The sequence below is a fragment of the Lutra lutra genome, chromosome 10, assembly GCF_902655055.1.
Source record: "Lutra lutra chromosome 10, mLutLut1.2, whole genome shotgun sequence".
Taxonomy (NCBI): Eukaryota; Metazoa; Chordata; class Mammalia; order Carnivora; family Mustelidae; genus Lutra; species Lutra lutra.
The window spans coordinates 83,326,817-83,398,905 of NC_062287.1; the positions used below are offsets into that span (position 1 = coordinate 83,326,817).

Below are 72,089 nucleotides of genomic sequence, written 5' to 3' on the forward strand. Positions count from 1 at the left end.
AGTAAGCATGGAAAAACTCATAATTCAAGAAATGCAAACCAAAACAAGATTTATTTCCACCTATAAGATGAACAAAAATTTTTAAAGTTTAACCATGACCAATACTGACACTGTTGGCAGAAGTATAAATTAATGCAACATTTTGAAGGCAATTTGAAAACACCTAAAATTTAAAGTATATGTAAGCTTGGACCTAGTGGGCCATTGGAAGCAAAAGTCAACCAAGATGAATCTATAGGGTGTTTACTATAGCTGAAAATGGGAACATACATTTCAGCATTATAGATCTTACTAAATAAAATATGGCAGACCCAAACTATGAAATACCATGCAGCCCATAACACAAGGATGGAGATCTATATTAGCTGATAATGGAAAGATTGTTAAGCCATATCGTTGAGTTACAAAAGCAAGTGCAGAATAATGTATAAAGCATGATCCTTCTGTGTGAATAAAAAAACAGAAAAATTTATATTTGCTGGTTAATGCATAACTTCTTTTCTTGCAAAAGGAAGGAAGGATGAAAAACTACTAATAGTACCTGTAGACAAACGACTGGAAGTCATTTAGAACCTTTCTATACTATCTGGGCTTACTGTAAGCAGGTAAAACCTCATTTTTTTTATGTCATAGCATTATGGGCAGTTTCCTAAAATATATTTTACCATATCTTTAAAAATAAGCAATGTTATTTAACATTAAGATATTATGTCAATTATTTGGAACTCAATAAATCATCTACTTCACAGGATAAGGCTAAGAAACCTCCATCTAATCACACATGTGGCTGCATGTTCCCAGTTCCTATTTTCAGCTGACCATGAGGAAAAAAGGAACATAGATGGGATTTTTTTGTTAATAAGGAAATTGGTAATATATAGCCCCATTTAATTAAAAGATCTGAAAATACCATCATATACCTATTAGTTTGCCTATAGAATTTCCTTAATAAAATATTCTACTGTTTAAAAATAAATAAAAATAAAAATAAATAAAATATTCTACTGAGATCTAAGGAAGTCCTAAATCTAGAGTCCAGAAAGGTCTCTGCACAAAGGCAGTTGTGTGAGTTAAGCTTAGGCTGAAAGACTGGCCCAATATGATAGCAAGAGTGAATAGTAAGTATTTGAAGTCTGAGTGGAGCAAAAAAGTTTTAAAATAGAACAGCATTTTCTTTAACAAATGAATTGCAACAAAGAAAATAAGGATGGAGGGGAAACCAATACATTATATATCCACTGCAACAAACTAATAAAAAATTACCCCCTTCTTCACCCACCCTATGTAATTTAACTTTGTAGTGTTTTCCAATCTGACACTGTGACTTAGCAATGTTACCTGCTTTGGCCAAAAGAATAAGATAGAAATGATGGTATGCCACATCTAAGCCCAAACTTGGAGAGACTTGCATGCTACTCTTTGTTGTCTCACTACTTTGCCATGGCTATGGGAACACACCTGGGATAGCTTACTGGATGGTGACAGGCATATGGATTAGGGCCAAATCATCTGTATCACCCCAGGTAGGGGCAGTCCACATAGCCAACAGCCAGACAAACCCGGATATGCTAATGAACCCAGACAAGATCAACAGAGTTGCCAAACTCACACAATACGTTGTGTTAGAAAGAAACAGACCCCAGATGGAGTCCATTTTGCTATGCCCCACCAAGACTTAATACCTAACTTTCAGTCTCCCCCAACAGTGAAATTTTAAACCAATCAGTCTGAAATTTCTTAATCAGCAGCAATGAGGTAATATGCATGATAAGATCCCCTGCCTTCTAAGGGAAGGTAATCTTGCTGGAAATAACCCAGTCTTCTAACTTTCTCATCCCACCCTCCTTCTGCCTATGAAAACCTTCCATTTTGTATAATTCAGATCTCTTTGCTAAATGAGATGCTGCCTGATTCATGAACTGAATAAAGCCAATTACATCTTCACATTTCCTTAGTTGCATTTTGTTCTTTTAACAATTAGCAATAACGCCTTTTTGTTTTTACCTCAGAAGTATCGTGGGTCTTGTTATAACACATTACTGAAGTAATAGATAAATGATACATCCACCAAATTGTAATACAGAGATCTTATGTTTTGATTTGAACAAAGTGTTAAAATAAATGTGAGTCAATTCAGAAACCTCAAACAGTGACTGGGTATTTGCTGACATTATGGAAATATTCCTTTTTTCCCTCCCATGATGACATTATTGAGTTGCAACTCATTTTTTTGCAATGTGATAATAGTATTGTAACTGTATATCTTAAGACTCCGAATCTCTTAAAGACACATACTAAAATGATATGATGCTTCGGATTCGGTTGAAAATAATCTGTGGATCAGCGTGATGATAAGGATGGGGAAATGATGTTTCCAAAGTTGATAATCATCAAGGATGGGTGATGACTACTTGGGGCTTAATACCATTTTCTCTACTTTGATGTGTTTGCAATTTTCCATAATTAATAAGACATGCAAAATACAGGCTTTCATCAAAAGCAAACTATCAAAACAACAGTACATCAGGAGAAAAAAACATATAGATTAGTTGAAATCAAACTGGTCTAGTATTAAATAGACCATTTATTCATTCTCAAAAAATATATGTATGCCTAGTATCTGTCAAGTACTGGAAATACAAGAGTGAACAAAACAAACAAAAGTACTTGCTCATAAATGAACTTGCATTCTAATGGGGAAGCAGATAATAAATAAATAAGTAAATGCATTATATATCAGACAGTGATCAGTGCTATGGAGAAAAATAAAGCAGGGAAGTGGTACTGGGGATGCAAGGAATCAGGGGAAAGAAGTTTTCAATTTTAAAGAGGGTGGCAAAGAAGGGGCTAGCCGATAATGTAGCACCCGAGTAAAAATGAGAGGAAAAGTAAATGCCTGATAACTTACAAAATGGAAAAATAATGAATTTCCCATACACTTAGAAACCCTAGCATTAGCCTCTCATACTGCAATGTAGCCTTTAAAGACGTTCATATGTCAGTCTTGCAATATGGATCTATTTTTTTGGTTTTATTTTGTTTTGCTTGCTTCATTCTCAAAAACTGAACATTTACCAGCCCTATTTCAAATTCCTCAGGAAACCTCACTGTAGCACTTTATGTTCTACATTCATTTATATAGATACTTGAATAACCTCAATAAGTTGCATTTTATAGAGAATGCAAAACTAAACATGGGACTGCACACTCTGTCTATATCAAGAATGTAATTAGCATCCTTCATTTCAATTGCTACTACATGACCCCAAATTACTGTCCATACTGAATTACTGTAACAGGCTTCCAAAAAGACACACTGCTTCTGCCCTTACCTATAGTCTGTTCCCAAGACAATAGCCAGAATGAACTTTCTTAAAAAAAAAAAAAAAAAAAGAAAGAAAGAAAGAAATATTTTATTTATTTATTTTAGAGAGAGAGCATGAGCAGCGGGAGGGGCAGAACGAGAAGGAGAGAGAGAATCCCAAGTAGACTCCTCAGTAGGCACAGAACCCAATACAGGGCTCAATCTCACAACCCTGAGATCATGACCTGAGCTGAAATCAATAGTCAGACACTTAACCAATTGAAGCCACCCAGGCACCCCCAGAATGAACTTTCTAAAATATAAGTCAATTTCATCACTCTTCTTTTCTCTCTAAACTCTCTAAAACCTTCCTATTTTAGAGAAACATTCAGAATCCTGACAACATCCTAAGAGGCACTATTTACACTGCATCCCCCATCATTCACCTCTAGCCAGTTCCTACTACCCTTATCCTCATCCATTCTATTCTAGGTGCACTGACATCCCTCACATTCCTCACTCATCCCAGACATGCCTCCAACTTCGGTATTTTATACCTCTGCCTGGAGAACTTTTCACCAGATAGCCACATTGCTAACTCCCTCTTCTTCAGGTCTTTGCTCAGATAATATCTTCTCAGTAAAAGTAAAACAATACCTCTTCTACAAACTTGACCTTGGGTTAACATATTCCCACTGTTCCCTAGAAATCTGATAAAGAGAGAAGAGTAGCTGTGCTACTAAGAAACTGTGCTTATGGTAAAAACAACTCCTGATTGGTAAGTAGCATCTGGATTGAAAGTTACGTATATGAACTATAAATTCCTGTTTGGAATCTATAGCTTCTGATGTCCCTGAAAGGGTTAACTTTTGTAAATAAGCATACATGTATGTTTGAACATAAATGTTCCCGTTTGAAGGAACATGTATGTTCCTGTTCTTCGGATTGTAACATGTGAGATACCAGGTCATTTTTGGAACACAAGGCTTCGAAGCCAGCGTGGATTTTGTACTTACCCAATTAAATCTCCCCTCCTCATTCCAGAGCTAAAACTTGGGTGAGGGTGCATAAAGACTGGTTCCTGGATGACCATACAGATTGTTTCAAGATCTCCCACTGAAGAGAAACATTTGACTTCTTTGCTGGCATGCTATTTTCCTGACCAATATCTCCGTAAATGAGGCTTATTTTAAGTCTGGCCTATGGTAGTTTCATTGAACCTAAGATTTCCAAGTGGTAATTACACCCAGAGCTGAAGAGTAAACAGGCTGGAGATCAACCATGAAGCAGACAGACAGGAATGTGGGAGAACTAAAAAGGCCCTGAAGAAGATATATGGGCATGTGGACAGTCCAGGAATGAAACACTAAAGGTCAGGAGCTAAAGTCTGTAGGCACTAAAAGGAGCAACTCTGAGTAAGCTCATCTACACAGCTTCCCTCCCATTACCCCCCCCCCCACACACACACACACATCTAGAATGTCTGCATTCTGTTTCCTGACCTTTGGATGTATCCTGTAGAACAAACTCTTAAACTCCTTACTACTGCTTCTTGCACTTGCTGGTGGAAATCACATTTGTCTGCACCTAGCTGGAATGGAGGCCACAGCCAATTAGTAGCAATTCCTGGGCGCATCCTGACAAAACACAGTGGCTGAGTCAGCCTTAAACCAAGCCAGAGCACCTCATACCAACACAACTCTGGCAACAGATGGATCATGTGAGAAACTACGGCTCCAGGTCCAGAATGTTGGGTCTGGGAACTCAAGATCTAGCTCTCGGAATTCCTCCTTCTCCTCCCCTCCTTTCTTTTCTGGCCAGATCCCTCATCACCCACCCTCCGTCCAAATATTCTCTGGCCATCACAAAGTAGGGGCCATGTTCTGATATGTTCTTGGCTTAATCTCTCAGTTTATATGAAGGGAATTTTTGAAATTGGATGGAAAAAATATTTCTGACTATACTTTGAAGGCAAAGGCAAAAGGTAACCAATAAAATCTTTCTGGCATTAGCCCCTATGGTTATATTTCTGTTTTCACTAGGGAGAAGTTTATAATCTTTAGGAATGTTCTGGTGAGTTTGGTTTCCTAATCAGCCAGTGGGGCATGCCAGCAAGGGAATACCCCTCTTCCATAGACCCTTCACAATATAACTCCTATCTGCTTCTCTAGCTTCATCAACCTCCACTCCAGAATCTTCCTATCCTGCCTACTTCTGATATGCTGCACTTCTCACCATTACTTCAACACACTAGTCTTTTCATACCTCTCTGCTTTGTTAAATAGTATTTTCTCTGCCTGGCATAAAATTTTCCATCTCACTTTCTCTATTTGACTTGGAAAAGGTCCCTGTAGGCTAGATGAGTCTCTTGACCTAAAGTCATCTTTGCTGTAGGTGTCCCTCTCTCTAGCAAGTTCTTCTTCCTCTTTCCCTTCAGACATGCCCATATCTTCATTACATGTTCCTTGAATTATTCAATTTTTTGAATTCCAACTTTTCCTAGTGGAATTTTGACCAACAACATTTACAAAAATGTATTGAACTTTTTTTTTTGTCAGGTTTTTGTTCTTTTTTAACGAAGATTATACTTGGCTCAAAAGTGAAGACTTAATTATTTTATCTATTTGTTCAGTAGTTTAACAAGTATTTACAAGTTCCTCCACTATTTCAGCCATTGTACTAGAACCCCAGGGATAAAATGACAAGCAAGAAAGACCATGGCCTAATGGAATTTATTGTCTACTGGGGTTCATTAAAAGACTTTCTTGGGATTTCTTAATTTGGAAGGCCATATCACACATCATGACAAACATTTTTTTAATGTATTAGTAAAAGTTATGAAAGTAGTCTTACAAGTTTATATTTGACATTACTGGACACAAATAGTACAGGTAACTCATAAATTGCTATGATTTTATAGCAGTTATGCTTATTGAGGACTTTAAGAAACAAATTTTTCAACTACAATGAAATATTTATGAATACCCAACTTAATAATGAAGTCAACATTTAATTATTCATTAATTTGGACTTTATTTTTTAGTTCTGGATTTATTAATTTGAATTTCTGAATTTGGATTTTTGGTTTTATTTTCACATTTTAGAATTTTTGGTAGACATAATAATATTCACCAACATCTGGCCCTTCTCACCTCTGGGCAAAGAGAAAGCTATACTTCTCAGTCCCTACAGTTGAGCAAACCCATGTGATTAACTGGCCCTGCCCAAATGAAAAGTAAGTGACAGGCAGAGAAAAGCTCATGCTAAGTTCAAGCTCTCTCTTGTTCTAACTTGGTAATCAGGCAAACTGATTTTTTTACATAATGCAATGTAAGAGATGGTGGAGGTTCTATCAGCCTGGGTTCTCAAAGGACTTTGCCTAGCATAGAATGCCCTTTCTCTCATCCTTAGCTAGCCATGAACATGTAACATAAACTAGAAATAAAGTCTTGTGCATTAATGCCCTAAGACTTGGGAAATAATTGCTACTGCACCACAATCTAACCAATGCTGACTAGTACAAAGCCCCATTTTGGTTTTTTGGTCTTTTACATTTTCTGAGGCCCTGCCTTCAAGCCTTAGACACCCTGCCAGCAATACCTAATAAAGGAAAAAATCCTAACCCTAGTAGGGAACTAGTAGATCAAAAGAGAAGTTAACATAAAATTTAATAAATGCAATTCATTCAACAAAGAGTTATTGAGCTCATACTATACAGAATGAAGATGAGGTCAACTTCCCCTAATCTCATGAGTGGCATGAGAGTGTTCGGATACTGGGACAGATTCAGAGTCTACTAAGTTGGAGAAAGAAGGATGGATGCTCTATAGATAAACACTAGTGTCTGCTACAGGGCAGCCAGTTCAAAGCTATAGTGGCTTCTTCTGCCCATGGTCCCAAAGAAAATAAGGATAAGACACTTACGATACTAAAGAAATGATTATTTCTCTAGGAAGATACACTGAGACACTGCATTGTGTTGTTTTAGTCTCCAGGCTATTAAGAGAGGCTACAGAGGATGGGCTTCTATAAGGAAAAAGAGGTCATTCCATTAAAGAGAGGAAAACACTTTCTCTTCAAGTGGGGTTTGAGAGAAAAAGAACCTGGCTACTTGAGAGATGACCCTAATCGGGGGGAAAAAAAGAAGAGAAAGAACACAAGAAAAAAGTTCTTAAAGCTTCTGGCCTATTCTTTCTCTCTTTGGCTGCTAGTAATTCTACAGTTAAAACACTACCTTGCATAATGTTCCCTAGGAAGCTGAAAGAATGGGGCTCAGGCTCTTTTTTCTGTTGATATTTGTACTTTTAAAAAATACAGTTATCTATATATTGCAACAAAAGCAAGCAACAATCCCTTTTTAATTGGCTCAGCTGAGGTCAATTTACAAAAAATTCACCAATTTTAAGTTTATAATTTAAAGAGTTTTAAAGGCATAAAAGTTGTATAACCATCACTATCATCAAGATATAAAACATTTAACTCACCCAAAAGAGTTCTTTTTTTCTCTTTGATATGCACTCTCTTTCCAATGTGGCCTTAAAAATGTTTACCATCCTCAATTCCACAAGTGGACTCTCATTAGATTGCATCAAAGATAGTAACTGCATACCATTGCTAGTGATTTGTTTGGGAACAAATATGAAAATCTAATTAATTCTGGCCTAGGACAGGACTGCCATAGACTTCTGGGAAAGAATGGCCATCTTCTTCTTGTCCTAGTACAGTAACTGATGCTAAATGAGACATCTTGCCATAAAAATATGGAGAACTGGACAAAATTTATGAAAGAACAGTTTTCAGACTTTAGACAATAGTGGTACATAACTGTGATCTCTTCTGTTTCCCCCAATTTCTATCCAAAGGAACTGTCCAGACTACAAAGCAGGGAGGTATAAGCCATGCAGAGAAGGATAATCTACCTAACTGAGAGACAGAAACCAGAATTTGAGAGGCAATGCAGCTGAAATCTGTGAGGCAGAGAACCAGAGAAAAGGGAACAGAACTAAGCAAAAAAATGCCAGAAATCTGCATCAGGATCTTGAGTCTTGACTGATTCTAAGATGCCACAGAGCTGATCAAAAAGCAACTACAATGGAAAGAGCAAATATCATGTTGCTATAAGCTGACTATCTACTGAGAACATTTGAATAATGACCAGTCACAGTAGAAACTTCATGGACACCTGAGACATTCAATAGAGACATCAGAAAATCCACATCTTAGTCAATTTTTCTTAGGCTCCCTTAATGGCCTTCCAACTTAATTACTACAGGACATGTTTTAGTTTTTTGTGCCAGAGAAATAAGCAGTTTTCTTCAGCATCGACATTGTTTTATCCACCCTTAGATAACATGAATAAATTCCTTGAATGGCAACAAATTCCAAAATCAACAGAGAAAGGAAAAGAAATCTTAAATAGACATAATTATTAGCAAAATTTCAATTATAATTAGAAATGTTCCTACCAAAAAAAAAAATATAGGGGTCCATTTTCTTCTTCACTCAGATGGAAAATTCCAACAAACATTTAAGAAAGTACAACACCCATCTTTCACAGACTCCTATGAAACAGAAGACAGAACACTTCCCAAGTCATCTCATAAGGCCAGTATAACCCTAAAACCAAAACCAGCCAGGCATTATTAAAGAAGAAAAGTACAGACCAATAACCAATAAGCAAATGTTGTTAACAAAATATTAACAAACTGAATATATCAATACAGGAAAAGAATACTATATTACAGCTAAGTCGAGGTTTACCACAGGAATGGAAAGTTGGTTTAACATTTTTAAATCAATCAGTATAACTCACCACATTAAGATAATAAAGAATTTATTTATTTATTTGGGGGGGCATTAGCAGGAGGGAGGGGCAGAGAGAGAGGGGGAAGCAGACTCCCCACTAAGCAGGAGCCCACATAGGGCTGGATCCCAGGACCTGGAGATTAAAACTTGAGTGGAGGGGCACCTGGGTGGCTCAGTGGGTTAAGCCTCTGCCTTCGGCTCAGGTCATGATCTCAGGGTCCTGGGATTGAGCCCCGCATCGGGCTCTCTGCTCAGTGGGGAACCTGCTTCCCCCTCTTTCTCTGCCTACCTCTCTGCCTACTTGTGACCTCTCTCTCTGTCAAATAAATAAATAAAACCTTTAAAAAAAAAAAAAGATAAAACTTGAGTGGAAGGTAAGTGCTTAACTGACTGAGTCACCCAGGTGCCCCCACATTAACATAATTAAAGAGAATAATCATCTGATCTTCTCAACAAATGCATTAAATGAACTGAACAAAAACTAACATCCATTCATAATAAAAACTCTCAGAGAGGCATTGGGTAGCTCAGTTGGGTAAGCATCTGCCTCCTGCTCAGGTCATGATCCTGTGGAGGGTGGGGTCCTGGGATCAAGCCCTGCATTGAGAGCCCAGCTCAGCAGGAATTCTGCTTCTCCCTCTCCTTCTACCATTCCCCCAGCCTCTGTGTGCATGCTCTCGCTCTCTCTGCCAAATAAATTTTTAAAAATCTTTATAAAAAAGAAAACCTAGAAATAGAAAGAAACACTCCTGATAAAGAACATTTACAAATAAACAAAAAAAAACCCTACTGCTACATAATTCTTTTTTTTAAGATCAATATTTTTTAACCATTTTTTATTTCTTTTCAGTGTCTGCTACATAATTCTTAATAGAGAATAAATAAACATGCTGCCACTAAAATCAGAAAAAAGTTAAGTCACCTTCTATACAACATTATAATAAATGTTATATCCAATACAATTAGTCAAGAAAATAATTGCAAGAAAAACATATATAGTTGTTAGTTGCAGATGACACTATTATGTAAAGAGAGAATGCCATACTTTCACTTATCCTTTCCCTTAGTGGGGACCACCTTGGTTGCCTTTGAATGACAATGGTGATGAATATCATTCGATGCACATATAGAAAAATTTCTGCGTCATATATACCCAGAAATGGGACTGTTGGTTCTTAGATATAGTCATACTATTAATTTTTTTTTAAAGATTTTATTTATTTATTTGACAGACAGAGATCACAAATAGGCAGAGAGGCAGGCAGAGACAGAGAGAGAGGGAAGCAGGCTCCCCGCTGAGCAGAGAGCCCGATGTGGGACTCGATCTCAAGACCCTGGGATCATGACCTGAGCTGAAGGCAGAGGTTTTAACCCACTGAGCCACCCAGGTGCCCCAGTCATACTATTAATTTAATGTCCAGAAATATTGCACCAGTTTCCATGCCAACCAGCAGCTAACCATGTATTTTGAACTTAAACTTATTTAAAATGTATCTTGCCATTTAAAGTGGCAAAACAATCAGTTGAAATAATAATTTTTGTTTCTTTGTTTCTGGCTACTCTACAGCTACACTCATAAGGAAGAAAGGAAGGATGTCATCTCCACCACCGAGGGAGGAGATCAGGCCTTGACTTCTCAGGCTTGGGCCAGAGCTAAGGAAGAATAAACAATCGTGTTGTGTGTCAAAGCCCAAAGGAGAAGTTACCAGGCAGGAATCCACTACAAAGAAGATAGCCCCTAAGAAGGGTTTTATGCTTCAAAGGTCTGGATCCCTCATTTAGAGAATGAAGGAAGCTTTGGAAAGGAAAGCAGAATAGGTTTTACGGAGTGTTATATGGCACGCTGATAGCTGTTGATTCTCTAGGACTGTGAATTTGCCATGGGTGTCAGGACTGACCTGCATAAAATGTCTGTGTAGTGCAAGGTCTATAGAAGGCTCTGATTAGGTAAGAACTGCTACACTCCTGGGAGTCTAGGAGAGGGTCTCCCTGGTTAAATGTGGTACAGTGGAAATGAAGCGCACACTGGAGCAATCAACCTTCAATAGACTGTTGTTTTGGCCTTTAAGGACCTTATAATTCCTCAGGGTTCTTGTAAAAGTCAAGCGAGAGAAAGAAATCTGTGAAATAAAATGCCTGATAATGAACTTTCAAGCAATCTTAGCAGATTGAACCAGATTTAGCCTCATTTTGACCCTCACCTCCCAAAAAAGTAAGTCCACCAATGCATAGTCCAACAATCTCTTTTCGTATCTCTGCACCTTTCTTCCCTTGTTGATCTCATAGATTTCTACAGCTTTAAATGTCATCTGTATGTGGATGACTTCGATTTTTATATCCAGTTAGGGAATGCACACACTCACACGGCATGTATTCCCTAGAACCAGATCTTCTATTTTTCCTTTATTGCATTTCTCATTGTTCGTTTTAACATGCTTGCTCTCTAACTTCCCAACAGGTTGTATATTAAGCAAGGCAGGAATCACATATATTTTATTTACCAAATACATACCTTTTTTCCCCTAACCTAATGCCTGATACAGAGTACAGGCTTAATTAACACAATAAATGGATGTGTTAGCTCCCTAGAGTTATACACCAATCCATCTTTGAACACTTCTTAAAATCTTCTCCAACTTGTCATGCCATTCCTACTCTCTTTATTAATAATCCCGGAACAGAGGGGTTTCTGTGACCTTTACCCCATCACCTTCTTATCTCTGATGCACAGAGGGTGACCTCCTCCCATAAAAATGCAACAATGTTAATGCTCTAGGAGTGACTTATGATTCAAAAAAGTTTTCTTTTGCCTTATAAGTAGTCCATTTAAGGAAACAAAGGTTCACCATCGCTATTTCAAATACGGAGTCTGAAATAGGTTTCCTGGGGCAGCAAAATTAAGCAGAACATAGCTGAGAGTAAAGAAGGGAGAGAAGAAAAGCAATGAAAGGACAGAGGTAAAGATACTGAAAAAGAAGACATTTCTTGGTGCTTACCTGATGATTACTCTGTTTGCACTGAAAGGGGACCCAATGGCAACATGAAAGAAATGATTTAGGAGTCTTCTCTGAACTATGAATATGTTTCTAATAACCATTCGTTACATTAGATTCTTTTTTGTAATACCTATACTCATCCGTTTCCAAACGTTTTTAGTAAACCCTCTGGTTCTCAATCAATTAGAATCATTGCACAACTATTACTTTGCTAACATGTGACTTAGGAACTACAGGGTACCCACAACCATAATTTAATTTCCCATCATTCTATTTCAGGTTAGAATAAAACATCACAAAAATATGATTAATAAAAGCACTGTAGAAGAAGGTTAGGAAGTAAGACCAATGATGGGTAGTCTGGAATCTGCAGAGAAGTAAGGATCTGGGGAGAAGTTTTCAGGTCCTGTTTTCAGGGTCACAGAGCTATCTTCCAAGCCACCAGGTAAAACAAAAGTTAATGCCCAGCATCTTCTACTTGGCTCTGCATGGTATTCCCAGCTTAAAATAGCCACAATAGATAATAAATGCCATGGTATTGCTAATATATTTAAATAAAAAGAGTCCTCATCTGTGATTTTCCCACCTATGTCCAGCCAACTAAACTTTGCCTGAAGCAAAGAACATGCTGGTGGCTATTAGACTGTTACTAATCCTTGTAGGTTTAGCTCATTAAAAATTATTTTGGAGCTTCTCAGTACAATAAGCATGACCTGTTGTCACTATTTCTATTTTTATTGCTTTGGGATATCACCTAGCAAGGCTGGATTGAATTATAGCAAGTGACTGCAGCTAAGTGTAAGGGGATGTGAAGAACAGTCTTCCTAGGCTTTTGCTACATTCTCAAGAATAAGTGAGGGGTGCCTGGGCGGCTCAGCTATTCGGCATCTACCTTCGGCTTGGGTCATGATTCCAGGGTCCTGGGATCAAGCCCCGCATAGGACTCCCTGCTCAGCGGGAAGCCTACTTCTCCTTCTCCTTCTCCTACTCCCCCTCCTTGTGTTCCCTCTCTTGCTGTCTCTCTGTCAAATAAATAAAATCTTAAAAAAAAAAAAAAAAAGAATAAGTGGGAAATGATGCTAAGGCCTTTTAAGTCAGATCTGGATTTGCCAAAGGGAAGTTATTTAACCATTTTGAGCCCTGGTTATCTTATCAGTAAAGTTGTAACAACACTATATATGTTGCAGAATAGTTAATAATAAGAAACATACATCTAACACAGAAGGCATTTGATAGGTGATTGATAAATGGTACTTATTATTATAGCTCTCAGAGGCTTGCCAAAAAAAATTAAATCCTCATTAAATTATATCTAATACATCCCCGATATTTGATTAAGGGCTTACAGATAGAAGCACAGCAGCAGTCATTTTGAAACCATAGAAAGAGAGATAACTATATGGAAATAATGGTAATAATAAAGTGACTCTCCTATGAATATTAGTAAAGCTTGCACCAGAATTAACCATGACTGCAAGTGAAGTGGAAGGAATTCTATTTCCATCTATAGTAGCATCACCTGTAGCAAACCACTGACTGCTCACATGAAAAAAAAACTAGGAAAAAAAGATTTTTAAAAATCTCTGAAAGCACTGAAAACTGCTGAAGCAATCAGGACTTAAGGGACCAAGATCCTAAAGAAAGGTGATACAGTGAGAGACAAGTGAGCAAGTTTCTCTTGAGGAATTTCCAAAACCTCAATTCTGGGTAAAAAGCTAAGAATCTAATCTGGTCAGGGGGTAGTTGCTATGAGGCAGAATAGCTGAGAGAGTTTTCGGTAATCTCACAGGACAGAAAAGACAAAAACGTAGATTCCAGAGTCACCAATATAGCAAGAATGGGAAGGAGGCACAAGGCAAGCCTGAGGCATTGTCGAAGTTTTTAAGATACATAAAGCAAATGGTTTAAACCTAAGTAGAATGCCACTTAAAACTATGGTGTTTTCAATAGTCTGACAGAACCAGGAAGACAAAAGTAAGATATATGACCCAGCAAAAAGGAGGTGTCGTATTGAACACCCAGCCTCTCAGTTAAAATCCTTGGAGGGTTATAACTCCAAGAGTGGTGATAAACCAGCTGTGTATTAATCTTAATAAAAACTGCAGCACAGGGGCGCCTGGGTGGCTCAGTGGATTAAGCCGCTGCCTTCGGCTCAGGTCATGATCTCAGGGTCCTGGGATTGAGCCCCGCATCGGGCTCTCTGCTCAGCAGGGAGCCTGCTTCCTCCTCTCTCTCTGCCTGCCTCTCTGCCTGCTTGTGATCTCTCTCTGTCAAATAAATAAAAATAAAAAAATCTTTAAAAAAAAAGCAAAAAAAACTGCAGCACAAATGATTCATGGCAATTCAGTTGTTGATCAAATTAAGATGACCTGACCCTCACTTCCTAACAGAGAAGAGAGTGAATCCTTTCTGAGATTAGATAAAAGCATCTGGAAACCATAATTTTTCATATACAATAGCATTCTTTTTTTTTTTTTAATTTTTAATGTTTTTTTAAAGTAGGCTCCACACCCAACATGAGGCTTCAACTCACCACCCTGAGATTAAGAGTCACATGCTCTACTAGCTGAGCCGGCCAGACACCCCACAATCAGACTCATTTAATGAAAGATAAGACATACCAAGAAACAAGACAAACAGAAAGCATAGATGATATAAATAGACCTTTGGATTATCTAGATCAGTGCTATCTGACAGAACTTTCTGCAGTGATGGAAACATTCTATATATGTGCTGTCCAACACTGTACACATATGGCTATTCAGGTATCTAACCCAAAGAACTGAATTTTAAAAATTTTATTGTCACTAATTTACATTCACATTTAAATAGCCATATGTACCTAATAACTATTCTACTGGACAGTGCAACTTTAACTACTAATAGAACACATAATTCTAATGCATGCATGCATTAGATGTACTAACAGAATACATAATTCTAATGCATGCTTTAAAGAGAAAGGATAATAAAAATATTTTATCAATCCAGCAAAGGAGAAAAAAAGCAATATAGTACAAATAAGGCAGGGGTGCCTATGTGGCTCTGTGGGTTAAAGCCTCTGCCTTTGGCTCAGGTCATGATCCCAGGATCTTGGGATCGAGCCCCACATCGGGGGAGGGGGGGGTCTCTGCTCAGCAGGGAGCCTGCTTCCACCTGCCTCTCTGCCTACTTGTGGTCTCTGTCAAATAAATAAATAAATAATATTTTTGAAAAAAAAAAAGAACAAATAAGACAGAGAGTATAATAGTATATACACAAATAGATCAGTAACGTTAATTATGAAAAGAATCTATACTTTAATAGAAAAACAAAGTTAGAAAAAAATTTACTGTGTGCTATTTATGACCATCACACACTCAATTATAGGAAGTTCTTTAAATACCACCTCTCTTCTCCACTCTCCCTCCTTTTTCCTCTAGAACACTCATTGTGTTAAACATACTCTTACCCCATGAGTTTATCCCGTGTCTTTTGATTTTTACTCCTCCTTTCATCAATTTAATAATGTTAAGCATAGCTACTATATAGTATTTCTCAGATTGTTGTATTTTCTCAAGTTCTTAAAGATCTGATTTTCTTCTTCACTATGTCTAATTCTCTCATGGTGAATTATTTACTTCTATTATGTATAAATTTCAGTCACTAACTCTTCTTCAGAATCCCTTATTCCCCTGGATTGTTAGAAATATTTCTACAAAGAGTTTACTGTTACTGGACATACTAGGATTTCACTGGTGTGATAGATAAGGATTCAAATTAAAATTCTAGGAAGAATGTCAAATGAGACTTCACATCTGTATGTGGAAAAATCTTGGAGCTTTGATTTATCATGAGAACTTTTATTAATTTTTTAGTTTTAGTGCTTAGTTTTTCTAATTCCCTTTTCACTGAAAGAGAGCATTTCAAGTTCCTGCCTTTATGGAGGGACTTCAGTTCTAACTTTCTGCCTCACACAAGCCAAAGCCTTTTCTTCTCTTCCCAGGAAATCCTTGACACTATAGTCTTTAGTTCCTAGGTGCTGTAATCAGTCAACAACTCCCCTCCTCCAAGATACCAGAGAATTGGCTGGTAAGTTTATCATGTTAGCTTTAACTTTCCTTTTCTTGAACCCAGTGACATCATATTACAGATAAGTCTGGGTTTGTTTTTTAATCCACAATTTCCTTTTGGTTATTGGGAATACATATCTCTGCTTTGACTCAGCACACTGGGCTTCCAGAACTACTTTCATGATTTCTACAGTATGCTTTCTCCTCTCTCTGCCTTTACTCCTGAACTTGTTCACATCTGCTTGCTCCTATGCCACCTCAGATATAGAAGTTGCATTAGCTTACACAATACTTCCATACTAATCTTACCTACATTTTTATAAATTTCTAAGGGAGAAAGAGAATCTTATTATAGTGTGCATTGCTATCTAGTTTGCTTTATTTTGTTCTGTTTTGGGTTCCCAAAAATTCTTTCTTGTGTATAGAGATACAATTTACTTTCTATATTGACATTTTGAGCCTTTGCTTAATTTATTAATTCTAGTAGTGATTTTATAGAATCTGTAGGATTTTCTACATGGGTAAACATATTATCTGAAAATAAAATTTTACTTCTTCCTTTCCAATCTGTATGTCTTTTTTATTTTCTTCCTTTATTGCACTGGCACAACCTCCAATACAGTGATGAACAGAAAAGGCAAGCACCCTACTACCAAAGTAGCTTATCAGCTTCTCATGTCTTCTTTGTCTTCTAGATTTTCAAGGTGGGGGTCAAGCATTAGTTCATTATTTACTCTCCTAAGCTATCTAAATAATCTTTGAGAATGCTCTCACCCATGTAAGTTTCTGGTGCAGGGCAAAGTATCACCCACTCATCCACCTTGTGAATATAAGGGAGCAGAGAAACAGCTTTCTTCCAAGAAATATTTTCCCTAATCCCCACCAGTTTATTTTGATCCTTTTGTAAGTGAGGGTTTCTTCTTTTCTTATTAAGAGCCGTGAATCTAGTTTTGTTTTATTTCTTTTGAAAATGTGAATTTGGTTAATAGTACATCTCACTTTTTTTTTTTTTTAAATCTAATAGCTATCTCCTTACACTTTAATCCAAACTTCTGAAGTAACATCCTTTAATGTGCTATTACATCAGCATCCTTGATTCATTTGTACAACTGTCCAACTGCATTTGACCCAGTAAAATTTAAATGGTGGATCATTGTGATGGTCTGTCTTTACTCCTCAGTCAACTAGAAAGCTGAACACTGAGAATACTCAAAACCAACTAATTGATACCCTTATCAAATATGATCTCTCACCTTGGCTGATCTTGCATTTTGAGTTTCAATCCTTTACTCACCTTCAGTCAGTCTGCAATCCCATATCAAATAATGACTATTCTATACTTTCTTCTAAAGTTCTTACTCAAAGGTTGCTGTTAAATCAAGAGAATCAAGCCCATCAAGCAAGATGGCTCTCAAAATTCTCCTTCCATGAACACATTCACATTCTATCTCATATATAGATATTTCTTTTAAGCTCAGAAGTTTGATGTCCCAACTCCTCAAGGTGAACTCCTCCATCTGAAAGCTTTATATTATTCCCTCTCTCATTTGTGAGTCCTTTTCTCTAATATCCTCTCCTGGATACCTTCAATCTCTCCACTGACTTCTTTCCTACAGCTGGTAAACATCCTCAATTGCCTCTCTCTTCCTAAAAATAAAAATTTCTCCTTTCTCTTAGAGTCTTCATCTAACTAATCTCTTTCTTCTTCTCACTGAAACTATTTGAAAGTATTATTTATTCTTCTTCTCTGTATTTTCTAATCATTTTTCAACAACATGTAGTCTGGCTTTAATCCAACCATTTTATTAATATATTTTTTTTTAATCAACAATAAATTCCTGGCTGTCAAACCCAATGGACAGTTTTCAGTATGTACTTTATAGAAACTCTCTGCTGCAAATGACACTATAGATTGTTCCCACCTTCATTTTTCCTTTTTCCTAAATTCCCTATTTCCTTTTTTTCCTGTGGCACCTTACTCTCAGTGTTCTCTAGTTTTGGTCAATCTCTTCTGTGTCTCCTATGTAATATTTCCCAAGCTCTGGCTTCTACCAGTACTCATCTTAAACAGCATAGTTTCCTTGTTATACCTCACCTTATATCTTTGTTTAACTGAAACTTAGTGAACCATCAATCCAATTCTTCACCAATAGAGTCTTAAAATTCATACATTAACTTGCAGCTGGACATTGTTTTGTGGTCATCCCACAGGCCTCATTCTCCATATTTCCCAAATCAAATTCATCATCTCCACTAGAAGAGGTACTCCTGTTGTGTATTCTCTGCTATAGTGGGAGACACCATCACTCACCTATGATAGAAAGCTGGGAATCATTCTTCACTCTCCCCCTTCACATCCATGTATAAAATAGCATGGTAATTTAGAAATTAGTACTGAACAGGTCTTTGCTCACAATGCATTACCTATACCAACAAGTTATTTGTTGGCAATTTCATATGGTTCAACCTAGTTCTCAGGTTCTTTAAGGTTCTTTTTTCCCTCCATCTATAAAATGGGGGAAAGTGTGATACATATTATGTAGAGAATTATTATGAAGATTAAATAAGGTAATGCATACAAAACCCTCATCCTCCCATTTAATGTATAAATGCTCAATATATATAGCTAGTTTTATCAAACTCATCAAGTCCTATTTCCAAAATATATAATGAATTTATTTCCTCTATCTCATCACTATTTACATCCTCACTCATTTATTGACTTACCAAATTTTTATTGTAATATGTGTTCCAGATACTAAGATGGAAATTGTCTCATTTAGCTACTTTGGGAATTCATGATGAACAAAGTAGATATGGCCCCTGCTCTAGTGGTACTTTCAGAATGGAGGGGAAGACAGACTATTACAAAGTAATTCAATGAAGCCATTAAAAGTCAGGATCTGAGGATTTTCTCTGGTTAGGGACAGAATACATTTTCCATGTCCCATCCCCTTCCCACAGGGTCCTAAGTGAGGGAACAGCACATCACAGGCTGGGAAAGGAGAGCAATGTTGAGGAAACTCCTGGCAGAGTAAGCCATCTAAATCACAGATCTCACAGTGTCACTGTACAAACTATTCTATGGCTCTTCATTACCTTCAGGGTAAAGTTAAATTGCCTAAAATGACAGATTTCCCACTTCATCTGTCAGCATTCATTCTTTCATTTTATGTCTTAACAATACTGAACTATTTATATTTCTCTATACAGGTCATGCCTTTTAAAGTTTCTATGTCTTTGCTTCTGCAGCCCGTGAAATGTCCTTCACCCTCTCTCAACCTTGGTAACTCTTTATAGCAGCTGGGATTCAAAGGAAAGAAAGTCAACTCATACTAGTTTAAGAAAAAAGAGAAACTTACATGGATACTGGGGTGTCTCATGAAACAGAACAGGTAAGTAGCTGCATATATACTGTGGTCAACAAGAGAACCAGAGGCTTGAATGCTGGGAAAATGCATTTTCTCCAGAGCTTGTCTGTGTCTCAACTTATGTCAAGTAATGTCAAGGTTATTATGGTTGTTTTCCTCTGACAAAAGGCAGAAAACAAAAGCAGCTGGCAGTTCTCCAGTTTCACTGGTTCCCATGTTGAAAAATCCTAGGGAGGGACACCATTTGGCCCAGCATGTTTCCAGTGTCCACTTGTGAACCAAAAACCTTTAGCTTAGGAATGCAGAGTAATAGTTGACTGAATGGCCACTCTCAACATAACCATGTCGATATTAAGATTAAGATTAAAAATGCATCAAATAGAATGCATTCATACTCATCCTTTATGACTTAGCTCAGGTGGCCCTTCTCCAGTAATCACTCCAGATCCCCTTACTGGGTTGGATATTTGCATTCCTTGCACTCTTACTACCCCGCCTATATGCCTCATTGTATAATACTGCCATTAAATTTTTCAGCGATCTGTTTCTGTGTCGATCTCTCATGAACTCTGCGAAGACAAGTGTGTATCACATTCAGTTTTATACACCAAACTCTGAAGGTACAAAAACAAAGCAATAATGAAAGTGTAAATTTATTGGAGATTTCTGGAAAAGCTTGTAGATGATTACTTCAGCTGACATGTGGGCTTTATTTCTAAAACTCTAGATATAAAAAGTCATCATTTAAAAATTTCTCTGGATTTTGTTTACATTCATCCTCTTACAGAGCAAAATCAAGTGACTAATGAGAGAATTCCAAATCTTATTACACTGTTAGTTGCTCTTAGAAGTAATCTCTATATTTGATTATATATATTCAAAATCACTTAAGTTACCCAATATTATACAGAAAAGCATGTGAAGGCCACAAAAATAAATTCCTAATATGCTTAAGGACTTTCCAAACACAGCTCACTTGATAGCCTGTTGACCAGTAAGTTAAATAAAACGCCAATTCTTTAATAGAGGCATTCTCTACCCTCCCCCGAAAAGTAGGAAAAGGTAGCATTTTTCTATCACCATGAAGGAATATATCAAATATGTGCAAAGAAAATGAAAGAAAGGTAAAACAGCAAGCAGGAACTTGGTAAAAATTGGCAAAACAATGTTCTGCTCTCCCTCTGCTGGCTCCTAGGCAGTATTGCTCTTCAAAGATCTGCCCAAAGGCCTAATGAGGGTTCTCTCACATAATCCCTAAAAATACTTAGAACTGTTCATGTTGTTCATCTAAATAAGCCCCCTAAAGCCAAAACATCCCCACCAAAACCGTCAGTACCCACTTCTCTCATTAATAATGGCCAATAAAGAAAGGCTAAAACATGCAGACTCGAAGACCTTGACTCCTAATTTTCCGAGAGAGTAATTCAAAAGACAGTTATATGTAATATTATATTTTCTGGTTTTCTAAGAATATGATTCTTACTCATAGAGTGTAGTGTAGGCTGAGAAAGCAGGGGAAACACTGCATTTTGAGTTAGATGACATGGGTATGAGTCTTGGCTTTCCCTATTACTTACTGGTTGTGTAACCTTTACTAATTGTCACTTATATATTGGTTGTATAATATTACTATTTCTGGAGCTGAGTTTTATCAACCTCTAAAGGAAAAAGCTGTGCAACAGAACTGTTGGATCCTTTTCCAGTTCTAATATTTTATGATTCCAAGTGCTGTTGAATTACAAAATTTTAATGGTTTATTTCTGCTTTTTCTTTATACCATTTGGGTCATTCTCAGACATAAGCAAAGTGGTTGAAACTGTTTCTGTGATCATCAGCTTCCTTCCTTGATGTAGTGCCAAACACACTGTGGACATGCAAACGAATCTTAATTGATACAATAATGATTATGATGACAATGAAGAGCCCAGTGATTTTAATTTAAGCCAAATTCTCTCCCGGTTATATGGCTAGTATTTTGAGTAGCAGCTGTGAACAGATCTGCATTTCCTTCCCCCACGCCACCCGCACAACAGTCTGAAATCTTTGCTTCAAATGAGAAAAATCAGAAGCTAAAAATGCAGCTTCAATCTGTCCTACTGTCCAGTCAGTAAACTCCCTATATCGCATTTCTTTAAATCAATCAGCGCTTAAATATTATTGCAAGGAAAGAGGGTACAAAGTGGTGAGAGGGAAGTCAGAAGATAAAGGTTCAAATAACAACAAATCATAACTCAGGTTAATATCCATCCTTCAAGATTAGAACATAATATGTCATGAATGACAGAACATATGTGAGCTGATCACTCCAGTGTTCCCAGATATAATTGGAGGTTCATAAATAGTAGCAGGAGTAATTATAGCTACCAGTTACTGAGAGCTTACTGTGTGCCAGGTACTTTCTATATGAGTGTGTGTGTGTGTGTGTGTGTGTGTGTGTGTATTAATGAGATATATACATATACATGTGAAGGGTATTGTGATATTATAATCTATTAACAAGAAATTTATATTTGGTCTTGGTCTTCTTTTTTAGCAGGAATATAAAACCCTTGGAATTTCCTAAGTGGTCAGTGTGATAAAAGTGTCTTTTATGATTCATAACGAGCCCCTTAAACCACACCATAGTTTATGTTAATGAAGGGACTATTGAAAAGGTACAAAGTTTGGGAGGGAAATGCGGCTAGAGATTAAGCTAATCACTGGTAGCCAGTAATTTAATCAATCATATCTACTTAATGAAGCCTCCCTAAAAACCCAAAAGCACAAGGTTCAGAAAATCTCTCAGGTTGGTGAACACATGTAAGGTTCTTGGAAAATGCCGTGCCCCAGAGAGGACAGGAAAGTGCCTCTTCCTACATACCTTGTCCTGGGCATCTCTTACCTGGTGGTTCCTGTTATATCATTTTCTAATAAACTGATAATCTATTAAGTAAAATGTTTTCCTGAGTTCTGTGAGCTACTCTAGCAAATTAATTGAACCTGATTTATAGCCTGTGGCTCAGAAGCACTTATGATTAGCATCTGAAGTGGGGAAGCGGCAATCTTGGAGGACTGATCCCTTAACCTGTGGGACCTGACGCTGTCTCCCAGCTGGTGTCACAGAACTGTTGTAACTATTAGTACTAGTACAGCATCGTTTGTGTTTATAATACCTTAAACTTAGTCACCAACAGAAATCACAAATTTTTGGTATCAAATTAAAGTTGTAACAGATATCTTAAAATATTACTTATATTCATAAATATACTTTGAAATTATCATAGTTACTAGATTTGGTACTAGACTGTGCCATTTTATGCAGTTTTTAAATATATCTGCAAATTATTTTTATATGCCTCCCATCAAGAGGTAGGTACTATGTTCCTACCTCTTGAATCTGGACCAGGCCCAATGACTTGCATATAATCAATGGAATGAGGTGGGAGTGACAATACACGCCTCCAGGGGAAATGCCATAAAAGGCTCTACAGTTTTCCCCTTGCTGGAACATAAGCACTGGGAGCTCTGAGCCACTATGTAATAAATTCAGGTACCCTATGGTTAGTTACTATGCTATGAGGAAGACCAAACAAGCCTAAGTAGAGAGACCTGAAAGAGCAAGCAATTTGACCAGGCTCCAACTATTCTTGTTTTGATTGGTAGAAAAATGTGTATTACAAGGTCTCTCTACTCTGGCTGATGGGAACACAAACTATTCCCAGCCTTGTGTAAGCATCAAAAAGTGTTTGGCCTACTGCTTTTTGGCACCAGGTCTCATGGAATTTCAGTCTTCATTGCACAGACTAATACTCAGCCAAACAACAAGGGGAAGGCTATACCAGGCAGACCAACCTCTCTCTGTGCCACTTCCTCCTCTCTGATATATTCTCATGGGTTTCCCTCAATTCCCCTCTCTGTCTCCTCCATTCAGTGAAATGACTAGTTTCTGTTTAAATTTCCTCCCTATTCTGCCCTCCATGTAGTAGGCTGGAGTCATTGTAGGACTTACCGTTTTTCTCTTCTCTCAGGGATCACAATTATATATTACCTATTGTCCAATGTTTGAAAACAGTCACTTCATACATTATGCCCAATTTTCTAGCTGTTTCCAGGGGGAAGGCAATTCTGCACAAGCAGAAGTTCAAATATAACTGTTAAACCTTACATAAAAAACTGAATTATGCTGTCTTAAATTCATCTTCAAAAGTGCAAACAAAAAGCCCCTCATACTGTATTATTAATAGCAAATATTCTCAAAAATGTTCTCTATGGTTGCTGTTATCATCTCTAATTTCCCATTCTTTACCTGGGTATATTCTGATTTCCTCACTGAAAGAGTTCTTATCACGCTATCTATGATAACCCTTATTACTATAGCTAAAGATTATGCTTCAGTTCTTTTCTTACTTGACCTTCTACAACTGTGATACCCAATATGGTAGCCACTAGCCACATGTAGCTACTGAGTACCTGAATTGTGGCGAATTCAAATTAAGAGGTGCTGGAGGTATGAAAGGAACACCAGAGTTCTAGGACTTTGTATGGAAAAAGGATATAACATACCATATTAATTTTATATGAATTACATGTCCAAATGTTCTAGATATAATCAGTTAAACAAAATAGTTTTAAAATTATTTTCACCTGCTTCTTCTTACATTCGTAATACTGCAACTAGAAAAATGTGACTCTCATTGACTTCTCACGACCAGTACTGTTTTATAGCAACCTCTTGTACTAATAAAACCCCTGCTTTCAACTCTCTCCTTCCATAGTTTTGGGGACTCTGCTCTTCCCTAGTTTTCCTGCTACCTCACTGTCTACTTCTCAGACCTCTCTTCTGAGACCTAAAACTACTGTTCTCAAATTTTGGCATGCCGCAAGATCACTTAATTGCCTGCCAAAAATGCAGATTCTTAGAATTTATCTGCAGAGATTCTAATCTAACCTGGTATAAACCTTTCTTATTAAGAAGATTCTCAATTTTGTTCTCATCTTCTGTTTTTTTTTCCAGCTGCTTACTGCATATCTTGGGGATGTCTCAAACTTAACATATCTAACATTTATTTCTTTGTCTCTATTTTCCCTAACCCTTTGTCCTCTTAGTTACCCAAGCTAGAACCCTAAAATCATTCTCTCCTTCTTCCTCATATCTACATCTAATCAGTTATAAAATCCAACTAAATCTAATTGCTTAACCTCTATCCTCTTTATGCTTTCTTAAATCCCTTACTTCTTCTCAATCTTGACATTATTGATATCACAACAGTTCTTTGTTGTGAGGGATTGTCTTGTGCATTGTAGGATGGTTAGAAGTTTCCCAGTCTTTACCCCAGGAGTTATCAGTAGCACCCCCTAGCTTGAACAATCAAAAAGGTCTCCACACATTACCAAATGTCTTGGGGACGTCATAGGAATTACCTTCTCTCTCTCTCTTTTTTTTTTAATAGATTCTTTTTTTTTTAAGATTTTATTTATTTATTTGACAGAGATCACAAGTAGGCAGAGAGGCAGGCAGAGAGAGAGAAGGAAGCAGACTCCCTGCGGAGTAGAGAGCCTGATGCAGGGCTCGATCCCAGGACCCAGGATCATGACCTGAGCCAAAAGCAGAGGCTTTAACCCACTGAGCCACCCAGGCGCCCCTAGGAATCACCTTCTAACCCCACAGAGCCACTGCCTTGGTTGATTGAGGCGTTCATTATTAATCACATGCATTAGGGCAAGAGATTCCATCTGGCCCTCCTGCCCAGGACTGGACCTCTTCCCTATTTCCCACTCTCCTAATAGTTTCGCAGTTTTCTTCAGTATAAAATCTAGTATTTCTAATATGCAACAAAGGAGGTATTATCTGTCCTCTACTTACCTCTCCAGCTTCCCACTCCAATTATCCTGAATTCCTCACAGTTTCCTTAAGGATGGAAGAAAGTCATAAAAAGTGTTAGAAGAAGTGTTAAGCACACTAGTAGCTTATGAGATAAATGCAAAACTCCTGGGATGTTTTATATATAGAATATGAGTAACTATATACTTTGTGAAACATAGGCAGAATTGTGTTAAATATACCTAGTAAGTTTGTAAACTATAAGGCATGCCAAAGTTAAATAAAAAACATGATGGGAGAGGGTCATTGATAGTCAAAAAGGATAAAAAAAGCTAAGGTATGAGTAACTGTGCCATCTCTGGGCTGAAAGCTTTGTCAGCCCTAAATTAGCTACCCATGACACCTAGTATAGTTTCATATGTATGTGCTCTATCCAAGAAATGCAAATAAAATCAGCGCTCTGTTCATCAAACTAACTAGTAGGCTCTGATTGTGGTCAGGCATGTTTCCCTGCATAGACAACAGAGCAGGGTGTGCCACTAGCCCAAAGCACTTTCCACATGTGGGCCTCCTTGGTAGGATCTTAACTCTAGTCCTCACAAGCATATCATCAGTGGAAAAGGCTAATGTGGCAGACAGAACATAGGAGTATCGCATAACTCATGATTCAGGTGATGTTGTCCTTCCACTTGCTTGCACCCTAAGTGTGTCGACTTACTCCAATTATTTCCCTTGCTTCTCACTGGGTATTTAAATTGATTCAATAAACCAAGTTATTCAAGCATCTTAATTTGGTCTGTAAGCCTTCTGTTTCATTAACACTAGGATAGCTTAACTAGTACTGTACTTGGAGACCACCAGTGTATCAAGTTGTTTTTCCATATGACAGCTCAATTCAACCATTAATCTCCCCACTGAATGCCCCTGATTTCATGCCTCTCATTTTATCCTGTTCATATCCTTGTGTTTCTATTATGACATTTATCACACCACACTGTGATAAACTGTTTACTCCTCTGTCTCTAGTCTGAGTTCTTTCAAAGCAGAGATAAATTTTATTCTCTTTGTTTCATTATTTCTTAGCAAAGTACCAGCCACAAAGTAACAAAAGAATGATTGAATGTGATCTCCTTCAGACACAGTCAAGGGGATTGTCCCTTGTTTTTTGCCTTTCCCATTCCCTGGTTCTAAGACTGACTTGATTTTAGTGAGCAGCAAAACCCTGCCTGGTTGCAGGGCAGAATGGAAGGCATAGGATGGACCATAGCTAGGCTCACTGCATTAAAACAACTTCATAAAATATATCTATGAAAAACCCACAGCAAGTATCATTCTCAATGGGGAAAAGCTGACAGCCATCCCTTTGAGATCAGGAACACGACAAGGATGCCCACTCTTGCCACTGTTGTTCAACATAGTACTAGAAGTCCGAGCAACAGCAGTCAGACAACAAAAAGAAATAAAAGGTATTCAAACTGGCAAAGAAGAAGTCAAACTCTCTCTCTTCACACATGACATGATACTTTATATGGAAAACCCAAAAGATTCCACCCCCAAATTACTAGAACTCATAGAGCAATTCAGTAGTGTGGCAGGATACAAAACAATGTACAGAAATCAGTTGCTTTCTTATACACTAATAATGAAAATATAGAAAGGGAAATTAGAGAATTGGTTCCATGTACTATAGCACCAGGAACTATAAGATACATTGGAATAAACCTAACCAAAGAGGTAAAGGATCTGTACTTGAGAAACTACAGAGCACTCATGAAAGAAATTGAAGAAGACATAAAAAGATGGAAAAGCACTCCATGCTCATGGATTGGAAGAATAAACATTGTTAAAATGTCTAAACTGCCCATAGCAATCTATACTTTTAATGTCATCCCGATCAAAATTTCACCAGCATTTTTCAAATTGCTGGAACAAACAATCCTGAAATTTGTATGGAACCAAAAAGACCCCGAATTGCTAAGAAAATGTTGAAAAAGAAAAACAAAGCTGGGGACATCACATTGCCTGATTTCAAGCTTTACTGCAAAACTGTGATCACTGAGACAGCATGGTACTAGCACAAAAACAGACACATAGACCAGTGGAACAGAGTAGAGAGTCCAGATATGGACCTGCAACTCTATGGTCAAATAATCTTTGAGAAAGCAGGAAAAAATATCCAGTGGAAAAAAGACAGTCTCTTCAATAAATGGTGCTGGGAAAATTGGACAGCTATGTATAGAAGAATGAAACTCGACCATTCTCTTACACTATACACAAAGATAAACTCAAAATGGATAAAAAGACCTCAACGTGATGCAGGAATCTATCAAAATCCTAGAGGAGAACATAGGCATTAAGCTCTTCGACATCAGCCACAGCAACTTCTTTCAAGATCTATCTCCAAAGGCAAAGGAAACAAAAGCAAAAATGAAGTTTTGGGACTTCATCAAGATAAAAAGCTTCTTCATAGCAAAGGAAACAGTCAACAAAACAAAGAGGCAACCCATGGAATGGGAGAAGATATTTGCAAATGACACTATAGACAAAGGGCTAATATCCAAGATCTATAAAGAACTCCTTAAACTCAATACTCAAAAAACAGATAATCATGTCAAAAAATGGGCACAAGACATGAACAGACACTTCTCCAAAGAAGATAAACAAATGGCTAACAGACACATGAAAAAATGTTCATCGTCACTAACCATCAGGGAGATTCAAATCAAAACCACATTGAAATACCACCTTACACCAGTTAGAATGACCAAAATTAACAAGATAAGAAACAACCAAGTGTTGGAGAGGATGTGGAGAAAAAGGAACCCTCTTACACTGTTGGTGGGACTACAAATTGGTAGTCACTTTGGAAAACAGTGCAGAGATTCCTTAAGAAATTAAAAATAGAGCTACCCTATGACCCTGCAATTGCCCTGTTGGGTATTTACCCCCAAAGATATAGATGTAGTGAAAAGAAGGGCCACCTGTACCCCAATGTTCATAGCAGCAATGTCCGCAATTGCCCAACTGTGGGAAGAGCCAAAATGCCCTCAACGGATGAATGGATAAGGAAGATGTGGTCCATATACACTATGGAGTATTATGCCTCCATCAGAAAGGATGAATACCCAAATTTGTATCAACATGGACAGGATTGGAGGAGATTATGCTGAATGAAATAAGTCAAGCAGAGAGAGTCAGTTATCATATGGTTTCACTTAGTTGTGGAGCATAAGGAATAACATGGAGGACATTAGGAGAAGGAAAGGAAAACTGAATTGGGGGAAAATTGGAGGGGGAGACCAAGCATGAAAGAGTGTGGACTCTGAGAAACAAACTGAGGGTTTGGGAAGGAACGGGGGTGGGAGGATGGGTGAGACTGGTGGTGGGTATTAAGGAGGGAACGTATTGCATGGGGCACTGGGTGTGGTGCAGAAACAATGAATCTTGGAACACTGAAAAAATTTTTTTTAAAAATAAAAAATTAGGGGCGCCTGGGTGGCTCAGTGGGTTAAAGCCTCTGCCTTTGGGTCAGGTCATGATCCCAGGGTCCTGGGATCCAGCCCTGCATCGGGCTCTCTGCTCAGTGGGAAGTCTGCTTCCTCCTCTCTCTCTGCCTGCCTCTCTGCCTACTTGTGATCTCTGTCAAATAAATAAATAAAATCTTAAAAAAAAAAAAACTCTCTTAAAAAAATAAAAAATAAAAAAATAAAAATAAAATAAAAAATTAAATTAATAAAATAAATCAACCTACAGAGGTGTGTTTCATATTACTCGCAAGCTGGAGTGTTGGTGTGCCTTATCTTATTTCCCTGTCTCACATTTTTCACTTGCCTCATCAAAAACACAACAGTTTGAGCGCCCCTCCCCGCACCCACACACACCTGAAAATCACTCGAGGCTGAGACCCTTCAGTCTAAGAGATTACAAGCTCTCAAGAACTCTAGATGAACAAAATCCACTTTAAAAACTGAGCACCTAAACTGTGACAGACGGTAAGGGTACACGAAATACACGGTTTCTTCCCTCACAAATGTTACAAGCATCTTCCTGGAGCCTACATTTTACTTTAAGTAATAAACATAGCTATTTTTATAGTTCATAATATAAGAGATGCATTTGGGAATACATTTCGTTTGAACAAAAGAAATCACATAAAACGTGAGACTAAATAAAGGGTCTGTTCTTGAGGTTCTTGTAACTCCTTCACCTCTCCAGGGATTAGAGGAGTGGGATGCAAAAATCTGGCCTCGCGCACGGGCGCCGACATTTGCGAACACAATCTAAGTCAGTTGAACCTGCATCTTATAAGAAATGGCCCCAGAGAGCTCCCAATTCCCTAACCTCAGAGCACACACGGAACAGACCGCTAAGTTGAGGTGGCTGATGAGGCAACCATTGCCTCACGTTGCATCTTCTGCCAATTAACGCCGCCCCGCTCTTTCCGCCCGGGAGGCGGGCCAGGCTTGGATCGCTCTAGGCTTCTCCCTCTTTATGGTAACGCTGAGCCTCTCTAGCTCTCATCCGCCTTCCTCTCAGTGGCAGCGCAGTGAGGTGAAGAAGAGCCGGCCGCCCAGTCGGCCCTACGTGAATGCGGGTGCAGCCCAAACTCCGCAGAGGAGAGCACGAGCTAAGGTGGAAGGGATGGAGGGAGGCTCTGGGAAGGGCGCGACCGGTCCGTGGGTGGGAGTGGGAGCCAGGGCCGGTTCGTGGAGATATGGAAGGAGAGGTGGGAGAGGAGGCCCAGGCACGTGAGAGCGACTTCCAGCGGCTGGCTGGGGCCTCCCGCAGCCCGCCACCCTGCAGAGCCCCCGACTTTCCCTAGTTCATCTGCGGGCCCCCTGTGTCAGGACCCAGCACAGTTTCTGTCTCATCTGTGTCCTCCGCGGGTTTGTCGCCTCTTTTCGGAAGACCGGGGGCCGGCAAAGCTATGACTTAGGCTTGCGCTGTTTACTAGAGGGTAATTACGGCCTTGAACCTAGTTCGCAGCCTGTATCGCTCCAGTTTCGTTTTTTATTTTTATTTTTATTTATTTTTTAGTGAGCATCCCCCTAGCCCTAGCTGTTCGGTTGAGGCCGGAGGCCGATCAGTGTTCATTTTCCCATCCCAGTAGGATAAATACAGTAAATGATCCTTGGATGTATATGGGAGCTTGAAACATAATGTGGCTGTCAGCTGGGGGCGTTATGCTTGTGACCACCATGCTGTTGGGGTGGGAATAATTGCAGCATCCTGCGGACCTCCTCACCCTGATTTGGAGAGATTCATCCTCCTTGGTGTGAGATTGTGGCAGTTTCAAAACGTGTATTCAAAAGACATTGTTTACGAAGTGCTGGTGTTGATGCCAGAGAAGCTACAACTGTAGAACAGGAACTGGGTGATTCCTTGACCTCACAGAGCTTAATATGTTATTGAAAGACCAACAGTACAGTTCCTCTTTTGCCTTAGGTGATGCAGAAAATATAACCATACAGCTCCTGCCTTCCCACAGCTGAGAATAGAGAAAAAGTTTTAATGCACCGGTAAATTGTTCTGCAGTCACAGAGAAAGAAGAACCTATTAATAATAGTATTTGGCTAGGGCACACCACATAGGCAAAGACGCTGGTGCTGCCCTGAAAAATAAGTTAGCATAGCCTGGCACAGAAAGGTCCGTGGGCTTTCCAAGCAGAGAAGAACCCTATAAGGTGTAAAAGAACTTTGCAGGTCATGTAGTTTGACCTAGAGTGTGCGGCATTTGAACAAGTAATGCCATGCTAGATGGTCCAGACTCTTATTTTTTAGGAAGAGATGAAAGTATTTTCAAGGGAATGATTTAGAGTTTGGTTTCACGATCACTTACTCAGCAACTATAGTGTTAAGTATTGTTTGGCAGTTTGGGCCACATCCAGAATCAGGTAGAATAAAGAGAACTTTGCTAATTTTTCTTGGTCTGGAAATAATCTCTCAGTTGTTGAAATCCCATTTCAGTTCTCTTTGGCCTTTAAAGACTAGAAGATTAAAGACAAATTACAAATTTGGAAGCCTGAAGGGTTTGCTAAATTGTTCCCCAAATGATCTGAAAGTATGCTAGACAAAGCATTAAAAAATCTGAGGGGAGTACATTAGGTAAACCTAGAGTAAATCATTAGGGCCTAATTAAGAGGAGTTCTTCATATAAAGTAAAAGTAGTGTTTGTGGGTTTTTTTTTCTTTTTTCCATTAAGCAAGTACTTGAATGGTATAACAGGCTCTGTGCTAGGCATGTAAGTAGAGCTCTAAGTTTCAGTTTCATCATGTGTAAATGGGGATGATCGTACTTCACTGTTGTCAAGATTAAAGAGATGATGTTTGTGCTCGGTGCTGTACCTGGCACTTACTAGCCTCAGGCACTTTAACCAAATATTTTAAGTGGTACTATTGACTATATTTTGGTTTGTAATTCTTTACCTTCCTTGTTGGGCCTGACTGTTGAGGATTAAAGACTATCTCTTTGGCTCTTCACCCCTTCTAGTGTCCATTCACTTGTGTGAGTAAGTTAGTATTTGAAGATAATGGGTACAAAAAGTTGACAGTTGCAAGAGGCATGACACGTATGTGTATGCCTATGACTAAAACTGCTGATTCATAAAGGAGGGACAGATGATTTTTTCCCCCATTATATAAGAGATAATCTGGGAAAATGCCTTGTAAATTTCTAAGACACTCCTGCCCCCCCCCCCCAAAAGAAAAAAAGGCATTCGTCATGAAAGGGAAAGACTCTTATTATAAGTTGACCTAAAAATTCAGCAAATTTCTTGTTTGGCTAAATTTTCTCCTAATGCTTTTTCCCACTAATTAGGAAACTGGAAAAGCTGTATTGAGGGAAACCAACATATTGGAAAATATTTTCGGAAATCTCCCTCTAAATTTTGGGAAGGAAAAAAAAACTTATCTTTCCCTGCTATGTTAGTGGCAGTGATGGCTGTGGTGTCCTGCTTCAATCCTGTAGGTGCCCTGCAATAATGTCCTAGACCTTGTGTTACTAGGAACGCTTGTTAGTGTGATTTCCTTCTATGAGCTTGCTCAGCTACATCTAGCCTGCCTGCCTTAGAGTTTGGTAATGGATAGCAAGTGATAATGGTTAAAAGCTTATTCCATAGAATCCAAATATATACATGTATAAATTTTATTTTTTTTTAAGATTTTTATTTATTTATATGAGAGAGTGAGAGGGGGAGGGAGAGAGCAAAAGTGAGGGGAAGGGCAGAGGCAGAGGGAGAAGCAGACTTCTCCACAAGCAGGAAGCCTGACAATGAGCAAGAAGCCTGACGCTGTGCTCAGTCCTAGTACCCTGAGATCATAAATCTAGCCGAAGGCAGACACTTAACTGACAGAGCTACCTAGGCGCCCCTACATGTATGCATTTTAAATTATTAAAAAACAAATTCATAGAACAGATTGGTGGTTACCAGAGGAGGGGGGTGGACAAAATGGCTGAAGGGGGTCAAAAGGTACAAACTTACAGTTATGAAATAAATAACGGGATGTAATGTAAGCATAGTGACAATAGTTAATAACACTGTGTTGCATATTTGAAAGTTGCTAAAGAAGTAAATCTTGAAAGTTCTCATCAGAAGAAAAAAATTTGTAACCATGTGGTGATGGATGTTAACGACTTATTGTGGTGATCTTTCATAATGTATGCAAATGTCGAATCATTACCTTGTACACCTGAAACTAATAATGTTACATGTAAATTATACCTCAATTTAGAAAAAAAAACAAAACTTCTTTCTTGAGCTTGCAGTGTTCAAGTCATACAAGGAACAAATAATTTTATTTACTGCCTAAGGTGGTAGAAGTAAAACAAGGGGTCTAATCTATTCCACACTTATTACCTTGTCTTTTGACTCTTCTAGTAGTGCTATAAGAATATTAAATGTTAATTTTAGAATCAGAAAACATACTATATTTAGGCACTGAATAAAATGTTGGCAACCCTAAAGCACCAGAAACCCAAAATGCAAAAAAATTTTTAGGGATTTTTTCAAATAAAAAAAAATCCAGAGTTAGTAAAGACTTTATTTGAAAGTGTTATGCACATAGGGGAAAGGGAGCTATTGCAATGGAGAGAATTCTCTGACCAAAAGATCTACCAGCATCTCAAGGGAGGAGTAAAGGTTGCTAGAACAGACACCTTGATTGGATTACAGATTCTAGAATGTTTTGCCCTGAGGCCACCTCTTTTCTGGAGGAGTTATTTTGGGCCCTGGTTGAGGGTGGACCAAAGTTCTGGGACTTGGGGGGCAGGAGAGATACTTAAAATATAGCTAACAGACGTTTTTGTTCCAGTTGGTCACTTTTGACATGCAGTTAAAATTAATAGATTTATAGGGGCGCCTCAGTAGCTCAGTTGGTTGAGCAGCAGACTTTTGGTTTCGACTCAGATCATGATCTCTGGGTTGTGAGATGGAGCCTGGAGCCCTCCATTGGCCTCCCCACTCAGAGGGGAGTTGGCTTTCCCTTTCCCTCTGTTCTCTACTGGCCCATGCGTGCTAAACTGCGTGTGGTCATGCCCTCTCTCTCTCTCCCTCTCCTTTCTCTCTCTCTCAAATAAATAAATAAATAAATCTTTAAGATAAAGATTGACAAATTTATAACTGAGGCAAAGAATCTTTCCTAGTCATCTGTAAACAAGGGGGTATCCTCAGAGTCTTTTAGAAGCCATTAGGAGAGGAATGGAAGGTTTCTTTGACCATGACTCTTAAAGAATCACGAACCCAGGTTCCAGATAAAATTAACTTCTCAAAAGGCATTTTTGCTATTTGAAATGGAAAATAAGTATACAAATAAAATTCGCCCACACCTCTAGAGGAAGCCTTAGGAGACTCAGTGACTAATTAAGTATTAGTACTTATAAATCCTACTTCACTAGGTGTAGTTGAAAAAAGTACTTGAAGACCTAGATCTCATTTTTATCATAGTAAAAATCTTCCCAAAGGTGGGGCAAAAGAACTAAATTAAACAGGTCTAAATGAATGCATTTGAGGTTTTTCATTTGTTACTGGTTTTCATCTTATCCATTTAAAAGCAGTACTTTTTTTTCTTCTTCCATGATGAATACTAAATATTTTACTGGTAAAAGTGATTAGCTAAAGCAAATTAATCTCTTGCTATGTTTAAAAGAATTTTACACACACACTAAGTTCTACAAAAAGAGGGGGCAAAAGTAAAATCATGACTGTCACACACATTGTGAAATTATCAACACACAGATTCTGTTTCCCTTACTAATGAGGGAACTGGTAAGGTGTTATAACCAGTTTAAATGACAAAAGAACAGACCTATTTCTTGATCAGGAATATTAAAATAAATGAGCACATGGAGACAAAATGGTCTTCTACAGTGGGCCAGGGAATCCATTGAAACTCCATTAGACAGAAGTTACAAGAATATAGACAGGAATCGCATTCGCCTTGCTAACCTTTACAGTTGTCGACTCTAAAATAGTGGAAGCAAGGCAGTGGAAGACCCAGAGCTCTTGTAATCAGAACGTGAAAACGTTGACATCTCTGCTTTCAACAGTGCATAGTTCTCTATACATCTGTTTTATCAAATTTATGACTCTCCTCTCTTCATAACCTTCCTTAAATGTCAGACTTCCTAGAAGGCAAGTTCATGTGTGAGTGTGTATTTTCCTTTTTTTAAAAAAAAATATGCTTTACAAATATGGAAATGCTTGGTTAATATTCTCTTAACTGAATTACCTAAAGCAGTGGATCTCAAACTAATATGCTTACCTATAACCTGGGGATTTTTTTTTTTTTTTTTTAATATGGATCCTGATTCAGTAGGTCTAGGGTCCATACCGAGTTTCTTCTTTTCTAATAGGTTCCCAGCTGATTGTGAAGTACTGGTTCTTGGACAGTGAATAGTAGGGCATTTCTGATTGTTAATTAAGAAAGGTGTTAGATTAATCATTACATCATTACCTGGAGAACATTGCATCATACAGGTGAAGACAGCAAAATGAAGCTATTGGATTGTCACTTGAAGAAAATAATAAATATTAATTGTGGCCACATTGCTAGAACACAGGCCAAAGCTAGGAAAAGAAAGAAGTTGCTGGGAAACAGATCAGCAGAACTTCAGGGAAAGAAGACAGAAATAAGGACATTGAGTAATAGAAAAGGGGAGGAGCAGCCAGAGGCTGTAATTTTTAGAAGGCAGGCAGTAACCACTTAAGATCATGGCTGAAATTTTGTGCACCTTGAGCTAACCTGACTTTTCCTTTAGCCCTGCATTAGCTGTGCATGAACAAACTGCGTAATAGTAGATCAGGAAACAAACTTAACATAAGACTTTAAGCAGTAAGACTTCATTAATTCGGGTGTATACCTTTTACAATGACAGTTTTAAATGAGTGGTACAGTTGTGCCATTGAGTTTTAATCAGTGTGTAAATTTTTTTTTTTTTACTGTAACTGGAAGTTTATCTTCTGTTAGGACATTTTAATTTTAAACTGAGCAGGTCCTGTAATTTATTAGTGGGGAGTTCAGCTTTCTTTTAGCAACAAGTAAGAAGTAGGGCATAATGTGAAGCTGATACCAAAGAAACATCTCTACTTACTGGAAATGCAAAAAATGCATAGTAAATGAGGTTGCCAAATTTAGCAAATAATACGGGGTGTGCATTTAAATTTGAAATTCAGACAAATACCAAATTACTTTTTAGCAGTATTTGGGATACAATTAAATATATGCATTATCTAAAATTCATATTTAACTGAGCATACTGTATTTTACCCCTGCTCTAATAGTAAATTTACTCTAACAGTGAGACCTGAGGGATGGCTGCTAATAAAATGGTATTGTGCAATAGTTTAATTCCTTCAAGTGTTCCTCCGAAAGTTCTAGTACTCAAAAGTATGCCAAGAGCTCAAAATAGTTGGAAGCACCTGTTTACCAGAAGAGGATGTTTTCAAGGACTGATAGGGTCATGGTTAAGTTGAATTAAAAACACATTTAACACTGTACTCTCCAACTAGGAGTGCAGGTTCATAGTGGTTTAAGGTTAATAAAAGAATTTATGCTGTTGTGGAAGATGTCCAAGCAAGTACTTATCAGAAAAAAGTGATTTAGTAGGAGTTGAATCATATTTCTGATTTTAGAAGGGAGATCACTTAAGTACACTGGCACAACTTAGAGTCTTGCTAATAAAATAAACTCTCATGAACTATGTAGTAATTTAGACAAGATAAAAGGAAAGTAAACACATGAACAATTGCTTACTTGGTCTTTAGAGATTGCACTATTTCAGTGATACTGCAGTATACGTTCACTGGAATCCCTTCAAAATGTCACTAAATTGGGCGCCTGGGTTGTGACTTTTTTATACATATTTGTGGATTCTGTATACTAAATTGTTTTTATGAATTTTTTGCCTATGTTCACAAGGAATTTTGGTCTTTTTAATTTTTATTTATTTATTTACTTATTTATTTCCTGTTTTGGAATGTCCTTGGTCTTGTATCAAGGTAATGCCTGCCTCAAATAAAATAAGTTGAGAATGGAGAAAAAAAAAAAAAGATAAAAGGAAACTAAAGGAACAGATTTCCCAGTAGCCAAGGAAAAGAATTCCCTAATGGGTAAAAATGTATTAATTCAATGGACAAACAGAATTTCTAAAACCATTTTCTAAGTTCCTAGATGCTTTTCCTATTAAATATGGTCAGGGTAGTCCAAGTCTTTGAATGCTTAGAAATAATTTTATGTTCAGAAAATCAGTGGCTACAAATTGGTGATAGTTACTACAAATGTAAGGAATCAAGCATCAATGAGAGAGAAAACATTAGGAGTTTCCATAATGTGCTAAGGAGGTTGTTAATCAAGTTTCTTTCCTTGTGTTGATTGTTAAGGTCAGAGCCAGATTTCTGTCCCGTGTCTGTTATAGTACAGTACAGCATAGTTTGTTGTTTTATAACTGTATCTCTGGCTTCCTCTTTTCTATTCCTTCATTTATTTTAACCCACATTTCTGTTAAAAGAAATTTAATTATTTGTATAATACAAGCTATTTTATCTGATGCACTAGACACCATTACTGGAAAGTTAAATTTTAAAAGTTGGTTGAAATAGAATAAAAATATATAAATATGCTCCATCTTAATTAGCTTTTAAACATTTTAAGTTAAAAATGTTCAGTGACATTTTGTACTTTAGATTGTATTCTATTTTTTAACTTTTTAAATATAGTATTTTAACTGAGAACAGATATATATGTGTTCACTATTTTTTATTACATGAGACCGGAGTCATCTTTGTATGTGGTTTTATATGATTCTGGTTTGTTTTTGTCTTTGTTTTTGTTTTTTGAAGAAAACGCTGGGAAGTATCTAAGCTTTCTAACCAGTTTTTGGTTTTTTTTTTTTTAAATATGGAGCAAAGTTTAAAAGAACACTTGCAAAATAGCAGAATCCTAGCTATTTCAGCACTTGCCACCACCCAGATTTCAGTGGTTCACATATATTTTCAATACTTTTTTTCCTACTGACTTGTATTTGTGACTTTTTCCTTAAGAATTCAACTAAGTTGGGGCGCCTGGGTGGCTCAGTGGGTTGAGCCTCCGCCTTCGGCTCAGGTCACGGTCCCGGGGTCCTGGGATGGAGCCCCACATCTGGATCTCTGCTCAGTGGGGAGCCTGCTCCCCCCCCCCCGCCTGCCTCTCAGCCTACTTGTGATTTCTGTCTGTCAAATGAATAAATAAAATCTTTTAAAAAAAAGGAATTCAACTAAGTTTTTGTATTTGCTTTGAAAAATATTTATGAAAATTTTCAGATGGAAAGTACAGAAAATAATGAAAACACTGTGTACATGCCTTCAATTTAATCTTTCATAAATGTCTTTTTTAAAAGTTTCCTTCCTTCTTAGAAATATGTATACCATAGGGGCACCTGGGTGGCTCAGTGGGTTAAAGCCTCTGCTTTAGCTTCAGCTCCGGTCATGATCTCAGGGTCCTGGGATAGAGCCCCACATTGGGCTTTCTGCTCAGCAGGGAGCCTGCTTCCCTCTCTCTTCTCTGCTTGCCTCTCAGCCTACTTGTGATCTCTGTCTGTCAAATAAATAAATAAAATCTTTAAAATTAAAAAAAAGGAAAGAAATATGTATACCACAAAATTGTTATTTATTACTCAAGTATATTTTAGCATGATTCTTATTTTCATCTATAAACCATGTATGCTATTTTGTGTGTTTAAAATTTTACATAAATGTATTCTTTTACAACTTTTTCACTTAAGATTACCTTTAAGATTTATCCATGGTGATTCTTATAATTCCTGTGGTTAACTGTCCTGTAGGAGTGTTGAGTAACCTATGGTTTCTCGTCCCTAAAATTAGGTAATTTCCAACTTTTCACTGTCAAAGACAGTAAATGCTCAAATATAAATGCACAGTGCTCAAAAACAATAAATACACAAAAGTCCTTGTGCTCTTTTGGGACATTTGGTTTTTTGGCAGACATCTAGACCAGAAAGTGCAAGATCCTGGGATGTAGACTTGTTTAATTTTGTGAGAAATTGCCAAAAAGACTCTGAAGCAGTTACAGTTTACATTCCTGTCAATGTATAAGGAGCATGTACGAGTTGGCCACATTTTAACCAGCACTAGGTTATCAGATTTTTAAAATTTTGCTCAGCAAGTGTTTGAGAAATGGTATTCAGTTTGCGCCTTTTCTTTTTTTATAACTATAAAGGTTGAACATCTTTGCATGCATTTATTGGCTATTTTGTTCTCTTCCTCTGTGAATTGAGTATCTGTATTTGCTTAGATTTTTTTTTTTTTTTTTTTTTTAGATTTTATTTATTTATTTGAGAGAGAGAGAGAAAGAGGGAGAGAATCATGAGCCAGGGGGGAGGGCACAGAGGGAGAGGAGGGAAAAGCAGACTACCCGCTGAGAGGTAGCCCAAAGCGAGGCTGGATCCCAGGATCTTGGGATCATGTCCTGAGCAGAAGGCAGACCTTAGCTAACTGAGCCACCCAGGTGCCTCTGTTTGCTTAGTTTTCTAATGGGTTCTTTGTCATTTTCTTTTTTTTTTTTTTTTTAAGATTTTATTTATTTGTCAGAGAGAGAGGGAGAGAGAGCGAGCACAGGCGGACAGAATGGCAGGCAGAGGCAGAGGGAGAAGCAGGCTCCCCGCCAAGCAAGGAGCCCGATGTGGGACTCTATCCCAGGACGCTGGGATCATGACCTGAGCCAAAGGCAGCTGCTTAACCAACTGAGCCACCCAGGCGTCCCTCTTTGTCATTTTCTAATTGATCTGTAAATGTCAGAATTTTTTATGTATATTCGGGATAATAATCCTAACCATACCTTTCAAGTGTGGCTGTTTTTCCTCCATTAGAGTTATAAGGAAATGTTTAATTTTGACATATAATTAAATGTATCCATCTTTTCCTTTGGTATGTGCTTTCTTGTTTGAGACATTCTCTATCCCAATGTTGCAAAGTCTTCTATGTTTTCTTAGAAACATTAGTACAGTTTTTCTTTTCTTGTTTAATTCTTTAATCCATCTGGAGTTGATTTTTGTGAGAAAGAGATCTTAGTCTTTTTCCATGTGGTTAGCTGCTTACCCCCTAGTATTTCATTCAGTCTTTTCCCCATTAATGCACAGTACCCACTGATTTTATAAAATCACATGTCATATACTACACCAAGCCCTCATCTTTTTATGGATCTATTCGTCTATACTACTCTGCATTTGTCTATACTACTGTTATACTAAACACCACACTTTTAATTATAACAGCTTTATGGCAAATAAATACACGACTTTGTTTTCCTTCAAGACTATCTAGGGGCGCCTGGGTGGCTCAGCGGGTTAAGCCGCTGCCTTCGGCTCAGGTCATGATCTCAGAGTCCTGGGATCGAGTCCCGCATCGGGCTCTCTGCTCAGCAGGGAGCCTGCTTCCTCCTGTCTCTCTGCCTGTCTCTCTGCCTGTCTCTCTGCCTGCCTCTCTGCCTGCTTGTGATCTCTCTCTGTCAAATAAATAAATAAAATCTTTAAAAAAAAAAAAAAAAAAAAAAAAAAAGACTATCTTGACTGGATTTTTACTCATCCATATAAACCAAATGCTAAATTCCAAAGGGGAGTGGATGGAATACCTGCTGGGATTTGACTGGAATGGTACTGAATTTACAGATAAATTCCCAGGGAGTTTATATGCCTCAGTAAAATTTCCCATGATTAATTTCTACATTTATTTAGGAGATCCTTTTTGTATTTCTGTTTGATGATTTTCTCCATAAAAGTCTTGCATATCTTTTGTAGGATTGATTTTGTGAGGTCTCTTAATGTTTTAGGTTTCCAGCATCATTGTTGAATTATCTAACTAGTTTTAATAGTTCATCTGTTGAACCTTTAGTATTTTCTGTGTAGATATTTATATCATCTTTGAGTAGTACTACTTCTTCTCAATCCCTGTTAATACAATGTTCAGTGGAAGCTTTAATACAGTGTTAAATAGCAGGTATATTTTTGGAGTTCTAACTTTAGAGGGAATGCTTCTAATGTTTTATGATTAAATAATGTTTACTGTAAGCTTTTGGTGAATGTCTTTCTATTCCTCGCATGCTAAGAGTTTCTTTCTTTTAAATAGGTGTGGAATTTTATCAAATGCTTTTTCAGTTTCCCAGATAAAAATTTTGCAGCACAAATCTGACTTCAGTGTTTTCTCTAGGGCAATCAGCACATGACCTACTAGAGAGAGATCAAGGGAAATTTGCTGGAATCCAGAGTGATGGATCCATGTTCAGTTGGAGTTCAGCTTCGTACCACAAATGAGTGCCATAAAACCTACTACACTCGTCACACTGGTTTCAAGACTTTGCAAGAATTGTCATCAAATGATATGCTTTTACTTCAACTTAGGACTGGAATGACACTTTCTGGGAACAATACCATTTGCTTCCATCATGCAAAAATTTACATTGACAGATTTGAGGATTTGCAGAAGTCATGTTGTGACCCATTTAACATACACAAAAAACTAGCCAAAAAAAATTTGCATGTAATTGACTTAGATGATGCCACTTTTCTGAGTGCAAAATTTGGAAGGCAGCTTGTACCTGGTTGGAAGCTTTGTCCAAAATGTACACAGATAATCAATGGAAGTGTGGATGTTGATTCTGAAGACCGGCAGAGAAGAAAACCTGATTCGGATGTATGTATAACATTCATTTTTTTTCCTGCTGTTTTACTTTTACAGTGTGCGGTTTTGTCGAGTTGTAAAGAAATCATATTTATGTTATTATTATACTAATTATGAATTAAAGCTGGAGAGGTGAAAATAAATGGTGTTCTAAATATTTCTGTATACCCAGACTGGATGATAAAATAAGCTTGAGAATGGAAGAGAATGGAATAGCATATTATGTCCAAGACTCCAGCTGTAACTCCTAGGGCTAAGATGTTGGGGGTGGCTTTTAGAACATTCTGGTAAAGCCAGAACTTAATTGTTATCTTAGTTTCTTTTCTAATACCAAAGTAACTCAGTGAGACCTGCCAGCCAGTGAGGATCTGTATAGCAAAATGAATTCCCCTTTTATATGAAGGACTTAAAAATGACTGCTTTAAAATGAACACCAGAGAAGTGATTTGCAATAATTGTTTCTTCAACCTTTCTTTCTCCTTTGGCACTAATACCATTCTTGTTTGGGTTTTTTAGATGCTTGTGAGTTTCCATTGCTTCTAGCTCTGAGTTCTTACTTGCTAATTTAAGAACTCCCTATGGTCAAAAAGCATACATTTTTACATTGTAAATACTAAATATTTATAACTCCCTTTTTCACATGCCTACGTTCAGATTATTTAACTATATGAGGAAAAAACATTTCATAAAGCTATCTTTGGTGTAGAACAAAGACAAGTCTATCAAAGGAGCACTTCTCAAAATTTCTACTTAAAACGAATTTATAATTCTTGCTGCTGGGATAGTTTTCTCAATTTCCTCCTTTTCATTATATTAATAAACCAAATTAAAAGATAATTAAAATTTTAAATTATATGTAGTGCTTCCCTTTTGTTCTCCCCTCAGAGGGCATATATCTCTAGGACCCAGTGTTCTCTTGCAGTTCATATTAGGTTCTTGCTGCTGTCACTTTAGAGTTTTGTCCATTTCATTTATTTGTTGCGCTTGTGGAATATATCACATAAACTTTTTTTCCCCAAATAATGAATCATTAATTCATTATATATATGTATAATATTATAGAATATTATATATATATAAATATTTATTTATATATTATTTATGACACATATAGAATTCATTATAATAATGATGGTTAAATCCCTAACTACCAAAATTTTGTTTTACCAAAGCTTTTTAAAAAGATGATAATACTATTTCAGGACTTGAAACCATATTACCTCTCTGCTTTTAAAAATATATAAAATAAAAATTAAAAAATTAAATTAAAAAATTAAAATTAAAAATATATAAAGTAGAACCTTTCCTTAAGAACTCAAGATCATATTAGGAACCTCAGTTTTGTTTTTGTTTTGTTTTTTTAAAAGATTTAGTATTTTTTAAGTAACTTCCAGACCCAACATAGGGCTCGAACTCAGCACCCCAAGATCATGAGTCATACATATATACTCCACTACATATACTCCACTGCCAGGTGCCCCAGGAACCTCAGCATTATGCCAATGGGTTATAAAGCAGTTTTTCTATGTTTTCTCCCATCTCAGCAACAGCCATTGCAGTTTTTACCATGCCTGTTGCCCACCCCGATATGCCAGAGACTAAAATTAGGTAATGAAAATATTACAATTAAATTAACCCATAAACTTCAGTCTAGGGCTGTATAAAGATTGCACTTGGTCTCTAAAACCTTTTTCTTATTTTTTTGTGAATTCCAGACCGTCCTTCAGGTTAAGGAATAATCTGGATTAACATTAAGTTAAATATTAATCTCTTCATGGTAGGTTGTCAAGATTTGAGTTGGTAATTTGTTTACCTTTATTCAGGGAAGAACTGCAAAAGCTTTGAGGTCATTGCAGTTTGCAAACCCAGGAAAGCAAACTGAATTTGCTCCAGAAACTGGTAAAAGAGAAAAAAGAAGGCTCACAAAAAATGCAACTGCTGGTTCTGACAGGTAGGCTCTGTGTTCACTGAAGACCTATTAACTTGCTGCTTCAAGTGAAGTTGTATTGCTTCACTATTTTAAGTTTTGAATTTTCTGGGTAGATGTTTTAAATTAGATGATCTGGGATTAGTAAGAATCTCTAAGGACTACATAAAAATCAAGGCATCCCTTTCAAATCTAAAAATTTATTTCTAAGAAAGAGTCAGTGAAGTGAACAAGTTAACATTTTTGGCATGAGAATTCAAATTTAAACATATTACACCTAAAATAGTTTTTTAAAAGTATTGGTTTTATATAATTAGTATATCACTTCTCTATGGGTGGCAGCCAAAAAGTCAATCTTAGAGGAATTCAGGGTTGTTTTTTATTTTTTTATTTTTTATTTTTATTTATTTTTTTTTTATTTGACAGACAGAGATCACAAGTAGGCAGAGAGGCAGGCAGAGAGAGAGGGGGAAGCAGGCTCCCTGCGGAGCAGAGAGCCCGACGCGGGGCTCGATCCCAGGACCCTGGGATCATGACCTGAGCCGAAGGCAGAGACTTTAACCCACTGAGCCACCCAGGCGCCCGTTTTTTATTTTTTACATGTCTAAAATAGAAACAGTTATGGTACAGTCAACAGAATGATTGAGAAAACTAAATTGTTTAGAATATGACTTTTTTTTTAAAGATTTTTTTTTTTTATTTATTTATTGGACAGAGAGAGAGAGATCACAAGTAGGCAGAGAGGCAGGCAGAGAGAGAGGAGGAAGCAGGCTCCCCGCTGAGCAGAGAGCCTGATGCGGGGCTCAATCCCAGCACCCTGGGATCACGACCTGAGCTGAAGGCAGAGGCTTAATCCACTGAGCCACCCAGGCGCCCCAGAATATGACTTTTTAAATTGAACATTTCTAAAGCACAGGTTGACAAAGAAATGTTAGTACAATCATTCAGAATTATTTTCTACATATGCCATTTATTCCATCTGTTAAGGTTTTCCACTGAGTCATTTAATTGTTTTTAAGACATATTTGCTAGAGTCTATTAAAGAACAAGAAACAGATTAATTGCAGTATAAAAACAAGTAGGGTGATAGGAAGAGATTGGTAACCAACAGAATGTCCCACTATTAAGCTGCCGTTCTCTGTTGTTGCTATTAAGGTAAGGGGAAAATACTTCAAACAAATATATTTTTTGGAAATGGTAAAGGAATGGACTGAGTTGACTTTTAAATGGACTTCTAGAGGCATATTCAGGCTTCTTGGATTTGTCTCCACACTTTAGAATGAGGTCTCTTCTCACAACAGAGTTCATTTACTACAAATTATAGAGTAGGCTTGAGTCTGGTAAGTTATATACTAGTTTTGCAGGACATCATCCCTAATTCAAAATATTACACCTTAAATTTGTTTTCATTACCTTATTTTCAAAAACATATTCAAAAATAATGTGTTTGCGATGTATAATTCAATCTTGTGTTTTATTTTACAGACAAGTGATACCAGCGAAGAGTAAGGTCTATGATAGCCAGGGTCTCCTAATTTTCAGTGGGATGGACCTTTGTGACTGCCTCGATGAAGACTGTTTAGGATGTTTCTATGCTTGTCCTGCCTGTGGTTCCACCAAATGTGGAGCTGAATGCCGCTGTGACCGCAAGTGGCTATATGAGCAAATCGAAATCGAAGGAGGAGAAATCATTCATAACAAACATGCTGGATAATTTGTGGTATCAAATTATGGGCTCTTTAAAGATGTCTTCTCTATTTCTAAAACTCTATCATCCTAAGATAATTAAAGTTGATTGCCAAATGACAGAGAATTTGAAAAGCACCTCAACATACACTCACTGGGCACTAAAGTTGCATTTAGGGTGCTTTAAGATTCATTATCTGATGTAAATTTAGATGGGCTATTCCTCAGCAGTCCTCTTTAAGCCTGTCTGGGTCAATGTTAACAAGGAGGCAAAGACCGTCCTCCATTAGCACAGCTCAAATTTCAGTTAGCACGGTCTGTACTGTGAGCAGTTAGGTGAAGTACAGACTTCCCTGATAGCCCTTTGGTCCAAGGATCATTATGTAACAGACGTGCTTCATCATCACTGACCAATCACAGTACTTCTCTCAAATTCTGCTGGTGATTGGTTACTGCACATCTGTCATTCAGTGCACTCACAGCAAAGTATGTGGTTGTGTTGTCCTCTTATCACCCATGTGACATTTTACAAAAGTAGATCATCAAAAGAACTGGCCAACAAAGATAAAAATGAGTGAAGAAATGAAAAATGGTAATGCTAGATGTGAGATTTGAACTGAATGGTAAGTGGAGTTACGGAAGAAATCACTGATGGGAATGTTGAGTCTCAGTATGCAGCTGAGGGGACCTCATGGAGACCAGCTTCATGTAATAAGGAAATTGGTTGTGACGAGAAGGTTGAATAGGTCCCAGAGGAATTGATGGTAAAAACTTCACATTAAAGAAGATTAGTTATTTTGCAGCATTGAAAGTACAAATGATAAAATGGTGGAAACTGATCCAAACTTGAATATGACAGTTCGCAATGGCATAGAATAGATGCTTACTTAGTATCCTAAGTTAACAAAAAGGCAAGTACTGTTCAAACCCCTTTTGATTAGTTTTTTACAGTGAAATAATACTTTCTCAATGTTTCTGATGTTTTAAATTACAGTATACTAACACTTTTTTACAGTGTTTTCAGGGTTTTTTTGTTTATAACTGAGTGAGTTTTTAATATTTTGACAGATTTTTTAAAGGTCACAGAATATTTTCCCCCATTGATTATTAAAATTGCTTTGAATGGCTGTTTTTTATGGTCCTGCACTATTATGCAAGCTAAGGACTGTAGCTGAGAACAGTGTCCACCCACTACAGGAAAAGTTAATTCTGATAAAACTAGGTGGTTGATTAAAAGTATTTTGGAAATAATCTACATATCTAAATGCTAAAATTTATCTCACAATTTACCCTTAAAAAAAAAAAGCCTTAGTATTGTAAACCTTTCATTGTTTAGACCATACGTTCTTGGTAAAAGTTTGTTCTTGATGGAAAAATCTCATTCTTTGTATAAAGCACGGATAGCATAGATGTACATATAATACATAAATAGGGATACATTGTATTGGTGGTATTAAAGTTTTATGGGGTGGTAATTAGTATTAAAAGGCCCGAAAGCTTTAAGGGAGTAATAATGAGGGGAAAAAGTTAGAGAAACACTGGTTGAGAGAGAATATAAATTATTTGAAAATTGAATCTTAATGTACTGGTTTTTATGGGATTTGTATGGGTGCTGTTTGGAGGATGAAAGTGGGTGATAACTGGTCTTTTTTTAAAATAATTTTTTTTTTAAGATTTTATTTATTTATTTGTCAGAGAGAGAGAGCGAGCAAGAGTGAGCACAGGCAGATAGAGTGGCAGGCAGAGGCAGAGGGAGAAGCAGGCTCCCTACTGAGCAAGGAGCCCGATGTGGGACTCGATCCCAGGACTCTGGGATCATGACCTGAGCTGAAAGCAGCCGCTTAACCAACTGAGCCACCCAGGCGTCCCAACTGGTCTTTTTTTAAGCAGTTACCTATCTGTCTAAAATCTTACCATCTAGGACATTGCCACTAAACTAGGTTTTTGCTTGGTTTTCCCTATATTAGAGTACTTTAATCAGATGAACTTTTAGCAGTTTGAAATACCTACTAGCCATTGAAACGAAATTTATACGACCAGTTTGATTAAATTGACTAGTAGAGGTTTATTTTTACTCCTGTATGCTTCTGGTATCTGTTTACTTTGATGGAATGCCATTTTGAACCATGAAATTGTAATTAAGTTACAGTTGTCACTGGCCTAGTTATCAGAAGTATTGTTAGTATCAATTCACATTTCAAAAGAGCACTGGCAAAAAGAATATTTTGGCTTTATATACTTAAATCAGATGCTAGATTTTTTTTTCTGAATTAAGGAAAAATTTTGTTATAGAGGATACACAGACTTCTAATTTTATCTTGAGAATAAAATTAGAGAAGCTTGTCTCTAATGAACTTCTGGGTTCATTAGACATTAGTTGCATTACTGCCAGTGTTTTGTTGGTTCTAAGTAAGTATGATTTAGTATATTGCTTAAGCTATTCATAAGGGACAAATTTAAATCTTAGGTTTAGGTTTTTTGTTGTTTAAAACAGGAATATATTTTCAAAAGAATAAATGACTTTAAAATTCAAATTGTTTCTATTTCAGCATTCCTTAGTGGAACATTTCTGCATTACTTTTCAAAGATGGTAATAGTTAACTTTAAGTTTCAAGGGTAAATTTCTTGAATAGTTTTGCTTTTATTTGTTCATTATACCTACTTAGGAAACCGGACTTTTCATGAGCATGCACAATGTTTACAGAGAGAGGTATGTCTAATTTAGGTTACGCTATAATAAAAGCTGTGTTTTGGGAAAATTACATCATGAGTTCACTTACTATTTTTTAATACAGAATTACAGATCTGCAGAATACAATTAAATCGTCTAGATTCTTTTTATATTTTGCCTAAGTATAGTTCCAGGTGGCTAAAGTATTTTTGGATACTATTAGTCTAACAAGCAGAAATAAAGTGATACAAACACTTCTGCTGTATATAGATCCTGCTGGAGAAGTTAACGTAAGACCATAAAGATTAGTCTTCCACAGTATTGGCCACAAACGTTAAAGTAAAAATGCATGTATATATTTGAAGTAAATGGCATCCCATGTGATTCTATTCCTGTTTCTTTTACAAGTATAAGAAGATAGTTATCTTTGAAATATTATACTTGAGGGGCGCCTGGGTGGCTCAAGTCGTTAAGTATCTGCCTTTGGCTCGGGTCATGATCCTGGAATCCTGGGATTGAGCCCTTGCAACAGGGTCCCTGCTTAGCAGGAAGCTTACTTCTTCTCTCCTAGTCCCCCTGCTTGTGTTCCCTGTCTTACTGTGTCTCTCTCTGTCAAAGAAATAAATAAAATCTTTGGGGGGGGGGGGAAGAAATACTACACTTGAGATTCTATTTTTAAAATGTTATATCTACTTTTTTTTTTAAGATTTTATTTATTTATTTGACAGAGAGAGATCACAAGCAGGCAGAGAGGCAGGTAGAGAGAGAGGAGGAAGCAGGCTCCCTGCTGAGCAGAGAGCCCGATGCGGGGCTCGATCCCAGGACCCTGAGATCATGACCTGAGCCGAAGGCAGCGGCTTAACCCACTGAGCCACCCAGGCGCCCCTATATCTACTTCTTTATAACAAGCTGTTCTACCACCTGACAGAACATTCTCCAGAAAAATGCATTAATGTCCTCTCAAATATTCCATGTTCCTAACCCCTAAACACATATTGCAGAGCCCAGGTAATATGAGTGTTCTGTAAACAAACACACAAAAGTTTGTTTTTTCTAACGGGAATGGCTGTCTGAAGTGTATGTTTGTTACATAACACGTTGTAGGTGAGTTTCGTTGGACAAAATCTGGGCAGCTCCGTTCTTTGAAAGAGCTGTTGGTGTGCTGAAAAGGCAGATGGATCCACTGTGGCCTCTCCTCCCCACCCATCGTGGGCCAGGGAACGATGTGTTTGGGGGGGTCTTAAAAGGACTGTGCAGGTAATTGAAGATTTTCTGTTTACATTGCGGGTACCCTGAAAGAAATAGCTTAAGGTCCTTGGCCGACCCCTTGTGGCGCTGCCTTAGATTTTTGCTGACATCTGCTGGTATCTGGTAAGTAAACTCGGCTGCTGCTACTTAATGCTTCATCTCTTTACTTCTAAATTAAACTGTGAACACCGGTAATTACATTGAAGTGGGATATTTTAAAGAACCCTGGAAGTAGAAAAGTTTCTCTTTGTAACATTCTTAGGTCTCACCCAGCAGGACTCAGCCAGGTTTCTTTTCTTAGGAGTATAAGTGAGGATATGAAAATATGCACGGGCACTTCTGGATTTCACTTATTTTTATAAAGTCAAGAGACTTGGGGAAAATAACGCTTTTATCTACTTAGAAATCATCAAACACTCCATTGAATGTTTAGTTTGAAAGGCATAATAAGTTCCTATAGAATTTATACCCCCAATTTATAGGTTATTTGTAATAGCATAGTTGTGAGGGTTGACTACTTTTATCAAGATAATTTAAATTCCAGAAGATGAAGGAGATTTACCAGATAAAACGTTATTAACTCAGTTGAGTTAGTAATACTGCATCTTCAAGTGCAGTTTGAAAGTATTTAATCACAGCCCTATCAATGGCACTTAAACTAAGTGTATCAATTTTTTTCCCCTTAAAGCCATGAGGGAAAAATTTCTTTGTGAGACACTTAATGATTTTAAAACTTCAGTTTTCTTATTTCATATCACTGTAAGCAAACATCTGTTTTATTAAAGAGTTGCCATAATCTTCAGCTATGGTTTTGAGATAAATGACCTTATCAAAAGTAAAATGCTTACAAATACTTTTAGAGTGTCCAAAACCCTTCAGTACTCCCAACTTTGTTAGATAATGCATGATTTTCATTGTAAACACTCTGGATGATCCTTCTTTTACTCAGTTCTTTGTTCAGAGGCACATTTTGAGGCGAGGGCACACTTCTTTAATAAAATAATATGAAAACTAGACCCGAGTCAGAGTTGCAGAATTTTTGTCCTTTCAAGAGAACTCTAAAACCAGGATGGAAGAATACGGCCAATAAAAGGAAACGATTCAGCAGGTAAATACTGTCTCTGTAAGTATCTCTTTGTTACCAACAACGAATCAGTCACATTAAACAACTTGAGAAATACACATTAAATTTTGGTTTTAATTATATTTTGGTAGCCCAAGTTTGTGATTTAGACTTCAAGGTAGTATTTAGTTTTTGTTTGTTTGTTTGTTTGTTTGTTTTTAATTGAATCGGTTAGTTGGTAGCATAAGATCAAGTAATGGTGGCAATACTGGTACCATGTGAGTGAGTTCTGCAAGGTTTTGGGTGAAGTACAGATTTAATCTTGGCGTTGAGAGGTAAAACGATTCGGGAATGTTCAGTGAATTCTGGCATCATTAAGGGTTTTTAAGTAACAAACTCATGCTTTCCCAGAGGTTAGTTAACCTTTTGATTTGGACTGAACTTTCCCGTTTTCAGTTCAGCTTAGTATAGTGAAATCAGACCAATCATTAAGATTTTATTTATTTACTTAATTAGAAAAAGAGCACGGTGCGAGTACTCCCACCAGCAGGGGGAGGGGCAGAGGGAGAGGGAGAGACGGATTCTCAAGCAGAGCACTGAGCAAGGAGCCTGACACAGGGCTCCATCTCATGACTCTAAGATCATGACCTGAGCTGAAACCAATAGTCTGATGCTTAACCTACTGGGCCACCCAGATGCCCCTAGATCAGTTATTAAAAGAAAACCTGGAGGGCCAGTCTGATCATCTGGAGAAAACTTGATTACTTGAGGTGGGTTTTTTGGGGGTTTTTTGTTTTTCTTTTTACCTTTTTGGTAAAATTACCAACATGCTTTCGTCATTTATGACTTAGTGAAGGGGACTGTGCAAAGAGCCCTTCTGCATAAAATATGGGCCCTACAATCTGGTGCATGCAAATAAGATGATTTTCCATAATAATATATAGCTTATGGCTTTTCTAAATTTGGCCACAAGACTTAACCTATAGCAAATACTGAAAGGGAAACATTCCCAAAGCTTTTCAGTAAAAGTTTCCAACTCATCCCCAAAAGTTAGAGTTGAATAAATGCTTAATTTGTCCTTGATGTCTTTTTGTATCAAAGAACTTCACATAGATTTAAGGGTCAGAGAACAGCTAAACATACCTAACAGACCAACCTTCCCAATGTGTGACATACCCACAGCCCATGTTAAGGCCCTCAGACCTTTAGGAAGGGAAATGGCCCTAGGAGATTCTTACTCTGCATTTTGTTTTCCCCGGTCCCAACTGGTTGACCTTGGTAAGAGACCTGACACAAGGGAAGCCAGTTTGGCCAGCAAAGCTTACAAGTTAAGGGAACATCATCACTAAGTGATGAAAGAGTTTGAACCAATCAGATGCTCTCAAAATTTTAGACAAGATAGAGGAGAAAGAATACAGCGGTTTGTACAAAGGGAGACGAAAGGACAGAATTGCTAAGGCATGCTAGGGTTCTAGACCTACACTTGGGAGGCAATAGCTCTGGAAGCTGTCAGATTCATACGTCTGTTATATCTTGTAAATACCCACTTGGTGAAACCTAGCCACAAAGTCAAGATTCCATAATTTTCATTATGTATCCTTGGAACAAACACTCAAGAAAACCTTAATGAGTGCTTTCACTCGAGGAGGCTTACTAACAGACCCTTACTCTTCTTTTTCTTTTTTTTTTTTTTAAGATTTTACTTATTTATTTGACAGATCACAAGTAGGCAGAAAGGCAGGCAGAGAGAGAGGAAAGGAAGCAGGCTCCCTGCTGGGCAGAGAGCCTGATATAAGGCTTGATCCCAGGACCTTGGGATCATGACCTGAGCGGAAGTCAGAGGCTTTAACCCACTGAGCCACCCAGGTGCCCCGACCCCTACTCTTCTGATTAAGAGACTGAGAGTGGAGGTGTAGTGTTACACTCCTGCATGTGTTAGCATTGTGTCACTGGAGAACTCTAGTCCGGTGTTTCTCGAATTTGTGCAACCATCAGAATCACCTGAAGGGCTTGTTAAACCACAGTCTGCAGGGCTAGGGTTGAACCCAGTTTCTGCTTTAGTAGGTCTGGAGTAGGGACAATTTGCATTTCTATCATTTGTAGATAAGGTTTGTAGGTGAGGTTGAAATGGCTAGTCTGGAAACCAAGATGAAGAACCACTGCTCTACAAGGGTGATTCTCAGCCTTGGATGCACATAGGAGTAACCTGTGGAACATCAAAAAAATACCTTTATCTGGGTCTCACTCCCAGATATCTGGTTTAATTGGCCTGGGGTTTGACTTCAGCATTGGGAGGCCAACTCCCTTCTGGCTCAGTGTGGAGATCCGTCAGAATTCAAGGTGGGTGACTGGGATGGTTGATTTTCTGTGGCACCTCAGGTGGACGATGGTATCCAGTTTTTCATCAAGCATCACTCTAGATTTGCTATGAAGGTATTTAGATCTGATTAACATACACATCCAACTTTTAGTTAAGCAGATTACCTTCCGTAATGGGAGGGGGCATCATCCAACCAATTGAAGGTTTTAAGAAGATTGAGGAACTCCAAAGAAGAATGAGTTCTGCCTCTGGACTGCCTTCAGACTCAAGCTGCATCGTCAACTCTTCCTTACACATTTTGGACTTGCCAGCCCCACAATCCTGCGAACCAATTCCCTAAAAAATCTGTGTGTGCCTTTCTGTGTGTCTCTCCCTGTCTCTTTGAATCTATACACCTACACCTTCTTTCATTTCTCTGGAGAACCCTGGTTAATACAATAACCCAGTTAGTCTCTATTCCAAATTGTTTCCCAGAAAGATCCTGGCTCTAAATCAGAGTGTGATTTCCTTCATTAGATTTTTTTTTTTTTCTTTTTCTATATCTGGCTTTAAGTGAGTCCGTGAATAGGTTAACTCAATCATTTTCACTCCTTTCTACTATCCATATTATCAAATCCATTTAGCTCCTCCTTGGAACTTTTTTTTTTTTATTTTATTTATTTATTTGAGGGAAAGAGCATGAGTGGAGAGAGGGTCAGCGGGAGAAGCAGATCCCTGCTCAGCAGGGAGCCTGATGTGGGACTCCGTCCTGGAACTCCAGGATCATGACCTGAGCTGAAGGCAGTTGCTTAACCAACTGAGCCACCCAGGTGCCCTCCTTGGAACATTCTTGAATATGCTTTGGTTTTTTGTTTTTCATTTTCATTTTGTCTGTCATTGTCATTTTGGTGTCAGCACCAAAATGTGCCTTTGAGCAACCACCCTCGTACTCTCAGCCCGTGTTCAGGTGGCATTGACCTCACTTTGTGATTCCAGGGGTGAGCACATCACCAAATCCTGGCCTTTGAGAGTGCAGCATCTCCCCAAATTTAGTGATTGCTTCAAGGATGAATACATGATCAGCTGAGCCGATCAAAGCCAGTAAACGTCAGCATTGCTGGGCCCAGAGAAAAAGATTTTTTTTTTTAAGATTTTATTTATTTGACAGAGAGAGATCACAAGTGGGCAGAGAGGCAAGCAGAGAGAGAGAGAGATGAGGAAGCAGGCTCCCTGTGGAGCAGAGAGCCCGATGTGGGACTCAATCCCAGGACCCTGAGATCATGACCTGAGCTGAAGGCAGAGGCTTAACCCACTGAGCCACCCAGGTGCCCTGAGATACTTATTTTTTAGTGAGAGTTTCTAATGTTACAGACAAAGGACTGGACCTGTTGGTGGCTTATCCAGACACCACTTAAGAATCAACCTTAGAGTGAAAGCAACATAGGTAAAATCAGAAGCCACAGACAGGCAGGGTTTGGGGACCTGGATCCGGCTATGTCTGAAGTCAGTCTTGGACTGTTAAGTCACATGAGCCAGTCATTTTCACTTTTTTCCCCATGATCGCCCGCCCATTAAGTGAATAAAGTGACCAGAAGGAGAGTTAACTATTCATACCAGGATCAAAACCACCAGAGCTCAAGGGTAAAATGGCCTGTTTGAACTCATGCCCTCGGAATGTCTGTGCGTTTTGAAGAAGGAGCACAAGTATCTGTGACCTACAGCCACATCTTTATTCCTCCTCCAAATTCTTGCAGAAGCTCCTCACTCTAGTTCTCGTGGACTTTAACTCAACCTCCTTTGAAGGATGAATGTAGCACAGACTATGGTAATTTGCCACTAGGGTCTGAAATTCTATAATAAAAAATGAGAGGCTTATCATTAAGACATCAGTGTTTTGGTTGGTATTACTTGCTTTTAAAGCACTTAGAATGTTTGAGAATTGTTTGTTTGTAAACCTGATGCGTTTTCTCTGTAACCCTATGTCTGGTAGTTAGAACTCCCTCCTAGGTTAAATGATCAGAAATGTTTAATAGCTGAATCTGAGTTAATTGACTTGTCAAGCAATTAAAGATATATTGTTGCCTCAAATTAGTTATTTATAATACATTTCTAGCAAAGTGAAATTTAAACGTTAACAGCTCCAATTCTTCTTCCCTTCTGCACTGAGCAGGGCACTTAATTCTATATGTTGAAGTAGAGAATGTGAGGCAGTGGTTTGAACCAGGGAAGGGGAAGAAGACACAGTTTAGCCTTTTCTGTCTGTCCCTTCCAATGATAATAGTGCCAAAAAACAAAATGTACAGTGACCTTCTGATACTGGTATTTTAGAAAGCTGGATATTCTAAATCACTTTTAATAGGGATATTTGGATGCTTTCATTTTTTTTTTATATCCATATACTGATATATTTTTAAAGTTTTGAAATTAAAACACAGATTATCTTTGTCATGAATTTCACAGGTTGGTGTATTTCTCAGGTTTTGGGTTTTTTTTTTTTTTTTTTTTTTTAATTTTATTTGTTTGACAGAGAGTGAGAGAAAGCCCAAGCTGGGAGAGTAGCAGGGGGGAGGGAGAAGCAGGCTCCCCACTGAGCAAGGAGCCCGATATGGGGCTCGATCCCAGGACCCTGAGATCATGACCTGAGCCGAAGGCAGAGGCTTTAACCCACTGAGCCACCCAGGTGCCCCAGGTTTTTGGGTTTTTTTGTTTTGGTTTGGTTTGGTTCCAAAATATCTTTGTAGGGATATTTCCTTGGCAAAATATAAACCTCTAACATTTGTATAATTTATTTATTTTCACTCTTCAAAATCTTATTTCACTAACTTCAGGTCCAATTTCCATAACTGTTTTCTGGTCAATTTAGTATCCATGCTTGGCTTCCTAGAATGGTAGGGTTTTTTGGGTAGGGAGCAGAGACCATTTTAAGAAGCACCACATTTACTCATCTTCCACAAGGCAAAAGAGTTGAGCATCTGATTGTTCAAAAAAAACAAGGCTTTCTCAGCATCCAGGAGAGCAGGCAGGCAAACCAGGCTGCAGACACTTGCATTTGTCAACATCAAACCAGAGAAAACCTATTCCACACAGATATGAAAGGGATCACAATTCATCTCTTCTTTTTCTGTTGCCGCAACATTTTCCTTCTTTTAATTATCATATCATATCATTTCTCAAATCCTTCCTTTAGTCCATCTCCTATGATTGCACAGGTGAGCTGCAAATGCCAGGGAGTTGATGAGCTCAATTCACCCATAGAATTTCTCAATTTCCAACAGAGACAGTGAATTCCTCAGGTCTTGTTTGTTAGCAGCTCCAAATATGGGGACTCTCTGATTTTTTGATACCCTGGTTATTTTATGAAGTTCAGTTGTGGCTTCTCCCATTCTTTCAACATCAACAGGGTCTACAACAAACACAATGCCATCTGTGCATCTGGTATATGACTTCCACAGTGGCCCTAATTTCCCTGGCCACCTACCTCCCAGAAGTGAAAAGTGACTGTTTTAGAATTTCCCAAGGTTACCTTAATTTTTTCAGTGTTAAATCCTTTGGTAGGTACAGTATTTACAAATTCATTGAACCGCAGCCTATGTAATACAGGTGTCTTGGGCCACCTGGGTGGCTCAGTGGGTTGGGCCTCTGCCTTCGGCTGGGGTCATGATCTCAGGGTCCTGGGATCGAGTCCCACATCGGGCTCTCTGCTTGGCGAGGAGCCTGGTTCCCCTCTCTCTGCCTGCTTGTGATCTCTCTCTGTCAAATAAATAAACAAAATCTTTAAAAATAATAATAATACAGGTGTCTTTCCAGCATAGTCCAAACCTGGAATAACACTGAGAAAGGACTGAAATGAAGGCAGGCTGGACAGAAGTCTAGTCTGACAGTCCATTCCCCATTTCCACAAGCAAGTAAGTGATCCAAATTGAAATGCCTTCTTACTGCTTTAGTACTGCTCTGCCTAGGAGATCTAGCTTCAAGACTCTGGAATTGGAGTGTGGGTCCAAATGAGAAAGCATTTGGTAAGTGATTTTTGCACAGCGTTTGGGGGGAGAAGCACCCCACATCTGCTCAGCTTAGCTCTCCACGCAGCCCAACATTTGTATAATTTAGAGACATATTTGGATTGTTAAACCTTTGCTATTAGCCAAAACTTTGGTAAAAATAAACACACTTCAGGAAAAAACAAACAAAAAAACCCAAAAAAACAAACAAAAAAACCCCTGTTCTTATACTTTTACCTTGTTGACTTGGGCTTTTTTTTTTTTTTTTTTTTTTTTTTACTTTTGGGCTTCAAATCTAAAAGAACTGATTCTATACAATTAAGAATTGGGACAGACCTTATAATATAGTACCATTTTATACCTAACGAATCTAACTCTTAGCAACATGCTACCCTTGATAGGTGTTCTCTCATTTCATCTTCCCACCTGTCCTACTTAGCTGCCACTTTTTCAATTACACAGTACAGTATTAGCAATTATAGTCACCCTATTTTATGTTAGATGCTGAGACCTTATTCATCATATAAACTGAAAGTTTGTATCCTCTTAACAACCTCTCCGTATTTCCCCTGTACACTAGTCCCCCCTACCACTCCCACCGCCCCCGCCCAGCCTCTGGTAACCACTTTTCCATGCTCTGTTTCCAAGAGTTTTGACTTTTCGTTTGTTTAATTCCACATATAAGTGTTAATCATGAAATATTGTCTTTGCCTGGCTTATTTCACTTAAGCTGCTACTTTTCTAATTATGATTTAACAAATCAAGAAACTGAAGCTGAAATAATTCAGTAACTTGCCTAAGGTCACATACTTCATAGATGAAAGAGAAGTGAATCACGTGGGGTCTACTTGACTCCAAAGTTCAAATGCTGACCTATATTCACTGTATGTATTTGTTTTCCATTTAACTTATGAATGTGAACTTCCTATACGGGATTCATTGGAACTATTTGATTCTGGTGGTTTAGGCATTGTTATGGCTTGTTAATATAGTTACGATTCTAGTCAGGTATTATAGTTTCCTTAAGGTGTGTCCTGTAGTCGCCAGCATTCAGACACCTCCATAAAAATGGATGGAAAATGATTGCTTGGCAGGTTCCAGAATGTCTTTTGGCCTCCATTCTGAGGAGTCACTTTGAAGAATAAATATACACCTGATAAATGATAAAAACAGCTTTTCATTATGTCACTGGGCACATAATTTTACTTTTGTTCTAACGTTTAAATCCTTTGTATCTATCTCCAATGTACGATGCCCATATGCCCATAAGAGGGCGATGTTTTACTACAAACTTCCAGTGAAATATCCTCTAACCTGCTTTGGATAAAGTATACAATTTAGAAACAAAATTTCTTAAGGTTAAACTGGAGTTCCATTTGCTTGAGCACCATTTGCTTAAACCCTTTGGGGGGGAAATATTTCTTCTAAATATTATATGGGGAAAAAATTTTTTTCTTTCTCAACCATTTCATTTTTATATAAGTTGTTATTTCAGCTGGAAATCAAATATTTTATTGAAGTTGATTTTAGTGGAATATCCTAGAACCAGTCAACACTTCAATTATAAGTATTTGTACAATCCAGAGAAAAGAACATAGGTTTTGGCGTTAGAAAAACCTGAATTTGAATACTGTCTCTATTCCTTCCTGGCTCTATGACTTTGCATAAGTTACTTGGTTTCTAGAGGATTCAGTTTTCCCCACACGTAAGACATGAACAGTGGTACCTACAGGATAGCAATTAAATGTGCCTCCTTCAGAACCTAATACAGATGCTCAGTAAATGGCAATGTTCTACAGTTCTGAAAAATCAGCCGATCAGAGCAGAGTTACATGAAATTTTCTTTGAAGATGAGCCTTGGTCATTTCTATCCCCTGTTGCATTAAGCACAACACTTGGCACATACTACACATTGAATCCATTTTGTTGAATAAAATATTTTAAAATAAAAAAAATTACACTGGGAAAAGCAGGAAGCTGGAGATAAACTGGTAGTATGGTCTACCAGATGTATTTCTACTTTCTTTCCATTTTTTCTTTCCCCTCACTGCCTCCAATAAAAGAAGTTAGTCCCCTCCTTTCTTTGAATAAGGAAAGGGAGTTCGACCAAGTAAGAATTAGGTTTTGGAAATGAAGAGGAAAAGAAATAAAAGAAAGTGTTTTGTTTGTTGTTCTCTGTTTTATCTTTGGTAGGTAAGAATCTGCTGCCGAAGAAAGGCAATGGCTTGGGGCCACAAGAAGTGCAGTGTCCAGAGCCTGGGCCCCAGGAGGCAACAGCCACAGGTGTCAAAGGCAGATGCCAAGGGGACCCGGTTCTGTGGCAGCCAGTGGTGAGCTCTGAGAGGTGCAGGACAGCAGGCACACATGAGCTTTCCTTGCTCTCTCCCCTTTGCTCATCCCTCCTTTTTCTGGGACATCCTTAACAAACTGAGCCCAGAATAGAAAAAGGGGAGTGGCTGCAGGTCCTGTCACTCTGCCTGCTGTTGGCCTTTGGTCTGGGTACTCACACCCCAAGGCCCAACTGCATCTACTCCCACCAGGTACAATATGTCAGCCCCAATGACCCATGAAGGTCATCATGATTAAACAACCAGAAGATGTAAATGATGACACTTCTCACAGTAGGAAATCACCTCTAAATGACAAATATGGCTGCCACTGAGGGCGTAAAAAAAGAAATTTTGTACAATGATGCCCACCACACTTATAACAGCAAATTTGCAGACTAATTTTCCAACAAGAGGAAAACTGTTGAATAACTAATGGTATAATATTTATGTATTATAAATATTTAACCAAATAGGTTGGGTGGAAAAATTTTAATGACATGGGGCAATGTTCATGAAGTCAATTTTTTTTTAAGGCAGAGTACAGAACAAGGTAAATAGGACAACCTCAAATTGTTAAAAAGCAAAATAAAGGGGCGCCTGGGTGGCTCAGTGGGTTAAAGCCTCTGCCTTCAGCTCAGGTCATGATCCCAGGGTCCTGGGATTGAGCCCTGCATTGGGCTCTCTGCTCCGCGGGGAGCCTGCTTCCTCCTCTCTCTCTGCCTGCCTCTCTGCCTACTTGTGATCTCTGTCTGTCAAATAAAAAAAAAAAAAAAAAAAAAGAAGCAGAAAAACAGGTACTTCAAAACGCTAAGAGAATTTATCTTTGGTTGGATGTTATTTTTCTTTTTTTCTATCATATGTTGTACAGTTTTCAAATTTCCTGTATGGAACACTCTAATCAAAAAAATACAGCTATACAAAAAGCTGGTAAAAGTTGTTGATGCTAATTGTTTGTATCCACTCTCGTATAGCAGATGAGGCTTGGGTCTGTGGTCAAACATTAAAGGTTTTCGGCAAGTCCCTCGACAACCATGATCCTCATTTTTTGCATCCTTAAAATGGGCATAATTTAATGGGGTGGAGGTAGTCTGGAGGGACTTCATTCAGTTGTGATCATTAAGTGAGATGATATATGCAAACACCTTTGCTCAGCTCACTGTTTGGTACAGAGAAAACATTCAATCAACTAAAATAATTATTATTAAAGAACAGAACAGAGGAGTTGTTACCAAATACCTTTGCCCACCCCCACCCCCCACCCCCCGCCTGCTCACATGGCACATTCTCTCTTGCAAGAGAGAGCATAGGTACCCAGACCCAGGCAGAAGTGTGCATCTCTCAGCTGGGCTATCCAACTCAGCCCTCCACCACTGAGACCCAGAGGGCAAGAGGAAACAAAACGAATATGAGCCTCATCAGGGAATTAGGTTAAGTGCTTCTTTTGAAATTTTATAATAGTGTTCTGGGTAGACAGAAACTCCAGAGGTAAAATAATATCAGCGCAATCCCTTCCATGCGGAACCCAAAGTGAGAAGCTCCTGGGAGTATCTAGGCCAAGGCCACCTTGCAAATTCTGACCATGGCTGGATTTGCCCAATGTACTTCACCCCTCCCGTGGCCCCACCTCATGCCTCGGTTCCCACCCACATGGCCTGAAGCCCGAGAAACTCTTTATTATTGGGTCCCATCAAGGGAAACCCCTCAAAAATTTTCTGAAAAACAGAATTTGGAGAGGCTCCAAAGATTATCACATGAACCACCCTGAGATGTTTTGAAAATCCAGAATCAAAGTAAAAGATCATTAATTTTTGTAGTAATAAGTATAAGCCCAGCCCCACACTGTTGTAATACTTACACGGCCATAGAAGGTAGGTGATTTAATTATTTCCATTTTGCGGATGCATGAAAACTCGATGAGGTAGTTCTGTTTTGTTCCCTCTTCTGTCTCAGTACATACAACACTGGCCACCCTCTAAGTACTCAGTGAACATTTGTGGAATCAATGAATGTAGCTAAACAATTTTCGTAAGCCACACAGCGGGTAAGTCACATCCAGAGTGTGAAGCCGGAGTCACACCCAGGCTGACCTAACTCCACAGACTGAGTTCTTACCCACTGCTTCTGTTTACCTTTCTCCCACGGACGACCTCCATCTGGGAAAGAAGACAAGGGCCTTGCTGGTGGAGGTATTTCTCTGCACGACGCTTACAGTTGGCACGTCCGTAGATATGACTGGACATAGTGATTTCTCCAGGGTTAGTGTTTAGACATTACTAACAGGATCCAGGTGTCCTCTGCTTTGGGAATATATTTACATATCAGCTGGAAAAGCCGAAGCCTTCTATATAATTCTCCAGGCTTTCTGTAATAATGCAGAATGACAAATTATGGGCTACTTACCAAAAAATGTCTAGATGCAGGCAAACCTATTTCTATTATCATTTAGCAATTTCTTGAGGGCTTTGAAAGTCTCTGGAATATAGGCAGTTGAAGAAGTGTCCCCTAAGAAATTATCAAGATGAGAGCTTGGAAGTTAAATGCACTTCCTCTACCTTTTAGGTTCTATCTATTCAAAGGTGAACAGATTGAGTTGCATTTCTCTGTGTGATTAACATCAAGCACCCTGTGTTGGTTGAAAAGGTTCATTATCTGGAGAAGAACTTAAAAGGCAGGATGGACAACTTCAATTTAGATAATTGTTGGCTGTGATGGAGTGCTCTTCAAATGGGTCTGCGTGGGGCGGGGGCGAGAAGTGACATCCACAAAGCACTGGAAAGGCTTTCAGAACCCACAGGCAGCAAATACCTAAGTAAAGGAAGCATGATATATGGGATCAGAAACCCTGGTTTCAGCTCCAGCTCCATCACTTACTAGCTTGGTGGCCTTAAGCAGAATCAATCAGTGTCTCTGAGGTCAGTTTTCCCATCTGTAAATGCAGGAATGACCAGGCCTGATTTTCAGGTTATTGGAAGGATCCAGCGACACCGCTGAGAATGCCCGGTAAATGTTCCCATCAGGCTTATGAAGCAAGATTTAGGAGGATTCAAAGATGAGCAAGACGGTTTTCTACAACCTGAAGTTAATACAGTCTTAAGGGCCTCTTTAAGAAAAGAATACAAGATTAGAAGTAAAAATTAAATACATTGTCTTGAAAGGAGCTTTGTTGGGCTTGTAGGAAATGCATCTGTGTCTCCATGAGAAGTGGAGTAGTAGTGCTCAGGAGCCTGGATTAAGGAGGTGCAGGACCTGAGTTCAAATCCTGACTCAGCTGTGTGACCTCGGGCAAGTTATGAAACCTCGGTGGGTCTCAATTTTTCATCTGTAAAAATTTTTCACCTGTACTGAGGATTAAATAACTTCATATAGGCAGTGGTGGGGTGCCTGGGTGGCTCCATCATTAAGCGTCTGCCTTCAACTCTGGTTATGATCCAAGGGTCCTGGGATGGAGCCCACATTGGTCTCCCTGCTCAGTGAGGAGTCTGATTCTCCCTCTCCCACTCCCCCTGCTTATATTCTTTCTCTCTCTGTCAGAAAAATAAGTCAAAATCTTTAAAACAAATAGGCAGTGATGTCAGCCCATAGTAAGAAATCTACATATTTGGGGCACATGGGTGGCTAGTCAGTTAAGCGTCTGCCCGAGGCTCAGGTCATGATCCAGAGTCCTGGCATCACGTCCTGCATTGGGCTCCCTGCTCAGCGGGGAGTCTGCTTCTCCCTTTCCTTCTGCCCCTCTCCCTGCTCGTCCTCTCTCTCTCTCTCTCTCTCACTCTCTCTCAAATAAATAAATAAAATTTTCCTAAAAAGAAAGAAAGAAAGAAAGAAAGAAAGAAAGGAAGAAAGAAATCTACATATTTGCCACCACCATTTTTAAAAAATTTTCTTTCAAGGATCTTTTCCCTGGAAGAATGGAATATAACAAGTACAAATATTACTTAAGACAGAGTGTGGTAAATGCCCTAAGAAAGTACAAACCATCAGTTCTGGGAGTCAGAGGAGAAGACATTTCTTCTCGGGGGAGTCAGAAAAGGCTTCCTAAAGGACAAATAGGAAAGGTTGCAAAAGGCATCACATTCTGGGTAGTGGAATGGCCCACACACAGGCTTGAAAGGGAGACTGAGTTGGACAGGGGAGACCGGGGAGACGGGGGAGACCGACCTGTAAAGGTAGATTTTGGCCATAGTGTGAGGGGCTTTGGGTGCCCAGATGAGGGGATGCAGGCAGTGGAGAGCAGGTGAGAGGTTGTAGGCTTGAGGAAGATAAACCCAGGAGCATTAAACCAGGCAGGATGAAGTGGGTTTGGTGCCATTTCATCATCCTGGCTAGCGGTCACCAAAGTGACTGGGGTCCTCCTGCATTAGCAACTCAGACAATTTGGAATATGCCTCCAACAACATTGGGAGGGCAGTCATTTCTCTGATATGTGAAGAGAGAACTCCTAACTGATAGTTCTCCCATTCATATTAGTGGCTGAGTGGAGTTTCCCATTCTGTTACATCAGTATGAAAGATGGGAGGGTGGAATTATGGCTCACCCCAGGCCAGAGCCTTGCACTCATAGGCTCCGACACAGAAGGGCTTCTCTGGCATGCGCATATCCTTTCTTCCAGTGGAATTTTGCCATGCCCTCTCATAGAAGATAAACATTTGGCAAGATAGATTTTGCTGCTACCTTTTGGGGGTATATTTCCTTGAGAAATGAATTGCTTTCATACAGCTGCCTGGCATTTAGTTTTCTCCTCAGGCCAGTGGGGCTATTGTGCAGGGCACTCTATACAACCAGAGTGACCGTGTATGGTAGCCCGGCCACCGGGTCAGGGCCTCACCACAGAGGACATTCTGAAGGTTGTTGCCAGGTGTTTCCTCTTCTCTGGGAAAGGCAGCTTTTACGTGTTCCCCTGGGGGTTCTGCCTCCCTGGCCTCAGTTCTCCCACTAGTGGGCACCTCTGCAAGCCAGTCAGCAGCCTTCCCTGAATTGCTTAGAGCTGAAACTAAGGAGAACATACGCCTCCTCCGGGTGGTGGAAGCAACAGAATTTGAAGAGTGGGAGCACCCATCAACTAGGTTCCCAGCCCCTGGAAGAATACAGTCTATCCAGCAGAGAAGGGTGCCACCCCAGGAGAAAGGTCAAGTCTTGGTTGAAATTGAGTCCTTTTCCAATTTTCCCTGAGGACTAATTCCACCCTCATTCTGCTCTAGATTGTGTGTAATGCCCATTCTTTTCCCTAAACTATTCTGGGTTGGACTTCTTTCACTTTTGATCTAAGGGTCCTGGTTCATATACCTGTCCCTTACCCCGTGCTCTTCAATAAGAACTTATTCAACCTTTTCCCCTTCTTTTCAGTGTCCTAAGGATTGAACAGATGACCTCATCACTGCTGACATAGAGAACAATGTGTTAACCCTTAATGATCACAGGAAGCACTCACACACTACTTTTCAAATTTCAAAATAATTTTTCAATCAGTATTTCACCCAATCCACAAAACATCAGGAAATGAGGGCAGTTATGCTCTTCCTCACTTTACAGAGGAGAAAAGTCAGGATCGGATTAATTAATTAACGTCTGACACACAAGTTAAGTTAATTAATTAACTTCATGACACACGTGCCTAAATCCCATGCCCCGCACCCAGTTATTTCACGCCAGACTCTAAATTTCAACCCATATCCTTGTCTCCAAATCCAGTATATACTTTCCCCACTACCTTCTTACATGAGGAAGTGACCCAAAGCTTTGACTTTGGGTTATGGTGAAAGCCAATGAGGAAGATGGTGTGGTCAAGGAGACTTTCATAGGATCTTCAGAGCTCTGTGGTTATGCAACTTTCTACTCTGCCTACAAGAAAAGGGGTAGTGCTGTTGCTTACATTTGGTGGGATCAAAGGAAATAACACTTGGGCCAAGACAAGGATGAAGCAAGTGAGGAGGGGAGGCAGGTAGGAAACAACTATGTTCAGGGTCATGCAAGGGCTTGCCCTGGCCCTCTGATACCATTAAGTTCAGAGCTGCAAAATTCGGACTTCAAGTGTCTATGAATAAAGACCCCCTGAAATAAAGGCACCACTTCTGCATGAAAGTAAATGTTTGGTGGTATGTTGAATGAAGAATCAGATTACTGGAAGTCAGCACTAGTAATCAACTCTGTCATGCCTGGCATTTAGACCTCATTGTTCTAATACCTTTGCTCAGTAATGGATTCACTTAGCTAATCACGCTCTCAAGAAATGTATTTTTTGCACTCATCCTGACACATAAATGTCTTAGTGAAGGAAAATTACAATCACATTCTGTGGGGTACCTAGCAAAACCCAAACAAATACTAAAAATCAATATTTTTAACCCTAGAGTAGATCCTAGAGATAATCTATTTCGGGGTGCATTTCGGTTACTTTTGACCAGAGTCCCAGTTACTATACCTATGCTTTTAGGCTGTTGTTATTGATCAAAACTTACTTGTTCTGTTTCCCTTTCTCTCAGTGTCAGGAAATTGAAAATGATAGAGCATAAGTGGCTTTCTCAAGGTCATGTAGCCATGCAGTGGAAAATCCTGGATTAGAATCCAGGTCTCCTGAGACATAGTGCTCATTCTACTATGCCTCAAGTCCTAGAGGGTTATTGTCGAATGTACCAAACATTTTTAATACTAATCATTTCATATATGTATAGTACTTAGAACTTTTCTAAGTGCTTTTGCATTTGATATTTCATTTCCAACTCACAAAAGTTTTGTGAGTAAATTATACCTATGATAAAGATAAGAAAATTGAGGCACATATTAAAGGTTATGTGACTTATTTAAGGGAACATACTAAGAAAATAACATAGCTGCTGTTTTCCTCCATCATTGTTCATGTTTTTCCCTACCAAATAACATAGCAAGCCAAACATATCTACAATTACTTGTTTGTTTAATAACCATTCTCTCCTATCCTGTATTAGTTATCTATTGCCATATAACAAATTACCATGAAACTTAGCAGCTTCAAATAACAAATTCTTATTACCTCACTGTCCCCGTGGGTCAGAATCCAATCGTCACTCAACTGGAAACATGTGACTTAAGGTCTCTCGAGAGATTGTCATCAGGTGTCGTCTGGGGCTGCAGGCTCATCTGAAAGCTCAACTGAGCAATGATTCACTTCCATACTGTTGGCAAGACTGGGTTCCTCATGGGCTGTTGGATGAGGGCCTCTTTTCCCTGCTGGCTGTTGGCCAGAGACCTCGATTACCACATGGCTTCTCCATAGGGCAGGGCTCAACATGGCCGTTGGCTTCTCTCAGAGTGAGCGCATGAGAGGGCAAAACAGAGATGCCCAAGGCAGAAGCTACAGCACTTTGTGTAACCTAATCTTGGAAGTGACATCCCATTACTTTTGCCATGTTGTATTCATTAGAAACGAGTCAAAAGGTCCAGCCCACACTCGAGGGGAAAAGATTACAAAAGGGCATGACTGTCAGGAGTCTGAAATCACTGGAGCCTTTTTAGAGGCTGCCTTTCACATATCACATCCTCCAAATTAAGATTACACCCTCAAGAAGCCTAAGGTGAAATAAGTCTAGAGTTAAGTTTATTATCCTCCAGTTTTAAGGAGAAACATATTTTTATTATAAAGCAGAAAGGATTATTCATCCAAAAATTATAGCTGGCAGCTTGTTTGATATTTTTAAAGCCATTGTGCAAAGTGGACACGTATCCCAAAGGGATAAATCTGTGATTCTGTCATCCATCTCTCCCTCTCCTCAGAGAATGCTAATTTCATAGCTTGATTTTTTTTTTCCATCTGAACCGAAAGTCTTGCCTTCCAGACAGCAACGAGTGAATGACACTGCCTGCACGTCAGAAATTGCAACTGACATTTCAATTTTGCTTAATTTTTTTCTTTCTTTGATAGTATTATGGAGAAAATTTACATTTGAATAAAAAGCAAATAGTGCATGTCAGAGTAAGCATCAGGGAATGTCAAATTGTTTTTTTCCAATTACAACTCTATTTCAAATAGGGTAATGCAATTAAAGGATAATTACTAGAAGCACAAAGCCAAGGTTACGATCAGAAATGGTTACCCTTTCACTTTAAGTCCTGTCTTGCTAAATAAAATATTCCTGAGGGGCAAGTTACTGTTTGAAAATAGAATACACTCATCCAGGAACAGCCAAACACTTGGCAGTGTTGACCAAAACATGTATTTGTGCATAAATACCAGTGTTTGAAAGAGATGAAAAGACACTAAAGGTGAGCCGCATTTTCCTTGGCTTTATCACTCTGATTAATAATGTGATAAATTAGCTGTAGGATGCAATATTAATTAACAGTATATTAGTTGCATTTTATTGCCAATAACATAACAAGCTCTGAAATAGTAGTCAGAATAAACTGCTGATGTGGGCTTTTCTGCAAACTGAGCTGTAGTTTGATTTCTCATTTGTCCAAGTGAAGCATCAGCAACTGAGTAAAACCAATTACCTCAAAACCCACCAAGCCCTCGGCTGCAACTTAGTGCATCTGAGCTTTGCCCAAATGTTATTACTTCCAAATTAGAGCCTGGTCTGAGATGGGGCACAGAAGAATTTCTACTGCTGAAAATAATTCAATATGGCAGTCTAGTTTTGTGATCCTTTGCAGAGCCAAATAGAAAGCAAAGACTCTTTCCAAGTTGGAGACATCTCCAATTCACAGCTGTCCCCTCCCAGAAGGCAAATATGTTGTAGAAGTCCCAGGCTGTAGTCTTCATTTCTGAGGTGAAGTCCTGGGCTTGGGTGGGAGACACTTTAGGGAATAGGATCCGAGGCATAAGAAGGTTTGGATAATGGGAGTTATGTCACCTCACTACACAGTGATAAACTCTATAGCACAAAGATCCATCAGAGAAGTTACTGAATTAGGACCTGGTGAAAGGAATTAAAACAGGCTGGGAAAGGTGCATTTACAGGTGCTTGAGGAAACCTCTGTCCTTTTATTCATTTGTCTCCCCAGCCTTCCTGCCCTTCTCCACCTTCCCCATCCTCTTTCCTGTCACAGACACAGTCATTTCCTACCCCTTTATCTTGCTTAACTTCCTTCAGGGCACTTATCATTATCCTAAATTGTGAACTCAGTCATCACTCATTTATTTGCTTATTGCCTGTATCCCCACCAAACTGTAAGCTCCATGAAGCCAGGGAATGTGTCTGTACATTGCAGGACACTGACTGGCACAGAGCAGGCATAAAAGTAGGCAAAGCAAAGAATGAAGCCATTCACTGAGCTTACATTTACCACATGTGCAATGTCGAATTCAAAGGATTCGAAGATGATGAAGTCATAACTGTCACTCACAGGAGCTTACTATGTGCCCTCAATGAGCTAAAAAATGAGCTTCGAATGTAATGAGTAACAGCTTTACATATAATACCTTACTTAATCTCACAACAACTCTGCAAAGCATGTGTTTCAATTACTACCCCCCCCTTTTTCTCTTCCAGTTAGATAAAGACATAGCAGATCAAAGAGCTTGGTTCACTTAATGCCACAGAACTAGAAGGAGGTAAAGCCATGAATTAAATGGGTTTGCCACTCTGACTCTAGGCATTGTATTCAAAGATGAATAAGATACAAACATTCTCTTCGAGAACCTTCCAGTCTCATGGTTTGGATTTGAAACATCATTGTCTTGGAAGGTCATCTTTGCCCTGCCTGGCCAGAGGAAGAATCTAGCAATGAATCCTAGAAAATGGGACATCTGCCATCATGGGAATTTTAGGAATGGTCTCCTTCCTGGCGGGATCTGGTATTCCCTGTTCTTTTGCCTCTGGGTGAGGTCAGATTCTATTAGAGGTTCGTGAGAGCAACGTATATTCTAACATCCCTGGTTCCAGGTCTGTGTGTGAACTCAGCATCTGTCAGGGATTCTATTTACTTTTAATAAATCCAACAATGAGTGATAAATAAGTGATGAGTCTTCTGACTCAGAGAATCCAGCAAGGGTAGGACCCAGCCAGGTGCGTGGGGAGCCAAACTCTTTTTCAGCATTCATAACTGAATTCTAAACAGCTGACACCAAACTCCGTAATCAGTTCAGACTACAGAGTTTCTATATATTTTCTACGAACTATCCCTTTCTCTAGTCCTCTGGAATAAAAGGAAGTCCCTCAGCCTATTCATCCCATGAATTAAAAAAAAAAAAAAAAAGAAAAAGAAAAAAGAAAGAAAGATTTAAAAAGGTCTCCCTCAGTTACAATGCTGTTCATGTCCTTTGACCAGAAAGAGTTAGAGAAAAACTTCAGGATTGATCTGAGGGACGCAGAGCCCAGGTTCCATTAAAGTGTATTAATGCCAAGGTCTGTGCAATTAGTGAAAAGTCAATTCCCATTACTAGTTAACACTATTGAATATCTGCTTTCTTTAATAAAAAGCCATGTCCAGTACAAAGAGAATAAATCAATAGGTTCGCTGCATTTAGATCCATTTTGCCTTCTTCTAAAATGCACAGAGAAACTCTGTCAGTGCTCCACTGTCTGTCTGCCAAGCTCAGCCTGTGAGCTGGCAACAGGCCCTGATGTTTTTGCCTGGAATCTTTCATTAGCACTCTCTTGCCTTAGCTCTCATTTATCTAATCAGAAAATTTCGAGTTTACCCCCGTACCTAAAAATCCTCTATTTGAGCTCAATCTTGATCTGTCTCTGACTTGGACTTGTTTAGAAAACAAGGTGAGAAGCAGCGATGGACCTACTTCTAAGCCCCAGCACTGGCTAGCAGCGGCCTTCCCTCCGGCTAGGAGAGGGCGAGGTGGACACAGTCTCTCACAAGAGCCCAAAGAATCCTTAGGGCATGAAAGAGTTTTCCCCTTTAGATATGCCTTTTCCATTCTTTTACAGCTGGTTAACCTTTTTTGCTGCCAATTTTGGAGATAGCTTGGAATGTTCCAGATCCTCAACTGTGAAGAGCAAAAAAAGATACACCTGTCCCTTGATGTTTACAAGCCCTCTTGGTTCCCAACATTTTCCCAGAGGAAGGACACATTCACTTCCCTGTTTTTGGAGCCTGCTTCTCTGTAGCTAAGTCAGGCTATTCATCTTCTTTGGTGTGGACCACAAGAACAGGAAAACTGTTTAGACACTACTCTCATTATAATGCTTCATTTGTTACAAATTAAAAGGACATTTTGAACCCAACTGTCTCTCACGTACCTGATTATATGTGAATTACTCTTGAACAGGAATATTGTATTTCCACTAAAGTGACTTACATTTCCCCAAATCATTTCATTTTATTTACCAAAATGACTAGTTTTGATTGAGAAAAGGAGGATTGATATCATTCTGCTTTAGTCAGGTTTACTGCACAGAATTATCTGATATTTGTTTTTTATGCTTTGGTCCTTATTTTTATCAGTTGGTTCTCATTCACTGATTCAATCCTGTACCCTCTCTGCCCTCCTAGAGTGTGTGTTTGCTAAGGTGGGCAGGCTTGGTGGTGATGATTCGGCTCATGATTTCAGCAGTACAAAATATTTGGAATTCCATTTTTTTTCCTTTCAGAATTCAACAAATTAGAATAGATTGTTTTTTGATCTATACTAGAAGTAAAGATTGTCTAATTAGATAATACTAAACAAATAGCATAGATAGGTTTTTCAGTTGGTTCAAGTCTAATATTTCTGCACCCACGAGGGTAGCTCTATCTAATGAAGCAGGAGCCAGCTGAACCCATATCTGCCTATTCTTGTTTCAGGGACCCTTTTATGCCATTTGCCACAACTCCATTCCTGGTCCTGAGGTCTGGTCTGGCCCTGCAGATGATCAAAAACCAGCCCTATACTGTGAAACCAAAGGATGACCCCGCTACTGTTTTGGATGTTCCCTGAAGCCACTGAAATCACCTGTATTCCTGTCCCACTTCACAGAGCAGCAGTGAAACAAAAGAGTAGCCATTTAGACCTGCCTAATACAAGGGTGGGAATTGTTCAGTTCGGAAGAAGCATTTATGGCTACACAAACAGCCAGCTCTTCTTCACATTCGAGGTTCAAGATTTTGATAAGGTAGGTTGATTAGTGAGGAGGAAAGACTTAAAAGTCATCAGGCAGGCTGGTGGCACCCAACAGCTCAGGTGCCTCTGCCAGAGGGCCACTAACTAAGGAACAGATGACTGGATCAAGCGACCACAGATCGTTGCCATTCCAAGTAGATAGATACAAGCTGCTCTCTGGGCCAGAGGCAATGACTCAATTCCCATTTTGGGATTGTGTTCACAAAGCGATGTGTTGGGATTGACAAGAAATTAATCCAAGATGAAGTATGGCAATGAATGCAGGGAAATGAATAAATGCAGTCCCAAACAATCTGCATATGTGATGTTTGCACAAGAAAACTGCCTTTTAAGGGGTTCATAGTTGTCTTTGGTCCTTCAGCAAACCCTGCTGTGACAATCTTGAAATGAATAGCAGGAGGTAGAATTGAATTCAACTATTTCACTTTTCAGAATATAAAGAGATGTTTTAAAAGTTCGAAATTCACATAATTGCTTCAAATGCTACAAACCTTATGCAACACCAAGGAATTGATCCCTCTTTCCTTCAAGCCAGGGGGTGTGGGGAGGGGTGGCCTGAGATGTTCCTCACTCTGCGAACCATCTTTGGTAAAAGAGTCAAGGTGCCAAGCTAGAACTGGCAAGAGAGTTATTCCATAAAATGAGAATGGAACGGAATGCACTCTCACCTTGGAGTTCAAGTGCATGTTAAGATTTTTATCTGAAATGAATTCTGATTAATATCAACTTGGACTAAGGAAAAAAAGACATTCAAACATGTGTTTATGCTTGTTGACATGCGTAAAGGATACACCTTAAATCTGAGTCATGATAGAGAAATGCATTCTACTGATACAGTCTTACCAAGAAAGTCAACATTCCAAATCCCCCAAGAGACGGGGAAATCTGTTTCAGTGATTGCCCAGTCACTCTACAGCCATAAGAACAAGCTACACTAAGTGCCCTCAACCCTCCCCATACCACTTTGTTCTTTTTAGTTATTGACTCGGTTCTTCACTCTGAAACTTTATTTTCCAATCATTTCAAGAAAAAAGAGAAATGGACATACCTCCCATGGATGCTTTAGAAGACTTGTTGCTGATACAGAGAGAGGAAAGAGGGTTGACTTCCATATTCTTAGGAGAGAATTTATGTCTATGGGAATGGACATCACACACCACACACACACACACATATACACACACACAGAATAAAACAAGCTCATCTTTTTGGATGATGATGCCAGATGCTTGCAATAAGCTGTCTTCATTAACTTGAACCACTTATGTCTCCCTAATGGAGATCTCCCTAATTCCCTAATGGAATTCCCACGTTGATTAAGACCTAGAGCTTGGCTGGGTAAGACCTGTC

The 72,089-nt window shown here is 38.6% G+C and overlaps 1 protein-coding gene and 1 pseudogene across 2 annotated transcripts; one reads left to right on the forward strand and one right to left on the reverse strand.

Moving 5' to 3' along the window:
• Window positions 1-29,826: 29,826 nt before the first annotated feature.
• Window positions 29,827-46,521, forward strand: ARL14EP (ADP ribosylation factor like GTPase 14 effector protein). Of its 2 annotated transcripts, none has more exons than XM_047692778.1 (4): window positions 29,827-29,960; window positions 41,022-41,504; window positions 43,316-43,443; window positions 44,905-46,521. In XM_047692778.1, exons 2-4 carry the CDS (start codon window positions 41,082-41,084, stop codon window positions 45,131-45,133), a joined length of 780 nt encoding a protein of 259 aa, XP_047548734.1. In that variant the 5' UTR covers window positions 29,827-29,960; window positions 41,022-41,081; the 3' UTR covers window positions 45,134-46,521. The 2 variants fall into 2 exon arrangements, with proteins under 2 accessions (XP_047548734.1, XP_047548733.1); XM_047692777.1 differs by having other exon boundaries at window positions 29,834-29,960; window positions 40,941-41,504.
• An 8,971-nt stretch (window positions 46,522-55,492) lies between these two features.
• Window positions 55,493-56,272, reverse strand: LOC125079798 (ADP-ribosylation factor-like protein 4A; annotated as a pseudogene).
• Between the last annotated feature and the right edge of the window lie 15,817 nt (window positions 56,273-72,089).

Bases quoted from the DNA above. Each gene is read 5' to 3' on its own strand.
- ARL14EP (XM_047692778.1), top strand. From the start codon at position 41,082: ATGGATCCATGTTCAGTTGGAGTTCAGCTTCGTACCACAAATGAGTGC. The intron at 41,505-43,315 runs GTATGTATAACA...ACCTTTATTCAG, and splicing joins GAAGAAAACCTGATTCGGAT to GGAAGAACTGCAAAAGCTTT. The intron at 43,444-44,904 runs GTAGGCTCTGTG...TTTATTTTACAG, and splicing joins GCAACTGCTGGTTCTGACAG to ACAAGTGATACCAGCGAAGA.